Source organism: Xenopus laevis, chromosome 7S (genome assembly GCF_017654675.1).
Source record: "Xenopus laevis strain J_2021 chromosome 7S, Xenopus_laevis_v10.1, whole genome shotgun sequence".
Lineage (NCBI taxonomy): Eukaryota > Metazoa > Chordata > Amphibia > Anura > Pipidae > Xenopus > Xenopus laevis.
In genome coordinates this window covers 25,608,084-25,680,172 of record NC_054384.1, presented here as the reverse complement: position 1 = coordinate 25,680,172, position 72,089 = coordinate 25,608,084, and the positions used below count along the sequence as shown (strand labels likewise).

Genomic DNA, 72,089 nt, shown 5'->3' with positions numbered 1-72,089 from the left:
CTCTCTCTCTCTCTCTCTCTCTCTCTCTCTTTCTCTCTATAGATATATATATTCTACAGTTTTGTCAATTCTCTATGGGACCAAATTATATATTTATAAAGAGTGCCCTCCTACATCATAATGTGCTGTTTATACTTGATGGTGATCTCTTCTAGAGCTTTCTTCTTTCTTGTCTGTCACTTGACTAAAAGCCTAACATTGTACCAGCCATTTTTCTGCAGCAAAGACAGAAAGCTCAACTAACCTATATACATATAACTGTAGATAATAATGAATGATGTACCCCCTGCTAAAATGTATAAAGGTATTAAAAGTCGCCTCAGAGTTAAGCAGTGTTGGGATACCAGGAAAACTCTTGGTGGGCCCAGGTGTCAGTGAGCCTCTTGCTTCTAACCATTTAGCATATTTCATGGTCCTTACCTATTTCTTTATGGGGGAAAATGCTTAAAATATAATAAGTAGATATAAAAGATTAGGAGAATAAAGAGGTTAAGAGAGGAGGAATACTAGTTTGGAAAGGGGGCCCACTTTCTAAGGTTTTCTGGTGGGCCCCTGGCATCCCAGTCCGACACTGGAGTTAAGTGACCTATATTAAAGACCTTGGCATTTGGCCTAATGCGTTTATATGGTCACATAACTCAACTGTGACTTTTCTTTATAAATTACAGTAGGGGGTACATTATCCACTATATATACAGGCTTGGGACCTGTTCCCAGGTTGGGGTTTGCGCTCACAAAGGTAACTTGAGAATCGTGGCATTTGAGGCACATACATTTGTATGTGGCTTTTATACTTATATTTATTCCGATATTATGCTCGGCCTCTTGTCACACCGTGGCGTGCCTTGTAAATGTGTGTGTGTGTAACCATGTCAATTCTGACATAGAAGAGGTGTTAGTTGAAAAACCATAGTGGCTAAATTTGTGGTTTACTCTTTGATATATGCTGCTCTGTGCTGACCTAAGGCACCCAGAGGCAAATGGATTCCACGCAGATAGAGGTTAGCAACTCATATTTAAAGGGATATCGTCATGCTAAAGACATGTTTGTTTTTCAAAATGCATCAGTTAATAGTGCTGCTCCAGCAGACTTTTGCACTGAAATACATTTTTCAAAAGAACAAACAGATTTCATTTTGAAATCTCACATGGGACTATACATATTGTCAGTTTCTCAGGTGCCTCGTGTCATGTCACTTGTGCTCTGATAAGATTCAGCCTCTCTTTACTGCTGCACTGCAAGTTGGAGTGATATCACTGCCCTGCCTCCCCCCAACCAGCAGCCCATCAGCAGAACAATGGGGAGGTAACCAGATAACATCTCCCTGGTAGACATAAGAACAGCACTCAATAGTAAGGGTAAGGCCACACGAGGAGATCGGGAGATTTTGTCGTCTGGCGACTAAACGCCTCGTCTTTTGCGCGACTATCTCCACGAATTGCCTCGGCGTTGCTTCACTGAGGCAACTTTGGGCAACTATTGAAAATGCATCGCCGCGTGTGCATTAGCGCAGGCGACTTTGCGCTGTAGCCTATGGGGAAAAACGCCAAGGCAGTTCGGGGAGATAGTCGCGCAAAAGACGAGGTGTTTAGTCGCCAGGCGACAAAATCTCCCCGAATCTCCTCGTGTGGCCTTACCCTAAGCACTAAAAAGCACATGACCAGGCAAAATGGGAGATGGCTGCCTACACCACTAATTTTACAGCTAAAAAAAATACACTTGTTGGCTTAGGAATTAAATTTGACATGGTAGAGTTATTTATTTGTAGTGCAGTATACCGGACAGAGGGCAACCCTACTGGAAGCACTTAGGATAAAAATATTTGTTGTCTTAGATAGCTGTGTAACTCTGGCACTAAGGCTTACACACAAACGTTATATTATATCTATAACCATATATATAGGGGTGGGGGGATCTTAACAGATAGTAGGCCATAACAAGGACTTGAACCCAGAAGATCTAAAAAAAAAAAAAAAACACTAATGTAACCGATTAAAATATGCTATTTTTTTTGGATCTGACATAATTGTAGGAAACCTTGTTTTAAGAAGCTTGAGGGGCCTCCTATATACATCTATTAATTTCAGTCAGTTATTCCCACATTCCTGTATGGTTCTATTTGTAATCATCATGAACGCATGTTGATTTTCTAATGCTCAGGTTTCATGAATACTATGTCCATTAATACCATGTTGAATACCAACTACATTCATCAATGCAGCAAGGAAAGTTTTCAGTTTCTAATGAAACACTCAAGCCAGTGTGCATATGCTAATTTCCTTGCCATGATAATTTTGCAGTAATAAATACAATATTATAGAGTCCCCCAAGCTGTGGTCCACCTAAACATTACGTGCTTATAGTCACGTGCTAGATCTACTAACAGATGCGCTCCTTGAACTGGTTTTATTTATCTATCGGAAAGATTTGTTTTCTTCACTGTCCAGGCATTTCATGGTGCCTCTCAGTCAATATTTGTCAGGCTGTTCCACGTGAACAACACCTGTTAAACATTTTCCAGAGAAGTGCACAATAATGCACACATAATTTATATGGTGATGAAATTGTATCTTGTAGAAGATATTTATTGTCCCGGTTGAAGAAGCATATCCTAAATTCTACGTTTTCCTGATGTTTTCTGGAATAGCCACGATGGTGAATAAAATATAATTTATGAGATGTTAAAGTTAGCCTCTCTAATATAATATAAACTTTAACTACCACTAAAGCCCCAACATTAAGGGGGTTATTTATTAAAGTCCGATTGCCAAATAATTTTTGGTGGAAAATAAAAACTAGAATTTTTATACCAAGAGTTAATATACTATGAGGATGGAAAAAGTCCGAATCTGAAAACCCTGCATATCAGACCTACCGAAGTTGTATAAAAGTTAATAGGAGATGTCACTATCCTATTTGGTAGTTTCTGTGGTCTGCGCTGGAATTAGCCCCAAAATCCATCTATTTCAGATTTTTAAGGCAAAAATCAAAAAAAATTTCAGGCTTTTTGGGAGAAAGATTGAAAAAAATTGAGCGATTTGGAACAAAAGTCACCAATCCGATTAAATCATGATTTTTTTTAATAATAAATAAGATCCAATAGTGGATTCTAGTTTTTGATTAAAATACTCGGATCAATTCAGACTTTGATAAATAAGGCCCTAAAACTTTACCATTATTCACCTACTAAAAAAGATCCAATGTGAATGTTCTTAGGTTCTGCACATTGTAAAGCCTTTCTGTAACAATTTTATTTCATTTTCGGTGCTATCCACATGATGGTGTCCATCATGCCCAGATCAGATCTTTCAGATAAAAGTTATATTCTGTAGTAATATGAAGAGCATTTTGCCCAAAAGCCAGTTACTTCAGTGGAACAAAAAAGACCTATAATAGTCACATGAAACGAAAGGAGACTGTGTTTTACTCAAGAAATACCAACCAGATATATTTTGGTTTTCAGAAAAGAAAATAACTATATAGTTGTTGTGGCTTATGTTGAGCGCTGCTGCTTCAGTTTCATTCCTAAAACAATTTGAAGACCCACTTGTTTGAAGGGAGTGCCTTTGAAATTGGCATTGGAACAAAAGAAGGCATGGCTAATAATATCCTTTTTCCTGCCCCTCCAAACCAAAACATCTTCTGCTGCCTATGGCTAGGGATGTAGCGAACGTCGGAAAAAAAGTTCGCGAACATATTCGCGAACTTGCGCAAAAACGCGAGCGGTTCGCGAACGGTTCGCGAACCCCATAGACTTCAATGGGAAGGCGAACTTTAACATCTAGAAAAGACATTTCTGGCCAGAAAAATGATTTTAAAGTTGTTTAAAGGGTGCAACGACCTGGACAGTGGCATGCCAGAGGGGGATCAAGGGCAAAAATGTATCTGAAAAATCTGCCTGTGTGTGCTTGGAAGAGATAGTGTAGGGGGAGAGCTGTTAGTGATTTCAGGGACAGATGATAGTAAGTTTGCTGGCTAGTAATCTGCTTGATACTGCTCTGTATTGGAGGGACAGAAGTCTGCAGGGATTTGAGGGACATTTTAGCTTAGGTAGCTTTGCTGGCTAGTAATCTACTGTTCTCTTTAAACAACTGCCATACGTTGACCTTGTAGGCATTGTTTGCCCAGTTTTTTTGGACGCAGCCACTGAAGCACAGTTGCCAGAAAAAATATGCCATATAAATGCTGAAAATAGTCATTTTTCGCCATACGTTGACCTTGTAGACATTGTTTGCCCAGTTTTTTTGGACGCAGCCACTGAAGCACAGTTGCCAGAAAAATTATGCCATATAAATGCTGAAAATATAAATTTTTTTGGTTGCAGCCACTGAAGCACAGAGGCCAGAAAAATTATGCCATATAAATGCAGAAAACATGCATTTTTTTGGTCGCAGCCACTGAAGCACAGTTGACAGAAAAATTATGCCATATAAATGCTGAAAATATACATTTTTTTGGTTGCAGCCACTGAAGCACAGAGGCCAGAAAAATTATGCCATATAAATGCAGAAAATATGCATTTTTTTGGTCGCAGCCACTGAAGCACAGTTGCCAGAAAAAATATGCCATATAAATGCTGAAAATAGTCATTTTTTGCCATATACGTTGAGTCAACGTATGGCAAAAAATGACTATTTTCAGCATTTATATGGCATATTTTTTCTGGCCTCTGTGCTTCAGTGGCTGCGGCCAAAAAAACTGGGCAAACAATGCCTACAAGGTCAACGTCGTTGACCTTGTAGGCATTGTTTGCCCAGTTTTTTTGGCCGCAGCCACTGAAGCACAGAGGCCAGAAAAAATATGCCATATAAATGCTGAAAATAGTCATTTTTTTGGTCGCAGCCACTGAAGCACAGTTGCCAGAAAAATTATGCCATATAAATGCTGAAAATATAAATTTTTTTGGTTGCAGCCACTGAAGCACAGAGGCCAGAAAAATTATGCCATATAAATGCAGAAAATATGCATTTTTTTGGTTGCAGCCACTGAAGCACAGAGGCCAGAAAAATTATGCCATATAAATGCAGAAAATATGCATTTTTTTGGATGCAGCCACTGAAGCACAGTTGCCAGAAAAAATATGCCATATAAATGCTGAAAATAGTCATTTTTTGCCATACGTTGACCTTGTAGACATTGTTTGCCCAGTTTTTTTGGTTGCAGCCACTGAAGCACAGAGGCCAGAAAAAATTAAACCAGTAGGGTTTGCACCCTAGTTTGTAACGGTGGCGGAGGGAGGAGGAGGACGCTAAAGGACAGCTGTGTGTGGAGTCATGAGGCTTGAAGAGAAGGACAGCTGCATAGAAGTCAGAACAAGTCTTCCGGCGTGCAGTAACCCTCCGAGATCCACCCCTCATTCATTTTAATAAAGGTCAGGTAATCGACACTTTTGTGACCTAGGCGAGTTCTCTTCTCAGTTACAATCCCTCCTGCTGCACTGAAGGTCCTTTCTGAGAGCACACTTGAGGCTGGGCAAGACAAGAGGTTCATGGCAAATTGTGACAGCTCTGGCCACAGATCAAGCCTGCGCACCCAGTAGTCCAGGGGTTCATCGCTCCTCAGAGTGTCGATATCTGCAGTTAATGCCAGGTAGTCCGCTACCTGCCGGTCGAGGCGTTCTTTGAGGGTGGATCCAGAAGGGTTGTGGCGCTGCCTTGGACAGAAAAACATTTGCATGTCTGACGTTACAGACTGGCCAAAGGGCTTTGTCCTTGCAGGTGTGCTCGTGGCAGGATTACTGGCACCTCTGCCCCTGGAATGTTGATGAGTTCCTGAAGTGACATCACCCTTAAAAGCATTGTACAACATGTTTTGCAGGCTGGTTTGTAAATGCCGCATCTTTTCGGACTTGTGGTATGTTGGTAACATTTCTGACACTTTATGCTTGTACCGAGGGTCTAGTAGCGTTGCGACCCAGTACAGGTCCTTCTCCTTAAGCCTCTTGATACGGGGGTCCTTCAACAGGCATGACAGCATGAAAGACCCCATTCTCACAAGGTTGGATGCAGAGCTATCCATCTCCGCTTCCTCATTATCAAGGACTGCATCATCCACGGTCTCCTCCCCCCAGCCACGTACAAGACCAGGGGTCCCCAAAAGGTCACCACTAGCCCCCTGGGAAGCCTGCTCCTGTTGGTCCTCCTCCTCCTCCTCCACAAAGCCACCTTCCTCCTCTGACTCCACTTCTGGCACCTCTCCCTGCGTTGCAGCAGGTGCCTGGGTTCGTTCTGGTGATTCCGACCAGAAATCGTGCGCTTCCAGCTCCTCGTCACGCTGGTCTACAGCCTCATCTGTCACTCGTCGCACGGCACGCTCCAGGAAGAAAGCGAAGGGTATTAGGTCGCTGATGGTGCCTTCGGTGCGACTGACCATATTTGTCACCTCTTCAAAAGGTCGCATGAGCCTGCAGGCATCGCGCATAAGCACCCAGTAACGGGGGAAAAAAATCCCCAGCTGTGCAGATCCAGTCCTACCACCCAGTTCAAAAAGGTACTCGTTGACGGCCCTTTGTTGTTGCAGCAGACGTTCCAACATAAGGAGCGTTGAATTCCAGCGAGTCTGGCTGTCAGAAATCAAACGCCTGACTGGCATGTTGTAGCGCTGCTGAATGTCAGCAAGGCGTGCCAGGGCACATGTGTTAAATTGCCTAGTCTCAACGCTGCCAACAGATTGCTTCCATTGTCACACACCACTTTTCCGATCTGCAGTTGGTGTGGGGTCAGCCACCGATCGGCCTGTGACTGCAGAGATGACAGGAGTACAGATCCGGTATGGTTTTTGCTTTCCAGGCACGTCATCCCCAAGACAGCGTGACAACGGCGTACCTGGCACGTCGAATAGCCTAGGGGGAGCTGGGGGTGCACAGGTGTGGAGGAGGAGAAGGAGGACCCAGCAGCAGAGTAAGAAGAAGAAGAAGACGAGGTAGAGAGCGATGGAGGAGTAGAGGTGGTGGCAGAACCGCGTGCAATCCGTGGCGGTGACACCAACTCCACTGTTGTTGTTGAGCTACCCATTCCCTGCTTCCCAGCCATTACCAAGTTCACCCAGTGGGCAGTGTAGGTGACATACCTGCCCTGACCATGCTTGGAGGACCATGCGTCAGTAGTCATATGGACCTTTGGCCCAACACTAAGTGACAGAGATGCGGTAACTTGGCTCTGCACATGTTGGTACAGGTGTGGTATTCCCTTTTTAGAAAAAAAATTGCGGCTGGGTACCTTCCACTGCGGTGTCCCAATTGCTACAAATTTGCGGAAGGCCTCAGAGTCCACCAGCTGGTATGGTAAAAGCTGGCGGGCTAAGAGTGCAGACAAGCCAGCTGTCAGACGCCGGGCAAGGGGGTGACAGTCAGACATTGGCTTCTTACGCTCAAACATGGCCTTCACAGAAACTTGGCTGGTGGCAGATGACTGTGAATGGGAACAGGTGGTCAAGGTGGAAGGCGGAGTGGAGGGTGGTTCAGACGGGTCAAGGAGAGCAGAGGTAGAGCAGTAAGATGCTGGACCAGAAGGAGTGTGGCTTTTAGTTTGCCTGTTGCCTTTGAGGTGTTGCTCCCAAAGTGCTTTGTGCTTGCCGCTCATGTGCCTTCGCATAGAAGTTGTACCTATGTGGCTGTTGGGCTTACCAAAGGCTCAGTTTCTGACTGCACTCATTGCAAATTACAATGCTTTTGTCAGAGGCACACACATTAAAAAAATCCCACACTGCTGACTTTTTGGAAGTGTGCGATCTGGCGGTAACAGTAGAAGTTGGCGGAGTTGGCGGTATTGGCGGCAATGGCGGGTGCGTTGGCCGGCTGAACACAGGTGCCGATACATGTTGTTGCCCTGCTGATCCCTGCGGGCTGTCCTCCCTGCTTCTTCTAAGTCTTATTCTCCTACTGCCTCTCTGACTCTCCGTCTCTCCATCTGAACTACCCTCCTCTTGCTCTCTTCTACTAGGCACCCACAAAACATCAATCTCCTCATCATCATTCTCCTCAGATGCATCAATTTCTTCTGACACATCACAGAAGGAAGCAGCAGCGGGGACCTCCTCCTCATCACTCATTATGTCCATCTCTATCGTGTTCTCTGCCAGAATTAAATCTGGTGTAAGGTCCTCATCTCCTTCATCTTCTTCTGGCAATAATGGTTGCGCATTACTCAGTTCAAGAAACTCATTGGAAAATAACTCCTCTGACCCCAGTGAAGAAGGGGCACCGGTGGTGGAGGAAGTGTTACGTGGGGTGGCCATAGCAGTGGAGGATGAGGAGGATGTTGTGGTAAAGTTAGAAACGGTAGAGGATGGGGTGTGCTGTGTAAGCCAGTCAACTACCTCTTCAGCATTTTGGGAGTTCAGGGTCATTGGCTTTTTAAAACTGGGCAATTTGCTAGGGCCACAGGATTGCATAGCAGCACGGCCCCTAGCACGGCCTCTGCGTGGCGGCCTGCCTTTGCCTGGCATTATTTTTAAAAAAACAACAACAAAAACTCAGTTGGTTTTTCTGGAAACGATAATACACACAGCTAGATGGCGGGTTGAAGAAAACACTGTGCAAATAATGCCTACAAGGTCAACGTATACACTACTACAGCGGTGGATACGGATTACGTAAAATATATGAATGCTGCTTGAAAAAAAGTAACTCAAGTGGTTTTTCTAGAGACGATAATATTATCAATATTTAGACAAAATGTGAACAAGCTCACACAGCTCGATGGCGGGTTGAAGAAAACACTGTGCAAATAATGCCTACAAGGTCAACGTATACACTACTACAGCGGTGGATACGGATTACGTAAAATATATGAATGCTGCTTGAAAAAAAGTAACTCAAGTGGTTTTTCTAGAGACGATAATATTATCAATATTTAGACAAAATGTGAACAAGCTCACACAGCTCGATGGCGGGTTGAAGAAAACACTGTGCAAATAATGCCTACAAGGTCAACGTATACACTACTACAGCGGTGGATACGGATTACGTAAAATATATGAATGCTGCTTGAAAAAAAGTAACTCAAGTGGTTTTTCTAGAGACGATAATATTATCAATATTTAGACAAAATGTGAACAAGCTCACACAGCTCGATGGCGGGTTGAAGAAAACAGTGTGCAAATAATGCCTACAAGGCCAACGTATACACTACTACAGCGGTGGATACGGATTACGTAAAATATATGAATGCTGCTTGAAAAAAGTGACTCCGGTGTTTTTTCTGGAGACGGTAATATTATGGATATTTAGACAGAATGTGAACAAGGTCACACAGCTCGATGGCGGGTTGAAGAAAACAGTGTGCAAATAATGCCTACAAGGCCAACGTATACACTACTACAGCGGTGGATACGGATTACGTAAAATATATGAATGCTGCTTGAAAAAAGTGACTCCGGTGTTTTTTCTGGAGACGGTAATATTATGGATATTTAGACAGAATGTGAACAAGGTCACACAGCTCGATGGCGGGTTGAAGAAAACAGTGTGCAAATAATGCCTACAAGGCCAACGTATACACTACTACAGCGGTGGATATGGATTACGTAAAATATATTATGGCTGCTTGAAAAAGTGACTCCGGTGTTTTTTCTGGAGACGGTAATATTATGGATATTTAGACAGAATGTGAACAAGGTCACACAGCTCGATGGCGGGTTGAAGAAAACAGTGTGCAAATAATGCCTACAAGGCCAACGTATACACTACTACAGCGGTGGATACGGATTACGTAAAATATATGAATGCTGCTTGAAAAAAGTGACTCCGGTGTTTTTTCTGGAGACGGTAATATTATGGATATTTAGACAGAATGTGAACAAGGTCACACAGCTCGATGGCGGGTTGAAGAAAACAGTGTGCAAATAATGCCTACAAGGCCAACGTATACACTACTACAGCGGTGGATACGGATTACGTAAAATATATTATGGCTGCTTGAAAAAAGTGACTCCGGTGTTTTTTCTGGAGACGGTAATATTATGGATATTTAGACAGAATGTGAACAAGGTCACACAGCTCGATGGCGGGTTGAAGAAAACAGTGTGCAAATAATGCCTACAAGGCCAACGTATACACTACTACAGCGGTGGATACGGATTACGTAAAATATATTATGGCTGCTTGAAAAAAGTGACTCCGGTGTTTTTTCTGGAGACGGTAATATTATGGATATTTAGACAGAATGTGAACAAGGTCACACAGCTCGATGGCGGGTTGAAGAAAACAGTGTGCAAATAATGCCTACAAGGCCAACGTATACACTACTACAGCGGTGGATACGGATTACGTAAAATATATTATGGCTGCTTGAAAAAAGTGACTCCGGTGTTTTTTCTGGAGACGGTAATATTATGGATATTTAGACAGAATGTGAACAAGGTCACACAGCTCGATGGCGGGTTGAAGAAAACAGTGTGCAAATAATGCCTACAGGGCAAATAATGCCTAAAAGGTCAACTTATACACTACTACAGCGGTAGTAAAATAAAAAAAAGTAAAATAAAAAAAAATGAATATTAAAAAAAAAAATTAAAGTTGGTGCTGCTGAACTACTAGGAGCAGCAGATTAGCACACCAGTCCCACTCCCCAACACTGCTAGACTAATAGCACTGGGCTCTTATAGTAGTAGTAGTAGTAGTAGTAGTAGTAAAACAACAAAAAAATAAATAAAAGCAGTCCTTACAAGGACTACTGTTATTGCAGCAGTCAGCAGATGAGATCAGAAGCAGGACAGCTGCCCACTGCAGCTACATACAGAGCACTGCAGTAGAAGGTAGATTACTAGCCAGCAAAGCTACCTAAGCTTAAATGTCCCTCAAACCCCTGCAGACTTCTGTCCCTCCAATAACAGAGCAGTATCAAAACGATTACTAGCCAGCAAACTTTCAACTGTCCCTGAAATCACTAACAGGCAGCAGCTCTCTCCCTACACTATCTCTTCAGCACACACAGGCAGAGTGAAAAAACGCTGCAGGGCTTCGGTTTTTATAGGGAAGGGGAGTGGTCCAGGGGAGAGCTTCCTGATTGGCTGCCATGTACCTGCTGGTCTGGGGTGAGAGGGCAAAAAAAAGCGCCAACAATGGCGAACCCAAAATGGCGAACGTCGCGCGACGTTCGCGAACTTCCGGCGAGCGCGAACACCCGATGTTCGCGCGAACAAGTTCGCCGGCGAACAGTTCGCGACATCTCTACCTATGGCATATCAGTAAAGTGGTTTATAGAACAACTGATAATAAAGAATTTTATTATCAAAGCAAATCTCATTGTCAGTTTTGTTATTCTTTGTTATTCTTTATAGGTCGTCTACTCTTCATGTTCCATAAATATTTATAAAAAATACTTTTTGGATATGCTCTTACCCTGCAGCCAATAATTTTAATACAATGCGGTAACACACAAAAAAAAATCCTCCTTAAAATCGCTCACCCTTAAACTGGGTGGGTCCAGGTGCAAATGCCCCGGACCAGTCGCTTAAATTGTTACTCTCATATGCATTCAAGTCAGGTTACTCACCACTCCAGGACTCTGGCTCGGGTGCAACGCCCCAAACCCGTAGCTTAGGGAGGTCTAGCCGACAATCACTTCAAAACTGCTGCGTGCACTTTCACAAACCAGAGGTCAGCGGTGGATTAAAACGTAACTTTATTAGGAGGAGAATTGTTGGGGAAATAAAGTTATGTTTTAATCCACCGCTGACCTCTGGTTTGTGAAAGTGCACGCAGCAGTTTTGAAGTGATCTTCATGTTCCATGTCAAGATTGCTCAATGTTTTTTAGGGTACAACCCGATTAACTGGGAATTGCAATACAAAATATGACTTCTTGCTATAAAGACAGAGCTTCATTTCTTCTTAGCCAGTGACATGTTCAAGTATTTATATGTTGCCCTTTACCTACTGGGGCAAATTCACTAAGCGCCGAAGTGCCGAACGGTAGCGTTACTTTGCTAGCGTTTGGCATTTTCGTTACTGCGCAAATTCACTAACGAACGCTGGCGTAGTTTCGCTAGTGTTACTTCGCACCCTTACGCCTGGCGAAGTTTCTCTAGCGACGTAACTACGCAAATTCACTAATGCGCGCAGTGTACTGAACGCTACCTTTTACGCTAGAATTCCTTCGCCACCTCAGACCAGGCGAAGCGCAATAGAGTAGATAGGGATTGCTTCAAAAAAAGTCAAAAGTCCCAAAAAACGCTGGCGTGTTTTCTACATTATGGGTGATAGGCTGAAAAAGATCGAAAAAAATTTTGGGGCTCCCCTCCTTCCCCCCTACATTTCTTGACTCATGGCAACTTACCTAGACAGTGGGCACATGTGTAGGGCAAAATAAAATTTTTATTTGAGGTTTTGAAGGTTTTCTAGCCATTTTTAGTGCTGATACGTATTCCTCAATTGAAATTTGAATTTGGCGCCGTATGCAAATTAGCCTTCGCTAGCGTAACTTTCGTTTCACTTAGCGAATCAACGCTAGCGCAACTTCGCAACCTTACGCTACCCCTGAGCGCAACTTCGGATTTTAGTGAATTTGCGAAGCGCTGGAGAAACTACGCCTGGCGAAGTGTGGCGAAGTGCGGCGAAGTTACGCCTGGCGCAACTACGAATCTTAGTGAATTTGCCCACTGTCTCTTGACATGACATTCCGCTCAGTGGATTTGTACATTCTGCTTCATAGCACACAGGCAGCAAATTTGATTCTTTACACCTATACACCTTATCAATATTTGAATTTGAGATTTCACCATGATTTGAGTTTTTTCGCTGCAGAAATCACAAATTCTGAGTTACCGAAACTTGAATAATCAAGATTTATTAAAAGAAAAATACTCAAAAATGTAGTTTCTAAAAGCTGGTGAGTTCATGTAAAAGTTATTGGGCCCCCTAATATTTGCTAAAGAATGAAATCTTTCTAAAACTTGATATAACTAAGGGCAGCAGGTAAAACTCTTTCAAATGACCAAATATTGATCTGTAAATTACATTTTTCAAAGCCTGGCCATGTTTAGAGCTCAGCCATCAAACCAAGAAGGAAAAATTATAGGAAATTGTATCACATGATTTTTCCATCTGTACATTGCTTTCAAATGTTGATGAGCCCCTAAGTTAGTGTATGTAGATGGATGATAGGTTGTAGAGTTTTAAAAATAATTTAAAAAACCCACAGGCTCATTAAAGAAGAAAGATAAAGTATTTTTTTGCTGCCAGTGCTCCCTTCTTTGCCCAGTACTGTCAGGTGTTACTTTTTGTATGCTACTCTTGTGAGTATAAATTGCCTCTAAAAGTAAGACTATAGTAAATTGTTTTCAAAGTGCCACCCAAGTAGGAAAACCTGGCTGTCACAATAGGTACAAGCTTCACGCCATGTTCCTTCCACATTGGCTTTGACTATTTAATACATGAACATGTCTTTCATTCATAAAAACCCAGCCCAGCACCTCCTGTAAATCACGAATTAAACCAAGATTAAAGAGGCACATTCTATTTTATATTCTTACAAATGTGCACACTTGCGACTCTAAAATGGATTGGTTTGTCTGAAATGATTTCTCCTGGGATTTATGAGCTAAGAGCGTGCCATTGGTTTAGAGTCATGACATCTGTTTAATTAGCAGTCTTCAGAATCCAGCACTAAGAAGACACTAAGCCAGTGCCTTCTGTCAGATCTCAAGCAAGAGGTTTCACGAGGATTTTGAAAGAATACTTGCAAAGATTATGACCATAATGTACAGCATGGACATTGCTGCATGAAGGCAGGCATTTCTATCTAAGGCATTTTTCATTACAAAAGCAGATGTTGTTGAATTTATGTTAAACATTTAAGTTCCTACAAAAATGGGGGAGATGAAGAAAGAAGATATCGAGAAATATCTAGAAAACAACCCTCAGTTTGCAAAGGAATATTTTGACAGGAAACTTCGAAGTGAAACTGTTGGGGCTCTATTTAACAATAAACAGTTGGTATTAAAAGATGGAGTTTCCTTTCGTGAGATGACCAAGATAGAAGAAGCAGACATTTTGTTGGAGCTGGTAAAAGAAATACAAGATGACTGTAACATGGAGAAGATTGTTCACAAAGTACTCCAGAGGCTGGCATATCTGATACAAGCAGACTGTTGTAGCATGTTTACGTTCCGGTCACGGAACAGTATTCCAGAGCTGGCTACAAGGCTCTTCAATATTACAAAAACCTCTAAATTTGAGGACAACTTAGTAGCTCCTGAAAGTGAAATTGTGTTCCCTTTGGACATTGGGATTGTGGGATGGGTTGCTCATACTAAGAAGTCCTTTAATGTTCCTGATGTGAAAAAGGTAAGTGGCACTGTAACCGAAAATGCCCTCTGTGCTTATTGGGGTACAAGTTGTCTTCCAAATGAATCTGAACTTAAATATACTTTCATTTTTGTTTTTGTTCCTCTTATAATGTACGTTTGTATGGACGCTAAGGGTTATCTAGTAATATGAGTCCATTTACCCATATCAAACAACAGCTTTGAACTCTGGTTCCTATCATATTATATTATTATATTTTTGGTTGGAACAGTTTGCAAACTGTTTAAAATAGGGATGCACCAAATCCAGGATTCGGTTCGGGATTCGGTCAGGATTCGGTCTTTTTCAACAGGATCCTTCTGCTCGGCCGAACCGAATCCTAATTTGCATATGCCGAATCCTTCAACCCGTCGAACTGAATCCGAACCCTAATTTCGGATTTGCATATGCAAATTGGGGGCGGGGAGGGGAATTACTTGTTTCGTTACTTTTGTCACGAAACAAGGAAGTAAAAAATGTTTTCCCCTTCCCACCCCTAATTTGCATATGCAAATTAGGATTCTGATTCAGTTCGGCAGGGTTGAAGGATTCGGCATAATCTGAATCCTGCTGAAAAAGGCGCAATCCAGGTCAAATCCTGAACCAAATCCTGGATTCGGTGGATCCCTAATTTATACCTGTTGAGTTATTACAGTGAGCAAAACTGACTCCCTTCAATAAAACGCGCAGCCGGGCCCCCCGCCCCCTCCGTACACCCGGAACTGGCCAGGGAACATGCGGCGGGCGGACTGCCGGGGGGCCCTGAGGGGGTGCGGGCCCTGGCCCGCTCACACCCCCTGCTCCCCCGGTAGTTCCGCCCCTGTCTGGTGCTCACCCTCAAGTTTTATTTCATGAACAATAAAGTAAGTGTGAATCAACAATATCCAGTAGTTTAATTGTAAAACCTTTACTCCTAGTCAACACTCCTATAGTAACAAATCAAATTATACTTTATATCAGTTTGTCAGTAGGAGAATCCCCATGTCCGTTTAAAATGTTTGCATATTTCCAAGTGGATGAGAACTATTAGTACAACCCCAAGCCCATCCCCTGTCCAAAAATGTCTCAAACTGTTAATCTAGTAATCCAATTTGGCAGGGCACGTTTTTCATTTCTTAATTACTGTGATAGACTAAAGAATTTATCGAGTTACTGAAAATGTTTTCCCTGGAATTTGAATCTATACATGTACAGAACAGAATACAGAATATGGTATAAAACTCATAGTGAAAATAGAAAACAGCTGTTGCTGCTGTCACTGTGGGTTAAGGCTCAGCATTGCCAACAAATGTCGAGCTAGAGGATAATCCTGCTAAATTCATAAGGCTGATTATAAAAGGAAAGATCAAGGAGAAATCCAAGGGATGTGCTGCCCATTATGTGCGAAACTGTTGTACATATGATCTCCTGCAGCTACTGTAACACCTAAGAACGAGTACATACAGACTCTGTATATACAAGAATAACGCCGTGTTGTATTTTTCTATAAAACAAAATAAATGCTTTCCTGATGGAAAAGATGACCACATATACAGTATGTATACCTTTTTATAGAGGTATTGGAACCATTGCCCGGAAACCTGATATCCAGAAAGCTCAGAATTGCGGACTGGCCATCTCCCATAGATACCATTATAATGAAATAATCCAAATTTCCTTTTGCTCTGTAATAATAAAACAGTACCTTGTACTTGATCCCAACTAAGATATAATTAGTCCTTATTGGTAGGAGAACCAGCCTATTGGGTTTATTTAATGTTTACATGATTTTCTAGTAGACTTAAGGACGGGTATGAAGATCCGAATTATGGAAAGATCCATTATCCAGAAAACCCCAGGTCCTGAGCATTCTTGATAATAGGCCCCATACTTGTATATGGATGTATATATGTAGTGCTACTGAATACACAGCATTGTAGATTTTCACAGTACATGTATGGAACCTGTTATCCAGAATGCTCGGGACCTGGGGTTTTCAAGATAACAGATCTTTCTGTAATTTGGATCTTCATACCTTAAAGCTACGAGAAACATTGAATAAACACAATAGGCTGGTTTTACTTCCAATAAGGATTAATTATATCTTAGTGTGGCTCATAGGCGGAGGGTGATTTTTATTTTTGGGAAGGCTAAAGTTTGCCATACATGGGATGCCTTCAAATAGTTGTTCAACTTTAAATTAACATTTAGTATCATGCAGACATTAATATTCCAAGATCATTTGCAATTAGTCTTCATTTTTTAATTTTGTGTGTTTTTTTAGTTATTTAGAGTTTTGCTCAACATCTCCCCAATTTGGTATTTCAGCAACAATCGTGTTGTTAAAGTCTTATTTGCAGCCACCAGTATAAGAGGGACTAAAAAGAAAGATATGTAATAAAAGTAACAATCGCACTAGGGCCATCCCCTGGGCCCCCCCAGCCACAAAACACCCTCTGCGCCCCCATCCCAGCCGCAAACCGGGGTAAGCCCCAGCTCTTTTGGGCCCAGACCCGCTCCCTGCACTGCCGCTTACCTCCATGCACGCGTACCTTTTTCTACATATCGTTACCCAGGTCATGGAGGTAAGCGGCAGTACAGGGAGCGGGTCTGGGCTGATGGGGCCCAAAAGAGCTGGGGCTTACAGGGTTTTTTCCAGGTGTCCCACCAGCCCATTCCGACCCTAAATCTGAACCTCACAGAACAATAATTTTTAGATGCTGGGGTTATTGACCCCCATTCAAAAACTGGAAAGAGCAGGAAGAGGAAGGCATATCATTGAAAAAAACTAAATTTTTAATGAAGACCAAATGCAAAGTTGCTATGAAAGGGACATTCTATAACATACTAAAAGTTAACTTTAAGGTGAACCAACCCCTTTAAATTTAATATCGGATGTAGCTGAAAAAATTAACACCCCCACCTCCTGTTTCTCTTTCTGATTTCACAATGCAGAAGTGCAGGTACAACAGCTGTTCCACATCAAAATATTAAGGGTGTAAAAACACTCAAAACTGTGCATTGTTCAACATGAAAAGACATGATATTTATGTTTACAATGGCCCAAAAAAAGACAGGGTAAAATTAAAACACATAATATAGCAGAATAAATTGAATGCTAATTTTACATAGAGTCACCTCACACACCAGTTTCATGTACCTGGCACATAAATGGTCACTAATCTACAACCTAGGTATTTTTTCCAACAACAATGTTCACATATATTCCTCTTTCCTTTTTTGTTGTATTTTGACCCTACTCCCTTCACTTCCCTTTCCTTATAAGCCTCTTTGATTTAGAATTCTGTTATTCCTCCAATTCTGTCACTCTCCACTCTCATCTCATTCACTTCTTTCATGTTGTTCCCTTATAGCCTGCTTTTTCCTCTCACTCCACTTGTTTCTGCACTGTTTTTCCCCTTCAGCCCCATGTTAACACTTTGAGCTATATATGTTTCCCAGCCATAGTGTCATAAATGCTTCCCCTGAACACGTTCAGATTCAGGGAGATTAGTCGCCCAGCGACAAATCTCCTCTTCTTCGGGGCAACTAATCTCCCCAAACTGCCTCCCCTGCCTTCCCGACGGCTAGAATGTACATCGCCGGTGAGATGGCACTCCGAGCATTTCATCTTCTGAAGTCGCCCAAAGTTTCCTCGTGAGGCAACTTCGGGCGACTTCGGAAAACGATGGCAGGGGAAGGCAGTTTGAGAAGATTATTTGCCCCGCAGAAGAGGAGATTTGTCGTTGGGCAACTAATCTCCCCAAATCTGAGCGTGTGTCTCTGCCCTAAAGACAGTCCACAGCAGACATAGGATCAGGACAGCAGTCATATATTTAGTCAACATTGCAAATATTGATAAAGACAAAAACAGCTAATGAAACACAGGGAGCCTGTCATTGAGACATAGCACTGTATTACACAATGGGATAGAGTAACACCACTATCTTAGTACAGACTCACAATGCTCTTATACAAGAACCTTCCAACTTATATCAAATAGCAATACACACTTTCACTCTGACTAAAGGTGCTAACTACATTCTTAGCTTGAATTAATTCCATAAGGATAGCACTCTACATGTCCAGTTCTACATTTGTTATGATAAATGCAATGTTACAGTGGTTTTCAATTACAGGTTTCTAAGGTTGAAGAACTATAGAAAGAAAATTAACATATAGGCCTCTGTATATCACTTCCACTTCCCTAGTAATCAGCACCTTTATCTTTGGGTATTACATCAGAGGAGAAACATTTTATCAGAGATGTGGGAACATAGACTATCAAACTAGAACTCTTGGCAATAAGTATAATGAGGGTTGCAAGGGACTCTGGGTAGATGTGTTTATATTAGACCCTGTTTCAACAGAAGTCATCATGGCTTAAAATTACTTGTATTTGCTCAATTAAACACCATGAAAGCCAGTTCAGGGTTAAGAAAGATTCATCAGTAGCAACACAAAACATTTCCTTACTTGCTAAACATCCTCATGTTGAGTAGTCTTTATCACTGCATCTGCCTTCTCTTCTACCGTTCCTTCAGTTCCTAATGTGTACACAGGCCCGCCCTCTTCTTTGTGCTGATTGGTCTATTTTGCAGTCTGTTCTGAGAGGTGTGCTCTGATTGGAGAAGTTTCAAGGGGAAAGCTCCAATCGGAGTGTAACTGATTTTCTACAGCAGGCACGCAGGGCAGGAGTTTTCCCGTGTTTAAACAGTGGCATTCAGTAAGGGAGATTATTTTTTCCCTTTTCTTTGAGGTGTCAGCCAGGTTTGGGGAGGCTTAGCCTCCCCAAGCCTTAATGAAAATCCGCCCATGGTGTGGCTCATGTACAAGGTACAAGATTCTAATTCATCAAATTCATCATTCATTGATTCTAATTCAATCAAACTCGATTCAAGTTTTTTCTCAGAAAAAAACTCTATTGCCAGGAAGGCTACAAATATCTCCAAATTGGTCACTGGACTTCTGACATTGACTTATACAAGAATTTGACAGCTTTTAGGTGGCGAATAGTCAAATTCTACTTATTAAAGGGCCAGATTATAATAAATCTCGAAAATCAAATTCAAATTTTAAAAGAAAAAACATGAATCCTGTGTAGATAATTCCCTAGTCGAATTTGAAAGTTTTTCCCTAGTCGAATTTTAAAGTTTTGACCATAAATTTTTTTTTAAAAATTTGAATTTTCAATTTGACCCTTAATAAATCTGCCCCTAAGTTTTAGGGGCCTGTTCATGGCAGCTGTTCATATTATTTAGAGTTCACTCCATTTTGAAGGCAGTTTAGGTTTGGTGTATGACAAAGATCTTCCTTAGAAATGAAAAACTCAACTTTTAGAAAGAATTGCATTAAAGAGATCCACCTCCATACCAATTTTACTTTGCAGTCCTTATAGAGCCAGTGGCGTAACTACCGGGGGAGCAATGGGTGCGATTGGGCCAGGGCCCGCACCCCCTCAGGGCCCCCGGCAGCTCGCACACCACTTACTTCGGCGACAGAAAATGCTGTACAGAGGGGGGCGGGGGCCCGGCTGCACATCCCGCGCCAGGGCCCGTCCCCCTCTAGTTACGTTACTGTATAGAACTGTGAATAGATCCAAAGGCTAGTGAGATATAATATAGATATAAAACCCTGGCTCAAAGGAAGTATAATGGCTTCAGAATCTCTTTAAACTGCAAGTCAAAGAAAATCCATTGAATCCATGTTCTGCTCACTTATTGGTCCTTTTCTGAGCAGTCAAATATATGAATAACTTCTCAGCATATACCCATTGCATGGAAATATGATTATTATCAAGAGTAGTTTGACTGCAAAACAACAACTTTTTCAGAGCTCTGGCAGGTTTCAGGAATGATCCCTAAAAGCATGTGTTAAAACTGAAGCCCACAACATTTTTGAGGATGCTGCTTCTATTCCTTAAAAGCTAATCGTATTTATAAAGGAATGATGGGGTCTCATACATCATCAAGTACACCATCATACAGGCATACTACGAGGTCTCCTTGTTCTTTGCTCAAATACACAGTCTAGCTATATTTAAACCTTCATTGTCCATTTACCTGTTCTGCTGCAGAACCTACTGAAAGCCCTTACCTCTATTCCCGTCCGCCTGATTTTTGACCCTTCCCTTTCTACTGATTCTGCTACTGACAATTGCTTCCAGGACCAACCTTTGCACTAGATATGGACTATGACTCTGATTCTTTCCTGGCCATTTTGATCACTGGTTCCTCGCCCCTTGTCAACTCTGGTTCTGTGGTGAGTTGCAGCTTTGAGAATGTTGCCTCAGAAAGTCCAGGCTCTAAATGAGTATTGTTATACAATGGCCCTGGTGGATATCTCCTTTTTTTCTAAAGGAACCAGAATGACAATGGAATTTAGCATCGATACTGTGTCCTCCTATACTATTGTTTTCATAGTTTAGCTGAATGCAATTTAAAAAGATTTTTCTGGTAGTGGTACCATTTATTAGAATATACTGTATTTATCCTGCTGATTGGTGTAACCCACAGATCACCCTAACTCCACTCACACCAATATTTGAGGGCTTACTCATATGACATGTGGACATCCACTTACCTAATTGACTGGAACTGATTTTAGTGTATGATTGGGGAACACCTAACACAGGAATGGCAGGGCAGCGTTGATATTATTTAATAAAGGACAATATGTTCCTACATTGAAGTTTGGTGGTATCTGAGGGGTATACTCTACAAACATTTCTGATAGGGGACTATTCACTGTACTGTTCTTTTTTGTTTGGACTTTATGTTCCCACTGTTCTATTTCTGAGGCTCCTCCACTTTCTACTTAAAAAAATACTTCCCAAAAAATCCTTGCCCTCCTTTACTAACTTAAGCTATACTAGGCACCAAAGATACAGATCTGGTGTTTCTACAGAAAGATTAATAACTGGGTGATTATAGTCCAAACAACTATTGTCCAACAGCAACACATACAATACCAACCATATTACCAGTCAGAAGGTTGGATTGTTTTACATCACAATATTGGCTTATTTCTGACAGCTTTTGTTAATATAACATGAGTCCTGCCTAAATGACTATCGTCCTATCGCACCATAACATCCACCAAAATGAAGTGCTTTGAGAGGCTGGTCATGAGACACATCAAAGGCCTGCTTTCGTCATCTCTGAATCCTACCGTTCCAATCGCTCAATGGACAATGCCATCGCCACTACCCTGCACTTGTCACTGAGCCACCTAGACAATAAAGACACATATGTACGTATGCTGTTCATAGACTTCAGCTCAGCATTCAATACAATCATTCCTCAGCACTTGAGTGTTAAGCTGAGCATGCTGGGCCTGAACATCTCTATCTGCAACTGGATCTTGGACTTCCTGACCAAGAGACCTCAGGTAGTCCGAATGGGAAAAAACACCTCCAGTACCATCACACTGAGCATGGGAGGTCCCCAAGGTTGTGTGCTTAGTCCACTGCTGTTCACACTGCTGACTCATGACTGTGTGACAAGTCATGGATCCAATCACATCATCAAGTTCGCTGATGATACAACCGTAGTAGGTCTCATCAGCAAGAACAATGAGTCAGCATATAGACAAGAGGTGCAATGGGTAACGGACTGGTGCAAAGTCAACAACTGTCTATGAATCCAAACAAAACAAAGGAAATAGTTGTTGACTTCAGGAGAACACGTGGGGATCATTCTCCACTGTACATTGACGGATCTCCGGTGGAAATTGTCAAGAGCACCAAATTCCTTGGGGTACATCTGGCGGGGAACCTCTCCTGGTCCCTTAACACCAGCTCTATAGTGAAGAAAGCACAGCAGCGTCTCTACTTTCGGCGAAAAATGAAAAAAGTCCACCTTCCACCACCCATTCTCAGTATTTCTACAGAGGGTCTATTGAAAGCATTTTATGCAGCTGCATCACTACCTGGTATGGAAACTGCTCTGTATCAGATCACAAGATCCTGCAGTGGGTGGTGAGGACAGCGGAAAAGATCATTGGGGTCTCGCTTCCTGCCATTATGGATATTGACCACACGCGCTGTCTCCAGAAGGCTACCAGCATTGTCAGGGATAGCACCCACCCTGCACATGATCTCTTTACCCTCCTGCCATCCTGTAAAAGATACTGCAGTATTCGAGCGCTGTCTTCCAGAATGCGAAACAGTCTATTTCCACAAGCCATCAGGTATCTCAACTCCCAAGGACTGAACTGAATATATTCATAAGGAACTGAAATGTCCACTTTGCCCAGCATGACCGTGTACTAGAGTTGTTGTAAAGCACCGGGGGGGGGGGGGGGGGTTCTGGAGGAACACCATTTCGTTTCTACTATGTACTGTATTTACTGTATATGGCTGAAATGACAATAAAATCCACTTGACTTGACTTGAACATATACCATGGTGGCTGATAATATTAGCCAGGATTCTGTTTAAAGTTATCACTGCAGAATGCAAAGTTACTCAACCAACATTAGGGTGCCTCATTCCAGTTGGACCCAACTCTACTTTTGAGTGTTTCCTGAGGGCTTTCCTTTATTTGCTTTCCATACCACAGGAGTGTGTGCCCTGGCCTACAGATTACATGTTTCTTAACTCCATCACCAGGGACATAGTAAGGAGTGAATGTAAAAGTACAACCAATCAAATAGAAAATCTTATAAAACTAATCCAAATATAGGGTCATTTCATTGGGAACATCGAAAAATGCTTTAATTAAATGTTACATGTCACTCACCTTATCAGCTACAACAAAATTAGCCATTGAAAACTGCTCAGGGTCTGCAGGGCTGGAGTTACTATAAGAAGCCTTCAGTGTTTCACCACGGGGCCCCAGCATGCTTTACTTCCAGCTCTATTTACTGTATGTTTTATTTTAAAAAGCAATGTGTTCTGTGCCCTACAGTTAACTGCCTGCAAGACAGGTAGGGTAGGCAACAGCCTAGGGTGCAACTAAAGGGGTGGTGCAATCAGAAATGGGGGTTGGGGGCGGCCAGCACAAGTGGCAGCAGCAGCAGCAGCAGCAAAGCACCAGGAGGGGAGGGAGTGGGTTTTGTTTCTGACAGCAGAAGCAGTGGTGGAGGACACATGCCTCTGACAACCCCTTTAAGTACTACCAAATATTCTATATTCTATAGTAATGCAGCTCTCTCCAACAGGGATGGAGTGCATCAGAAGGCAAACTTCAGAAAGGGACCTATGAGAAGATGGGGTTAATAAGGATTGAAATTAGATTGGTGTGGTCACAGGGGGCTGATAGAGAAAGCTAGAGTAAATGGTACATGGGGTAAAAAGGGAATGGCTTGTGTAAAATATTAGGGAAGGAGCAGAGTTACAGAATATGCAAAGTAAAGTGCAGGCACAAGTCACATGACCAGGGGCAGCTGGGAAATTGACAAAATGTCTAGCCCCATATCAGATTTCAAAATTGAATATAAAAAAATCTGTTTGCTCTTTTGAGTGCAGAATTCTGCTGGACTATTAACTGATGTGTTTTGAAAAAAACATGTTTTCCGATGACAGAATCCCTTTAACTAGGCATCATATATGGTTACTGGTCGAATAACCCCAAATTCAGCCTATGACAATGACTATGTACAACTTTACCAAGTGCAATTAGTAGTTTTGTACATAAAATACCAATACCAATAAATCACTTAACTGGTTTATTAATGAGAACCATATTGGGCAGAATTATCAAAGGTAAAATTATACAGGGGAATGTAATTAAAGTCGCAAAGAGCAAAACAATTCACACCAATAAGACTAAAAATGCACATCTCGCAATGCAATATTGTTCCTTAAACTGTTATTGCATTGCGAATTTTAATTGCTCATTGCGAATTTTAATTGCGCACTCTTAAGAAGAGTTTCAAGGTGTCGTAACTTTTGGAGCAAACATAACGACTTTTTCATTAAGAAGTTTTATTACATTCCTCCATATTTAATAAAAGGCACTAAGTTTGCCCAGGAGCAGTAACTTATAGCAACCAATAAGATGTTTGCTTTGAAACAGGTGACCATTCAATTCTACCAGCTGATTGGTTGCTATGGGTTACTGCTCCTGGGCAAACTTAGTGCCTTTTATTACATAACCCCCATTGACTGCGCATTGGCGCAAACTAATATATTAGCAACAGTCTTCCACTGTCGGAAGTGGTCGCCTAACAGTTTCCGGGCTTGCAAAAGCTTTATTAAATTCGCACAAAGCAAAATTTGTTCGCGCAAAGGCATAATTTTTCGCATTGCAAATAGTTTTTCTGTTGACGACTTTTATTACATTCCTCCATTAGTGGTTTTAGAGCTTTTAAAATCTATTTCTCGAAAATCACAAATGCCATGAAAGTTATTCAAAAATATGAATAGAAAAAGTATGTGTAGAGACCCTGAGATTTGGGTGTATTTATCTCAGGCATTCCTCTTTAGTATTTGGACACCTAAGGGTCCTTTAGTTAACTAAAGGCAGCTATGTCCCTTGCTGGGTCCAAATAAGTTCATGGAGATTGTCCACTAGATGGCACTGTTTGTCAAAATAAAAGGGTTTAGCACCATGCGGTCTGGGTCTGTCCTGGGACTTTGCCTCAGTGTGAGGTACTACAGGTCCAGGTCTGCCGGAAAAGTTAGTGAAGCGTGAGATAGGGATAGTATTACAGTAATAGTCGCTCTAGGAGTGAAAGTCAGCACAGGGTAGCTAGTGAGCAGATGTGGCTCCAACGAGGAGAAATAGTGGGGTTAGGACCCCGTGGTATTTGAACCACTAGTGCAGGGACTACAGTGGGTGAGTTGAGGACCAGATAGGATACCAAGACCCAAGACCCCAGGCTGAATACAGTGGGTGAGGTGAGGATCAAGTCTGGTGCCAAGATACAAGACCTCAGGCTGAGAAACCCTTGCCTAAGTGCTTCACCAGAGGGATAGTGCCCAGTGAGAGTGGTAACTATTCCCCAAGTCTATTGCTGCTGTACCTTTGATATCTATTGAATATTAGCCCGTCTGTTGCACCTTGCCCCCTGGAGGGAATACTACTGTTTGAAGCTACTCTATGATTACTGTGAACATCGAAGTGCTTGTGAACTACAACCTTGCCACTGTTCTCTGTTAATAAACAAGTTATAGTTTACTGCAAAGAAATTGTCTGGCTGAATATCCTGCTGCATTGATCTACACCAGGTACCGGGAGTTGCAGGGAGTTGCACGGGTACACTGGGGGTCCAGGGCACACTACAAGCAGTTTTAGCCTGGTCACACACAGCCTTAATACACAGCAAAAGTACACTCAAGGGTGTGCTACATATGAAAAAAAAACCTCTAAAAAAATGTCGGACAATTACTAGCAAAAATGGTCCAATAGGATCAGCGCAGTTCCCATTGACCTCTATGGGACCTCGACATTTTACTTGGTGAAGTTTTACAGTATATGCGAGTTTTGTACTTCTCATCAGAAAATGTTAGCATTTTAGAGAAATTAAAAAAGCACAACTTCACAGGTTTATAAAGCTCAACATTTGACAAACCATCTATAATACGTGAAAGGAGCACATTTTGGTTGCAAAGAAAAACAATTTTATATTTCATTATATCTAGTGATGGGCGAATTTTGCGCCGTTGAAAAAATCTCAAAACGGAGCCGGTGTCTCGTCTTTGACGCCGGCGCCCGTCTTTGACGCCGGCGCCCATTTTTTTTGACGCCGGCACCCGTTTTTGACGCCGGCGTCGGAAAAAACGCTGGCGAAAAATTTTTTTGGACACCGGCGAATTTTTTCGGCCGAATTTTCGCAGGCGTTTCACGAATTTATTTGCTGGCGGGGAATCATGCAAATTCGCCGCAAATTCACGCCTGGCGAATAAATTCGCCCATCACTATTTATATCTTATAAATAGATGTTTTCTAATACATGTTTTCATTGCAGAACACCCACTTCTCAGACTTTGCAGACAAGCAAACTGGATACACTACCAAAAATTTACTGGCAGTGCCAATCTTACAAGGAAAGGAAGTCCTGGCTGTTATAATGGCCGTCAACAAACAAAACGCTGATGAATTTTCAAAAGAGGATGAAGAGGTAATTTTTTATATTTTGAGAAGATTATTAAGTATAATTGTTATATTGCATTGGTTGTTTTTTGTGCTCCTCTCCAAAAGGCACCGTACAAACATATCCCTTAGGGATAATCCCAAATAATTATAAAGATACGGCTTGGTTGTTCCAATTTATTCTTGGGGGAAAAAAGGGTAGTAATTCAGGCAGAATTACTACCCTTTTTTCCCCAAGAATAAATCTACTACAGTATATAAACCAAAGGTGTTAAGTAACGAGAAGCAGACCCCCTTATTTGCAGTGGGCCTGGTAAGGACCCCACTTTTACATCTGGCATGGTAAGGGAAGTCCTGGGGCCTACTTGTGGGTAAGAAGAGGGCCCATGGGTTTAAGACGAGAGTGGGTCGGTGGGGGATGGGGGTGTAAGTAGTTAGTTATGCCATTAATACAAACTTAATTTTTGGATGATGGTGTCTCTATCATATTTATTTCATTAAAAATAGTCAAAGAGGATTTCCAAAGCACTTTACTATTTACGGTATATATTATTATATATACATTTAATCTATTTATATTTGCAGGTTTTCCACAAATATCTCAACTTTCTATCTGTTGCTCTTAAATACAATCACATCACCTACCTCCACAATATTGAATCGAGGAAAAGTCAGGTAACGGAGCTTCAACACAGACGTCATAATGTATATGGCTGCTTATGTATAATTTTTTTTAAATTTTCCTTTAAACATTTACATATTTTATGTCTTTGATTTGCGTTTCCCTTTACGTAGGTGCTTCTTTGGACAGCCAACAAGGTCTTTGAAGAATTAACAGATATTGAAAGACAGTTCCACAAGGCCCTTTACACTGTTAGAATATATCTTAATTGTGAGAGATATTCGGTTGCATTGCTGGACATGACAAAAGAAAAGGTGAGATGTGGCATGAGAAATCCTGTGCCCTGTTTGCCCGTTGCCCATAAAAAACAGAAGAATGCAAAGTAGCAAATAACTGGGTGTAGGAATTTAAGCATCTGTTAGTGCATTTGATGGATCTAAAACATTTAGTGGCTCCTTGTGGAAGTCTGGGGAAAAATGTCAAAACTGTACCAATTTTTGAGATAAGCTTATTACCTTCTCTAAGTAAACGAGACCACTAATTAACCCTCCCCCAAATCTTCATTATTCTCCATCTATCTGAAGCCACGGCATACATTTTGTATATACTATAAATATAGAGGTCTCAGTCTGGTGTGAAGACTGAAAATTTCATCTCACTATGCATTTTTATATATTTGTGATGATAATAAAAACCTAATCTAAATCTGAATATACATAATTTCACCCAGAATTCTGCACAAATGAAAGATCTAGCCACATTTACTATCACTCATTGCAAATGTCCTACTTAAATATTAGGTAATAATTATTTCATTTATCTTGTAGACACACTTGCAAGGATTACTTAATGCACTTTATTTTTCCGTGTAATTTCTCATTAATGTGCTCAATTGCAGGAGTTCTATGAAGAATGGCCAATCAAACTTGGAGAAGTACCACCTTACAAAGGACCAAAGACTCCAGATGGAAGGGTATGCATTAAGACTTTAAGGGGCCTATTTATTAAGCCTAAAATTTTTTGGGTCAACTTTAAAGGGGAAAAATTCAAATTTTTAGACAAAAAAACCCCCTCAAACTTTTTGAGATTTATTATGGGTCAAAGCTGCTAAAAATCTTAAAATACTCCAGCTAAAACCTGTCAAAGTCATGGAAAAGTCAATGGCAGATGGCCCCTTTAACAACTGGAATATGTTTTTTGCCTTCATGATGGTCGAGAGTTTCAAACTGTTTTGCCCTGATTTTCATTTGATTATCTTTTGTTCGACAATACGATAAATTCAAGTTTTTTCAGGCAACAATTAGAAAAAGTTGCACAATTCAATTTGTCGCACAATTTTGTTGAGACTTTTCCTACACATTTGATTTTTGATCCCAGTTTTTTGTAAATGAAGCCAGATCGTGGTTGGGAATTAGGTTGAATTTTAATTTTTAATATACTGGGGAAAATTTTCATAATAAGCCCCCTAAACTATGTTGGGAGCTTGGAATATAAGAGTCACAAAGCTTACTAGCAGGGACTGTTACTTGCAGTAGACATATTTGTTACCTACATGATATGAATTTTTCTGTTTTCTCAGGAAATTATTTTTTACAAGATAATCGATTATCTTTTGCACGGAAAAGAAGAAATTAAAGTTATTCCGTAAGACATCTTTATCTTTATGTTAAAAAGTAGTGCGAAGCTTTACTAAATACTCAAGTGCTAAAAGCCGTAACTTGTATGTTTCTCATGTGGAATATAGAAACTGTGAAATTGTAAAAATAAACACAGTAACTCCTTTTATCAAAATAAAACATAAGTGTTGTACTCAATTTGTTACATTTGGCTTGCAGCTCGCCACCAGAGGATCACTGGTCTCTTGTGAGTGGGTTGCCAACATACGTTGCTGAAAATGGATTTGTAAGTGTGTTTCCTCTATCAATAAACACATAATTCATGCATGAATTAACACTTAGAGATAGCGAGAACTGTTCCAAGCATGTACCATGTTTTAGATGGAGAAGGCAACTATCAGTATATAAAGTGCTCAAGGGGCATCGAATAGTAACAAAGTAACTAGGGGTAGCAGGAGTCTAGGGCACAATTTGAGGGGGACATGATTGGGGGCTAAAGATAATTTGCACAGTTCGACTACTTATTAGTATAGATTTAGTGCCAGATGAGTGCAGCAGAAAACTTTGGAAACTTGCAATTGACCATTCTTCATACTTTTCATCTACCTTCTCATTTTCCCTTTTAAAATGTCTTTATTTATTACCTGCTACTTCTTCTCTTCATATTCTGCTATGCCTCAAAGCTGACCTTAGGGCGTAGGTTGCAAGGTGCTCTGCAGTAAGCACCCATTATCAATTAGTAAACAAACATTAATAACTGATGTAGTATAACGACCCCAACAGTTCATATTCGTGCCAGTTCACTCAACATGTTGAATATGTCAGTATTAGGAAAATAGAAAGTGTGGTACCCTCTTCCATGGTGGCCACGTAGATTGAATAACCCCCACTGGACTGGCTTTCTTTTGTTTTGTTTTTCTTTTCTATTCTGTTGCTTTTTTTTATATCTCAGTCTCCTCTCCCCTTTTGTATTGTCCATCTCCCCTCTATGTGTCTCTAATGTCTTCATCTTTTCTCTAGTTCATGCCAACTAAGCCACTTCCCATTTCAATTTTGACTTAGACTTTACCCCCCTCCTGTTTTTGTATTGATCCATACTTACACCCCCTAGGTCTCAGTATGGATACTTACTCAGGGTTGGTGCTCTTGACCCTACCACTTGCACATTGGTCCTGCTAATAAGTATAATCCAATATAACATGTAAAAGTTTTGTATAATCAAATCATACAATGATCCAATTAAAGGGGACCTGACACCCTTAAAGGGATACTGTCATGGGGAAAAACATTTTTTTCAAAATGAATCAGTTAATAGTGCTGCTCCAGAAGAATTCTGCACTGAAATCCATTTCTCAAAAAAGCAAACAGATTTTTTTATATTCAATTTTGAAATCTGACATGGGGCTAGACATTTTGTCAATTTCCCAGCTGCCCCTGGTCATGTGACTTGTGCCTGCACTTTAGGAGAGAAATGCTTTTTGGCAGGCTGCTGTTTTTCCTTCTCAATGTAACTGAATGTGTCTCAGTGAGACATGGGTTTTTACTACTGAGTGTTGTTCTTAGATCTACCAGACAGCTGTTATCTTGTGTTAGGGAGCTGTTATCTGGTTACCTTCCCATTGTTCTTTTGTTTGGCTGCTGGGGGGAAAGGGAGGGGGGTGATATCACTCCAACTTGCAGTACAGCAGTAAAGAGTGATTGAAGTTTATCAGAGCACAAGTCACATGACTTGGGGCAGCTGGGAAATTGACAATATGTCTAGCCCCATGTCAGATTTCAAAATTGAATATAAAAAAATCTGTTTGCTCCTTTGAGAAATGGATTTCAGTGCAGAATTCTGCTGGAGCAACACTATTAACTGATTCATTTTGAAAAAATGTTTTTTTCCCATGACAGTATCCCTTTAAGAAATAATTCCAAAGCCTATTGTATGATGTTGATCAAGAAAAATAAACTTTACTTACACTATAAAAAATATTTATACACATTTTGTTTTATTTTAGTCTTGGAATTCATAATCACAGCAAACAGGCAGCAGCCATTTTGTGAATACTGTTATTAAGACAGCTTTGCATCATGCCAAAATCTGCCAGAATGGGGGGGGGGTCTGATACCCTGGTCCATGCTCTAGCACTAGCTAAACAAGTAGATGGTGATAAGGGAGGGGGGATGTGGGGAGAGCAGTGACATCTAGGAAGTGCTGAATGGAAAGGAATTTCCTACCCCGCCTCTTTGCCTAAGGCATAGATGAGGGGCAGGCAATATATGATTGACAACTGAGAATTTTAAAAGTGTTTATTACATTTATGGATACTATAATAAAAAAAGGAATTTTGGTTTCATGTTTAATTTGAAAAATACTTTTATTATACAGCTTTTTTTGGGTGACAGGCCCCTTTAAGGCAGTGTCCTACAATATACACAATTTGTTCCCAAGTTTTTTAGGGATCACCATTGTACTGAATGAATCTAATCATTATTTTCATGCATTATCCATCAGATTTGCAATATGATGAATGCACCAGCAGATGAGTTTTTCAAATTTCAGGTAATGCATTCCTTCCTCAGAAATGTATCATTTTAACTATATTAATTCTCCATCTTAAGCTATATGGATGTGGTGGGCATTTTAATCAGAAATGTAGCATATATCTGTATTGTATGTGTATCAAAGAATACTCATCCTGAATTAATGTTGTTCACTGTTGGCTTTGCAGAAGGAAGCAGTGGATGAAACGGGTTGGACTGTCAAAAATGTGCTCTGTCTACCAATTGTAAACAAGAAAGAAGAAATTGTAGGAGTAGCCACATTTTACAACAGGAAAGATGCAAAGCCCTTTGATGAATATGATGAACAAATCACAGAAGTAAGACCCCCTACACAAGCGAGTTTTTACTTTATTAAAAAATAATTATAGCTTACCACTTACAAAGAAAAGGCAAACACAAGGGACCTTATTCATCAAAATCCAAATTTATTTGACTATTTTAATGAAAAAAGTCTGACCAAACTATAATCCACGATTGGACCTTATTTATTATTAAAAAATCATGATTTTATCGGATCGGGGACATACAGTGCACAAAAAAAAATCAAGCAAAAATCCAAATAGTACAATTTTTTCAGATTTTTTTCCCAACTCACTCAGTGTTTTATGACTTTTTCTCCAAAAGTCAGAATTTTTGGATTTTTGTCCAAAAACCCAGAAATAGTCAGATTTATGGGCTAATTCCAGCGCAGACCACAGAAACTTCAAAATAGGATAGGGACCTCTCACATTGACTCATATACAACCTTGGCAGGTCTGAGATGCCGGATTTTTGGATTCTGACTTTTTCCATCCTCGGGGTTTAATAAATCTCTAAAAATTTGAGGTTTTCTTTTCCACAAAAAATTCAGATTTTATAGTTAAAAAACTCAAATTTTTCGAGTTTTTGGCATTCAGCCTGTAATAAACAACCCCCAAGGTGTGGCATGGAGTCAGAGGGCAGTCTAATGAGAATTGGGATTTCTACATTGAAATTCAGTTGATGGTTAGGTATTATCTTTGAAGGAAGAAAGAAAAAAAGAAAGAAAGTCGTGGTTTTAGGGGGTTATTTGTCAAAGTCCGAATTTATCTCAATATTTTCTGCTACAAACTCTCTCGGGTTTTTACGCTTATTTATTACATTTTCCCAAACGTTTTCATTGCGGAAAAATCAAAAGTTAATCATTGCTCGGCTTTTTCATCTGATTTTCACGATTTTTTTTGATTTTTCACTCAAAAACTACGATTTTTGTTTGAAAACTCAGAAAATTTCCGGGTATTGCACGAAACCCAGCACACAACAAAATATCATTGGGACTTCCCCTATTGACTTTTATGCAACCTTGACAGGTCTGAGATGCCAGATTTTCTGATTCAGACTTTTCCATCCTCGAGGTTTCATAAATTCTGAAAAATTTGTGATTTTTTAAGTCCGATTTTATAAAAAAAAAAAAAATCACACATTTTTTGTGATTTTTGCATTTGGAGTTTAGTAAATAATCCCCTTAGGGTAAGCTTGCCAAAAGACACACATTTAAGTCTTCAAATCCATAGTCTGGTACTATATGAAGGGAATTCCATTGAGGTGGTGAAGTTCTATAGAGCTCAAGGGTTTGTGGCAGATCATTGAATAAGCACAAGGATTGGCTTGGTGTATACATGTAAATGAGGTTACAGAACTGAGGCATTTCAAGTATAACATTGACTTTTTCATGGCTCTTTACAGGCTCTGACACAGATCCTGGGTTGGTCTGTTTTGAACACGGACACTTATGACAAAATGAACAAACTTGAAAATAGAAAGGATATTGCCCAAGAAATGCTCATGTATCAGCTGAAATGCACTCCAAAGGAACTTCAAAGCATATTGGTGAGCTTGATCATTGAAACCTCTGTTTCTGAGAAGATGGTGGTGCAGTTTTCAATATAAACACATTTTGGTACTTTTTAGCAAAATACTGAACACTAATATTCATTTAAATATTAGACACTTAACAGGGTTTATGATAGGTTTATGCTGATTTTGATTAAAGTGCATTGGGGTCCTTTTACTAACAGGTGCAAAACTGGACCAGTGCCGTAAACAATAATCTAAACTGGCTCTCGTTATAACAGATGAACAGTACATGGAGATGTCTTGTTAAATCAGATTAAATTCAGATTGTGAAATATCAACATTTAATGTTAGTAAGCCGAGAGGGCTAAAGCTGAAAGTTCTATTAAACATTCTATTTCACATTTTAGAAAACCAAGGAGAAATTAAATAAAGAAGTTGAAGAATGTGAAGAGAATGACCTTCTGAAAATACTGGTAAGCATTTAATGGAGATGGTAGTAAATATTAAAAGGGAAATCCTTTTTGATATGTTATACCTGTATGCAGGCCCGGACTGGCAATCTGTGGGTTCTGGCAAATGCCAGAGGGGCTGCTGTAAGGTCCCATAGAAAGTCAGTATTTAGTGGGCTGGTGGGGGCTGTTTGGGCCTCTATGTGGGCTGATTGGGCCTCTGTGTACCTGAAATGCCAGGGCCTATTTTAATTCTCAGTCCGGACCTGCCTGTATGCAGGGAGACCTGGGTTCAATTCTTGAGTCTCAAGTATCTTACCTTCATTTAAGGGCAGATTTATCAAGGGTCTAATTTAGAGTTCATGGGAGTATTTTTAAACTCCCATAAACTCCCATGAACTCAAAATTTGACCAACGGCAATTTTTTAAAAATTAGAATTTTTAAAATTTGAGTGAATGGAATCGACCCATTCTAATCTAATTAGATTTGAGTATTTTCTCCAAAAAAAAAAAATTTAGGAAGGCTTCAAACAACTCCAAATTGATCCCAGGACTTCCCCCATAGGCTAAAACAACAGTTCGGCAGGTTTAAGGTGGCGAATAGTCAAATTTGAATTCTTAAAAGGCCAGTACATGATACATTTCAAAAATTGAATTAGATTTTTTTTAAAAAACTTGAATCAAATTTTCAAACTATTCCCTAGTCAAATTTCACAAAAAAAGGTCAAAAACTCTAATTTCAATATCTGAAATTCGCATTTTCAGCAGGGCTAAGCCTTCGAAACAGGATATCATCAAACAAAATGGGGTTATTGGAGTTTAACATTACGTGGGGTGGTCTTGATGTTTATCTCATAGAAATCCTCTCCTCTTTTGGATAGTCAGCTACTGTACAACTTCATTGCATTCTATTTAAAGTGGGGAGGCAGTATAGGGATTTACACAGTGAGGATGTAGACGAGTGGGAATAATTGGTGCAGTAGGCAAGTCGAGGAGGGAATGTTATGGGAAGAGTGTGGCTGAACATTGAGTAAAGAACTGAAGACTAGAAAGACATTCAGCATAATGATGCCATTGGCACATAAGTAGAATGGTGGTGCAAAGGTTAGCATTCCTTGTTTAGAACTTTGGGGTCTTAGGTTTGATTCCAGCAAGGTGTTTGTGTGTTCCTTCCACACGCCAAAAACATACAAAATTGTCTCCTAATAAAACTGACCAAATTGTGTGAATTTGATCAAGATCTTACACTGTAAACTCCACTGTGTCAGTAAAAGAATCAGTATAAATAATAAAACTGTTTGACAATGCAGATTTATAGAATATTAAATAAAAGGCCTATTTACTGTAATAAAGGGTAGGAGGGAAGAAAAGTAATCCAAAAGTATGGGTGTAACTACAGAGGAAGCAGATGCTGTTGTTGCAGGGGGGCCCAGGAATGTAGGGGCCCCAGTGAGGACCTAATGAATGAGCAATGTTAATATATCTTGGTAGGCTAGGTCAACTTATTAATATTTTGGGGCGCTAAATTGAATATTCTGTGGGGCTCCGTAGTATTTAATTACAACACTGTCCAAAAGCCTATACAATTAAAGTGGGCATGGGAGTTATATCTAGTTTTTTTATTTTTGGGGAATAGTTTTTCACTTTGATAAGCATAGCCTACTATCTAGCACTTCATATAGTTTTTTTTCACAGAGCTGAACTGCAAACAGTCAATATTTTAATGACACACATATGATAAATGTAACTGCAATAGCCATTGGGTGCCTTACTGCTGAGCTTGACTAACATGAAACATCTGCTCATAAATGTTTATCTTCTTTTGAACAGAAAGAGGAGCTGCCAGATCCCATCACTGCCGAACTCTATGAATTCCACTTCAGTGACCTCCCGGTGTCAGAACACGACCTCATCAAAAGTGGGATTCGATTGTTTTTTGAGATCAATGCTGTTGACAAATTTAAAGTGCCAGTCGAGGTAAATATGGCTCCACTTTTTTAGTCCTCAGCTTGAATAAAATAACAAAAAATGCAGTTTATAAATATAGCCTGCAGATTTTAGGTTTTATCTTGAAGGATCTATTTACTTTGAATACAAAACAACACTATCTCCCAACCCACCACATGAAATCTCCATGACCATTAGGCATCCTATAACCCTCAACCCATCCCCAGAGTCTAATGTTGGGTAAGGATAAGAAAATCAGAAGGAACACTGTTAGTTCATAAGCACTATCCCCCCATTTCTTCTAAAAGTACTCATACAAGTCTCCTATTATTTTATATTATTGTTTATAGTACTGCTCATATTGAAATGAAAATCCCTCAAACAATAGTGGTGGATTTGTAATACAAATGTCCTATTGTTGGTATATACCATACTGTATATCTTTCAGAAAAAATATTTTGGTTGCCATTGCCATGTACACAGAAAATAAAATGTTTTTACTTTTTGGTAAGGTTTTAACAAAATGGATGTATACAGTCAGGAAAGGATATCGTGACATAACCTACCACAACTGGCGACATGGATTTAATGTGGGACAAACAATGTTTACTTTGCTAATGGTAAGTAATGTTTCAGAATAAACAAGCACAAGGGTTCTAGAGGGCTGCTCCAAGTATATATTAAGTATATATTAAGCTTTTGGCCAAGACAGTAAAGAACGAAAGTCTCAATGAAAAGGTGGGATTTATAGAGTGCAAAGCACCAAATCTGCCCAGTTACCTTCCCTCTTTTGAAAAATGCAGCAAGGTTAAAGGACCACCCAGAATCACCAATACGGAGCATGTACAGTTGGAACCAATCCAGGACTTGGCTTCAACTACTTAAAGGAGAAGGAAAGCTACTGAAGTTTATTGCCAATAGATTAGCCACAATGGTGCAATATAACACTATATTTATTCTGCAGAATGCTTTAGCATACCTGAGTAAACAGCTCTAAAAGCTCTCTCTGTTTGTTTAGGATAGCAGCTGCCATATTAGCTTGGTGTGACATCACTTCTTTCCTGAGTCTCTCCCTGCTCACTCATAACTCTGGGCTCAGATTACAGCAGGGAGGGGAGGAGGGGAAAAAGGAGGGGAAGAGAGGAGCAAACTGAGCATGCTCAAGCCCAAGCCCTGGAGGCTTATGCTGAAAACAGGAAGTCTGATACAGAAGCCAATGTGTACACAATAGAAGGAAAGAAATGCTGTGTTTCTTTTGACAGAGGACTCAGAGCAGCATTACTTGAGGGTTTACTGGTGTATTTATAGAGACCTTTCTGATAAAGCTTACTTAATTTTAGCCTTTCCTTCTCCATTAAGCCTGCAAAGATTTGGTGGCACAAGAGGACACCTTTCACTGTGCTGCTTGACTTTTTTCTCAGCAGTTCGGGCAGTTGGGGCAAATTTGGGAGCAAACTAGTGCAGCTCAGGTGGAGTGAGGGACGGCTTGCAGGAAATATTACCTCCACTTTAACTAAAGCAGTTGGATGATCAGTCCCTACTTGTCAACATACAAAAGCACCATATGCCTCTGCAAAATAGAAACCTAGAAAAGTTTAGAAAAAAAATAGTGCCATGCAAATAAACATAATGGAAAAACAACAACATATGTTTGTTATAAGAAAAGCAAATTCATATTTGACTTATCTGGATCGGGGTCCCCCACAAGTAGACTTTATTTGAATGCCTGTACCTTATATATGTCATGCAATTCATTACTTTTCCAAAGACAGGTAAGCTAAAGAAATACTATTCTGACCTGGAAGCCTTTGCCATGGTGGCCGCTGCATTCTGCCATGATATTGATCACAGAGGGACCAATAATTTGTACCAAATGAAGTAAGTTTATATGGTTTCATTGATATATTTCTCATACCTCTGCAGTAGGGTATAGCAATATTTATGCTTATTTGCAGATCTCAGGCACCTTTAGCAAGACTTCATGGATCTTCTATCTTGGAAAGACATCATTTAGAATTTAGTAAAACTCTGTTACAGGATGAGGTGAGTGTATCATAGAAGATAATGTACTCCCTGCTGCAATTTATAGATTCAAACTCTTTTGAACAACTTCCAGTATTTTCAGACAGAACCACTGCTCCCTAAGCACGCCTTGCTGTCTATGTGGGTGCCCCAGCCAGTTACATGGTTCTTATGTCTGAGATAGGGGCAGTTTTTCAAAAAGGGACATGTGAAGAGAAAGTGCACTTTTAAAATGCCTGTTTCTTTAAATGATAAATACCATGTTCTGACATCACAACATGGCATTTATAAAATTATAATTTACAAGTTAGTCATTTGAAAAATACTGTACCTAACTTGTATATTTTACTAGATAGTTTGACAGCATAATATGCTATTTAATTTACAGATAGACTAGGCTTAGAAATAATTGAGAATAGTGGTTTGGTGAAATATGATTTACTACAAGCTTTAAAACAAAAATGCATGAGTCCATAGGACTTCCATATATCTAAGTTGGCAGGGGCCATTCAACTGATTACCCATCTCATATTGGTTAGGGTGATATAAAAATGTCCTGAATCTAATAAAATTTACATTTTGGAGTATATAAATGAGTGGGGTTTAGGGATGGGGGAATCTGACCTGTTTCACTTCAAATATCTTGAAGTTAATTGGGTGTTTGTGGCACAACATTTCTTTAAACTATGAAATTAAATTATACGTTAGTGTCTATGGGTGTTTTTTACAGCAACAATATTTCACTCATCTCTAGTGGGTTTTCCTGCATCTCTATTATTTTTGCTTGTGCATGCGGCGACACCCCCCCTTCCCCTACCCTAGGGGACAGATTTACATATGGTCGAATATCGAGGGTTAATTAACCCTCGATATTCGACTGCCGTATGTAAATCCTTTGACTTTGAATATCAAAGTCGAAAGATTTACCGCAAATAGTTTGATCGAACGATTAAATCCTTCGAATCGTTCGATTTGAAGGATTTTAATCCATCGATCGAACGATTTTTCTTCGATTAAAAAATTGTTAGAAAGCCTATGGGGACCTTCCCCATAGGCTAACATTGCACCTCGATAGGTTTTAGGTGGCGAAGTAGGGGGTCGAAGTTTTTTTTAAAGAGACAGTACTTCGACTATCGAATGGCCGAATATTCGAACGGTTTTTAGTTCGAATCGTTCAATTCGAAGTCGTAGTCGAAGGTCGAAGTAGCCAAAAAAAACATTCGAAAAGTTTTTTTTATTCTATTCCTTCACTCGAGCAAAGTAAATGTGCCCCTAGGAGTATTGAGTTTAAGTGAGTAAGGATTGTGCAGGGGCTGGAATTTGGAGTGCAACTTAATAGGGTTCCTGGTGTAGTAAATGTATTCCTTGGCATAGCATGACCTTTCAAAACATTTTCTTTTACAGAGTATAAATATTTTCCAAACCTTGAACAAGCGGCAGTTTGAAAATGTGATCCATTTGTTTGAAGTAGCGATAATTGCAACTGACTTAGCTTTGTATTTCAAGTAAGTAGAAACTAGTCTTATTGTATTGTTAGTGTACATGCAGTTTGAATGATTGTGTTTTCTGCTTTTCCCATTCCAAAAAAAAAGAAAATTCTGCTGTCCCAGGTGATTCATATTTAGGAATTATTGTGCCTAATGATCCTATTCAGTCCTCACCATTTGGTCAGAAAAGTCATGGGGGTCATTCAATTTGTCTTCAATTTGCAGTCTTCCTTCCTGCTTTAAAGAATTGCTCTTGTTCTTTAAAGTAAACCAATCATGAAACCATGATTTTGGGAACTTTACCTTTATGTTCTCCTACTAGAATGTCTGACCTCAGCCACAACTTTTTGCAAGTATTGCAAGTATTGCAGGAAGAGTATTCCTTTGATGTATGCAAAGGAATAGAGGGACACTATACCTTGGAAACAACTGTACAGTATATTTATGTTAAAGTCTTTAGAGCCTGTGCTTCTTGGGGAAATTTTCTTGTACTAAGTAGGGGACTGAACCATATTTGTAACAGTTAAACAATATAAAAAAAATGCTTATATTTTACTTACAATTTGCCTTGCCAAAGAGAAAAAATAATGAGAGACTGCAGTTGCTATATAGGATTTACTGATGGCACTTTCTGTCATAGATAGTTTTACCCCATTTCCACACTGTTGGTTTTCTACAGGAAAAGGACTATGTTTCAGAAGATTGTTGATACCACAGAACAAATGCAGTCAGAAGATGAAAGAATAAAGTACATTATCTGTGATCCAACCAAAAAGGAGATTATCATGTGAGCTTTAAGAAATAGCACATACATAATCTAAGGGTAAGGGCACACCCTAAAATTCGAAGAGATTTCGTCGTCCGGCGATAAATCGCCTCTTTTTCAGGCCGGCGGGATGGCATTCGGAGCGCTTCATTTTCCGAAGTCGCCCTGAAGTTGCCTCACAAGGAAACTTTGGGAGACTTCGGCAAACGAAGCAATCCGAGTGCCATCTTGTTAGCGATTAAGATTCTAGTCGGCAGGAAGGCTTTTCGGGGAGATTAGTTGCCCGAAGAAGAAGCGATTTGTCACGGGTGACTAAATCTCCCGGAATCTTAGAGTTTGCCTTACCCTAAGACTCACTTAGAAATGTTTCATAAACTGTGTTTTTCTTATGATAGGGCAATGATGATGACTGGGTGTGACTTGTCAGCCATAACTAAGCCATGGGATGTACAAAGCAAGGTAAGAATCAAGTTAGTCTTTTATATTGGGATTTTACATATAATTATAGAAGCCAAGTTACATGGTCCTTTATAACTGCAATTGCGGTCTTCTGTAAGGAAAAACTGTATTAAATCGGCCAATAAATAACCCTTCAATGATCCCCAAATATCTGTATATAATTTACAAAGGTGCAAAACATCCAACTGGTCCCATGCCAGTTTTCAAAGAATGTTTAAACTAATTCTTTCTTATTTGACATCCCATATCCTAACCCTGTGCAGGGGGTATGGGGTGGCTTCATTGGTTTGGAGGGTTCAGAAAACACCAAATACCATGAAGTTTAGAGCTACAAGCTGAATAATACTATTGTTACTGGCAACTGAGGGTGATAGGATCTCCATATTGCATTACTACCATTATTTTATGTTGTTGAAGATGTGGAATTGTGATTCAAAGTATTAATATGTTTTTCTCACTCTAGGTTGCCCTCATGGTTGCAAATGAATTCTGGGAGCAAGGAGATCTAGAGAGAACAGTTCTTCAGCAACAACCAATTGTAAGGCAGCAACACATGAACATTTATTGGAAGCAAATTTTATCATTTATCATTTAAAACACAAAGCCCTTTTTCCCAGCAAGAAATGGAAATTTGCATTTTCACTGACCAAGTTATCACCATGTGGTACAATGCCATAGCATGAGAAAATATAAAAATTGCTAAATCATATAATTGCTTTTTTTTTTTTTTTACTTTTTACATAGCTAATTTGAGATTTTAAAAGTCGTCCCCCAAATATTGAAACACAGAGTGAATACATTTTAAAAATGTAGGCAAAAATATCATTAAAAATAAATGATTCTGTCCAAATACACCCACTTAAGAATCGTGAATTTTCAATGTGAGTCAGCGGTTTATTGGTAGTTTTGGGAATACACAATGCTAATATGCTACACTGTTAGTTGTCTACCAAGATTTAATTGGGTTAATTAACTAAATGAACTCAGGACTAAAAAATCAGCAAGTACTTATGTTCTGCAATGTAACTAACTAGTGAGCCAAAATACTTCCGAAAAAATGACACAAGCATTTATTTGCCTTTTACATAATCTGATTATGTGTCACGCAATTAGACTATTTATAATTATTCAGCATAATGCATTCTGCAAACTCTTACTGCCTCAATTTGGGCATAGACGGACCGCCTTCCAATTACCCAGTCCCCAGGCCAAATGATCAGATACTGCATGATTCATACAAATATATAATAGCATCGATCCATTCATTTGGGCTCAGTTATAAAGGGTGAAAGAGCTCACATGGCAATTTATCAGGAATTTATTGGAGCATGAAACTCAGATTTAAATTCTCATTACAAATTGCTGCTAATTGTGTATAGCGAACGTCTCCACTTTCAGAATGTGAAAACCTTTTCTCTAATAATTTCACTACGATTCATCTTCACTATTCATAGTGCAGTTAAATTTTGAGCTCGCATGAAAATAGAACAGCTGCCACTAATTAAGAACAGCAAAACTAATGACCCCAAGGGCAGACTCAAAATAAAGACAAGGGTACATTTCATTAGTTTAAACATTTCTTTGACAGAACAGAAAGTCCTCGCAGTTTCGGACTGGCCCAGCAGGATACCAGGAAAACTCCCGGTGGGCCCAGGTGTTAGTCGGTTCTCATGCTGCAAAAGATTTGGGCTATTTCATGGACATTTCCTATTTCTATGAGAACAATGAGGCTAAATAGATGGAATATAGTATTATAGTATGTAAAGAAAACAGACTAAGAGAATACAGGTTGAGTGAGGAGAGGAACCTGGTCTAAGGTTATCTGGTGGGCCCCTGGTCTAAGGTTTTTGGGTGGGCCCCTTGTGTCCTGGTCCTTGAATTCTGTTTTGTGAATGAAAAGCCTTAAAACAAGATACAAAAAAAGGAATATTGCTGCTTCTCACAATCAGCATGACTGTAAGCTGGTTTGAATCTAATTGCTATTGAATATCATTAACTGCCTGATGTATTTATTATATTTTAGCCTATGATGGACAGAAACAAAGCAGATGAGTTACCCAAGCTTCAAGTTGGCTTCATTGATTTTGTATGCACCTTTGTATACAAGGTGAGACATTTTCATTATTTTATAGTTTCCAAACAGTAGCCCATCACAAAGGATGCATAATATGCCCAAACCGTGCATATACTGTAAAATAAAGCCTGACCACTAAAAATTTTTGTGACATGAAAAATAGCTTTGAACAATTGCACCTATATTTTAGCTACAAAGCAATATGATTAGTTATTTGTCTCCACCGTTTCATCACATTCTTAGGGCTCTTACACATGAGCGTTCTGACCTGTGCTCCCCTGCGTTCTGTTTTTTGGCGTTCAGCCGCCGGGGAGCGCAGGAATAGACGCAAGTCATTATTTGAAATGGGGCTGTACTCACTCAGGCGCATGTAGGCGCCGAACGCAGGTTCAGACGCAACATGCTGCTATTTCCTGCGTTCGGTGCCTACACGCGCCTGAGTGAGTACAGCCCCATTTCAAATAATGACTTGCGTCTATTCCTGCGCTCCCCTGCGGCTGAACGCCAAAAAACGGAACGCAGGGGAGCGCAGGTCAGAACGCTCATGTGTAAGAGCCCTTATACTATTCAGCAATTGGTGCAAGCAAGTGATGCTGACATTTGTTTTACATTTTTTTTAGCAGCCACTGACAATGAAAAAAAAAAGCACAAGAAATAGGAACCCATGAGCTCAGGCCACAGCAGTTGGCTGTGACTGATCCCTGTTCAATCTCTTTATGACCTTCAGAAAGGAACTTAAGTATCAATCACTGGATTAAATGGTTGCTGCTCTTAAGATGATCAGAGAAACTAAGGGTTAAATAGGATCTAACCACCTCAAAATAAACGTGCATGGTGTCAGCTGTGGTTTTGCGATAGATCTGTGCAATCTATTACAAGATGTTCTGTGAGCTCTAATCTTATACATAGATCAGAAATCAGCAGACTTCTGCTTTCTGATTAAACCAGAAATTGGCTCAGCCACCAATAAATGCACCCACTGACAGCCTGCAAGTGCAAAACATGACTATAAGGTTTCCAATATGTTATTTTATTTTCCAACAGTATTCATGAGTGTCTAAATATAACTATTTTTAAAAGAAGTGTTTCTAATGTTCATGCTTTTTAAAAGGGGCATAAAACCATAAAATAATAAATGACCTGGAAACAATATTTAGGTTAATAAACGTGGTGTAAAATAAGACATGTTTCAAAAGTTCTGGTATAATGTTAGTAATTACAACATTGTTATACACCACATCTGGCCTGGTGTAACCCATTACAATCAGGAAAGTCCCAGTTAAAGAAGAACCAAACCCTTTATTCATTAAAAACCCTACCCTACATAGTCCCCTCCTGCTCCCCCCCAGCCTAGGTGTAAACTCTGGTAATTGCCCCTAAGTAAACTAAAAATTTGCGAAGCGTATTGAAGTCAATGGGCCTCAAAATAATATAGAACTCAATCGGCAATTTTTATACGAGCTACTATTTGGTCCAAATGCATTAAAGACAATGGGAGTCCGAATAATTTTTGATGTGCGTCAATTTTTTTTGACGCAGCAGATTTTTTTGTCTTCAAATTGTTGCCACAGGTCACAAATTAATTCGCTTGCGGTGAAACACGGAAATTCGCTGCAAATTCGTGTCTGGCGAGTTTATTCGCCCATTACTACCCCTAAGTATTACCTGCAGCAGAGCTCACGGGCACCATCTTCTGGTGCTTGGGTAATCTTTGGGTCTTCTTCCTTCCCTTCGGCTATTTCCGTGACTTTCAGGCATGCGCAGTTGTTTGGGACCGGAATATTGCTACTACTGCGCATGCACCGATACGGCACTTACTTACTGAACAATACCGAAGCGCTGAAGATGGCCCCTGTGAGCTCCGCTGAATCTGCAAAGAGAGGTAACTAAAGACTTAGTGGCAATTACCGGAGTTTACACCTAGGCTGTAGGAGACTATGTAGGGTGGGTGGCTAAATAAATGCCATTTTTCTTAAGCAGTTAATGGAGAAAAGAATGTGATACAGTATTTGAAATGGGAAGCACAATCAGATGACATTTTTTTTGTTTTTGTAAGGAATTTTCAAGGTTCCACACAGAGATTTTACCGATGTATGATGGGCTTCAGAATAACAGAGTTCAGTGGAAAACACAAGCTGATGCTTATGATGAAAAGATGAAAATTCTAGAAGAACAGACGAAGAAAGAAGAAACAAATGGTGGAAATCTAGGCGAGTAACGTGCACTAGAAATTTACTTTTTTTCCCATCAATTTTAATTGATTTAATGGTTTCAATTGTGATTGTGCATGGTCTCTTCTCTGCAGAGTACAATTACAGTCATAAGCTTACATATGTATCCAGATGTTTTCCTTTCTCTTCAGTAACTCAAAATGTTGACATTATGTATGATCACTAGTCAGCCAGTTGTAAATAGGTGTGCCTGGCTGGCCTTCATGAGGTGGGCAAGGAAATATAATGTATATATACACCAAACAATACCAGATACTTCCCTTGCTTTGCAGATTATTTTACTTTCTTAAATTCAAATAAACATTAGTTTTTCATTATATAATTGGATTTTTTTCAGTAGCAAAAGTATCAAACCAGAAAAAATATTAACTAAAGCTACCAGTCACCTTGGCCCCTTGGGATGTAGGCCCTGCTAACAAGTAAAATGGGGCCACAATGAATGAAAAAAATTACCTGTGAATGCACTGCACCAGCCACACACCCAATTATGCCACAACCCATCCAAACCCAGCCCACTATCACAATGGCTCCATCCCTTTCTCTACAGCCTCCCCTGCCAAGGGGCCCCTGACTGAAGTAGCTCTGTACTCCCCTGATAGTCACCCTAGATGTCAGTATAATGCGTAGGCTGTTAATGATTAAATAATAGATTTCAATATTATTAGTATTATTATTGACATGTATTTATATAGCGCCAACATATTGTAAAGTAAATGTGATTATACAACTAAATCACATGAATTATATACATAGAACATATGGAGCTACTTACATCACAATCAATACCGGTACAAAAGGTGCAGAAAGAGCTTACACTCTAAAAGGGAATAATACACAAGGTGTGGGCAAGATCGAATTAAGTGGGTGAGAAATGTGGTACTGTATGTGGTGTTGTGTTTGGTAGTTAAGCAGAGTGAGGGTAGGCTTCTCGAAAGAAGTGCATTTTAAGAGATTTCTTGAAAGCAGAAAGGTTGGGACGAGAGAAGAGTTGAGTAGCAGGTCAGTAGAGGTGCGTAGTAAGCAGTTGGGTGAGTATATAGAGATGAGTTCAGAGATGTAGGGTTGGGCAGAGTTATGAAGTGCTTTGAATGTCAGGGTCATTAATTTGAATTTAATTCTGAGAGGTAGTGGAAGCCAGTGCAGGGATTGACAGAATGGCGGTTGCTGAGGTGTATGAGCCTCGCAGCAGTGTTCATTATGGACTGGGGAGGTGACAGTCTCTGGAGGGGAAGGCCAATTAAAAGAGAGTTACAGTAGTCTAGCCGTGATATGACGAGAGAATGAATAAGAATTTTGGCAGCATCTTGGGTGATAAATGATCGTATTTTGGATATGTTCCTTAGTGGAAGTGACATGATTAAATAAGTGACTGGATATGAGGAGTGATTTTAACTAATTTGCCGAGATAGGAAGTAAAGAGGGAGAATAATAAGGGTCCCAGGACAGAGCCTTGGGGAACCCCAACAGAAAGAAGTAGGGGGGAAGATGCTACTCCATTGTAGGAGACACTGAAGGAACGATTGGTGATGTAAGAAGAGAACCAGGACAGAGCTGTGTTACGAAGGCCAAGCAAATGGGCAAATGGGGGAGAGGGTGATCTACAGTGTCAAATGCAGCTGAGAGATCAAGCAGTATTAGTAGTGAGAAATGATTGCTGGCTTTAGCGGTTAAAAGGTCATTAGTTAGTCTAGTCAGGGCAGTTTCCGTGGAGTGTTGTGGTATAAAACCAGATTGTAGGGGGTCCAGCAGGTTATTGTCAGAGAGGAATGAGGTTAGTCGGTTGTAGACTAGGTGCTCAAGTAGTTTAGAGATGAAAGGTAGCAGAAAGATAGGTCGGAGGTTGTCAAGATTGGAGGGATCAAGAGAGGGTTTTTTCAGAATGGGGATGATAAGAGTATGTTTTAGTTGAGAAGGAAACAGTCCAGTTGAGAGCTAGAGATTAAATAGGTGAGTTAAGGATTTGATTAGACAAGGATTGGTATTGCAGAGAAGTATACTCAGAGAGACTTTGAGAACAAGCTAACGTGATGATTTGTCCTGGTTTCTGGAAAGCACACATAAGTTTTGTATTTATCAGGATACTCAGATAAGAGTAAAGCAAAAATTTGCAATATCAACACCCAGTGTCATCAATCTTGTGCAGAAAAATGAAAAACCTCAAACTACTCACCCTCAATTATTACTATTATTACCCTTTTCACCCTTATTGTGACTATAAAAACACTTTAAAAAGTAAATATTTACTAACAGTTAACTCTATTGAGAATGGCCTTCCTGTAATTCTGAAGTTTCTGGATAGCAAGTTTCTGTATAAGGGATCCCATACCTGTACTGTAAATGATAATGAAATCAAAAGTCACCAATTCTATTTATTGGGAACACATCTATGCCTTTTATGCCAGACTGGGAATTTCAAAGTAAACAATAATAGTGTTTCTGAAGCAAACACACCAGTTTACCAGTGCAGGGCAAAACTTCATTATATTTTTATTACTTTAAAACACTTTCATTTTTTGGTGTTGCTGTTCCTTTAATGTTTATTTGACATTTTCAGGCAACTGTCCTCACGCTGAGTTTAATTAATCCTCATTTCCTTTGCCTTTAATATAAGCTCATTACAATGTGCTCCACACTTGTACTGTGTCTCTCTGCCGGTTCTGTGTCTCTTTCATGTGCTGCCATTAAATACAAGTGCCCAGTGAGAGAAATAAACAGTGCCCCTTGCTGATGAAGATAAAACAGATGCTTGGTGTAGGCAGACTGACCCATGTGTGGAATTGATAACCTATTGACAAGGTTGGAATCATTGGGCTGTAGGATGTGTAGGGACTGGAAAGGAATAGGGAACATTTTTATAGCCCTTCAACCATTATGTTTATGGAAAATATATCTTTTTTTTGCCAGTGTTTGTTATTTTGGTTAGAAAACAAATAATGTATATGAAATTTACATGAATTAAGGCACATTTATAAATATATTCGCGCCTTCCCTCTGTGGCACAGTCATTCTGACCTGGTCATCCCAACCTTATTTCATTCATTTTGGCAGATGCAAACACATTTGCTGAACCAATTTCATCGAATGTTAGAAGGGATACTGTCATGGGAAAAACATTTTTTTTCAAAATGAATCAGTTAATAGTGCTGCTCCAGCAGAATTCTGCACTGAAATCCATTTCTCAAAAGAGCAAACGGATTTTTTTATATTCAATTTTGAAATCTGACATGGGGCTAGACATATTGTCAATTTCCCAGCTGTCCCATGTCATGTGACTTGTGCTCTAATAAACTTCATTCACTCTTTACTGCTGTTCTGCAAGTTGGAGTGATATCACCCCCCTCCCTTTTCCCCCCCAGCAGCCAAACAAAAGAACAATGGGAAGGTAACCAGATAACAGCTCCCTAACACAAGATAACAGCTGCCTGGTAGATCTAAGAACAACACTCAATAGTAAAAACCCATGTCTCACTGAGACACATTCAGTTACATTGAGAAGGAAAAACAGCAGCCTGCCAGAAAGCATTTCTCTCCTAAAGTGCAGGCACAAGTCACATGACCAGGGGCAGCTGGGAAATTGACAAAATGTCTAGCCCCATGTCAGATTTCAAAATTGAATATAAAAACATCTGTTTGCTCTTTTGAGAAATGGATTTCAGTGCAGAATTCTGCTGGAGTAGCACTATTAACTGATTCATTTTTTTCCCATGACAGTATCCCTGTAAAAGGACAAGGAAAGTCTAAAATAGAATAAGGTTAGAAATGCTGTATTTTGTATACTAAACATAAGCATGAACTTACTGCACCACAAAGCCTAATCAAACAAATGATTTATGCTTTCAAAGTTGGCCACTGGGGGCTGTCATCTTGTAACTTTGTTATACATCTTGGCCTGACCCTGACCCTGCACATGCTCAGTGTGGTCTGGGCTGCTTAGGGATCGTCATAAACAAAGCTGCTTGAATTCTGCATGGCTGTTAAGTAAGGCGGGAGCTCCCTCTGCTGTTCATAAGTATGATTGTTTCCCTGCTCAGCAGTTAGGGACCATCTGACAATTCCTATCCACAGCTGTAAATGAAGGGAGAATTTCAGTGCATACAGTCAGGTTTCTTTTAAAAATGGTACACATTTTTTAATTAAAGTATATTGGAGAGATGATTATTTTACATTAAAGAATGTAAAAATGGGATTTTATTGTTTTGCCTTTCCTTGTCCTTTAAGCAAGTTTACTGAGTTATATACTGTATGGCTTCAGGTTACAATGCTCAATACATGCAGCTTCTTTTCATTAAGATGCGAAATTGTTGCAAAATGTCTTTCTTATCTCTTTTTTTCCACGATAGGTGTATGCCAAGGCGGGGAGCTAGTCAAATCAAAAACCTGCACACTTTTGTAGAACAGAAAATTACAGAAGACCCAGAAGGAATATGAGCCGAAGACTGAAATGGTCAGCAAAGTATCTTCAAGCAAGAAATACCATGGTAGAAAAAGTTAAGGCTAACCGGTAGCATGCCAGCTGGTGCTCTACTGCAACTTCCAAGGTTCTCCAACTGAATGCTGGGAACTGTGGTGGGAACAAATTATATAATAGTTTCATTTACAGTATGCTGAAAACTTGTAAAGGGGTAGTCAAAATGGGGAAAAAAACAATACTGGATGGCTCTACTGGATCTGCAGTTTGGGGCACAACAAACTGGCACAGAAATAGGCAAGATCTTAAATCTTTCAGTTAAATATATAGTAGTTTCTTTATTGAAATTAAGATTTTTCTTTGTGGAGAGAAAGAGAGAGAGAAAGTCAATGAAGTACAGGTATGGAATTGGTTATCTGGAAACCTATCCAAAATTATGGGAAGGCCATCTCCCATAGACTATTTTAATCAATTAATTAACACATTTTTAAAAACTATTTCCTTTTTCTTTGTAATAATAAAACAGTACTTGTACTTGATCCCAACTAAGATATAATTAATCCTTACTGGAGGCAGAACAATCTTGTTGGGTTTATTTACTGTTTAAATAATTTTATAGTCCACTTGAGGCATGGAGAGCCAAATGACTGATTTATGAACTGGATGCACTTACAAATACTACCATGATAACATGATAAACACTCATACTTGGCGAGGAGAATGGCTTATGTTCTGGATATTATTTCTAGATATATTTTACTTTTCAGTGTACTTCTTAAATATATGTTATAGTGGGTGTAAGATATTTTTGAGGGACTTTCCACTGTAAAATAAACTGCATTATATATATATATATTTTGTATGCAAACATTCTCTGGATCTTCCTGCAGTCAACAATAAAGGAAGATAATCTGACACAATGTTGCTGATGTATTTTGAAGTAATTTAAGATTAATCACATTACAACCAAAACTGCTGTGCAAAAAACAACTGGTTTAAAGGAGACCCATCACCCACACAATTATTCAAACTCCTATTTTATCACTTTAGTCAAGCAAAATGACTTTAATTACACTATATAAATTATTTGAATCTTGTTTCCTTCAGTCTGGGAATAATTATAGCAAGCAGACAGAAGCCATTTTGTGGACACTGTTATTAAGACAAGTCTTCCATCATCTCAGAATCTTGTTTGTGCACCAGAATGGGGGACCTGATGTCCATCCCCATGCCCTGGTTACACAATTGAGAGAAGAGAATGGGGGAAAATGAGGAGAGCAGTGACATGTAGGAAGTAAAATAAATCCTACTTTGGTGGTTCACTGTATATTTTGTAAAACATATTGCAATTGTGTATAAAAAAAAATATTTTTAGCTACATGTACATATGTATTACATGCGCTGTGCCAGTCAATGTAACAAGAAATTGTTTCATTACTGGGGTCATTTTTATAGTAGATAGTAAATACTATCATGAAAATGTTACAATGCTTGCTACTAACTATTGGATGAAGAATCTTGCAGACATGCCGGTGGTTCAGTTTAGTCTACAAAAAATCCAATATTAGGCCAGATTCAATTCAGTGAGAAAGAAGGTTTAATCAAAATATATTTGGGGAAGATTCAATCCAAGATGCAATTCAGTTTAGAAAAACCTCTCTCATTGTTTAGAATGTGAAAACTGTTGGAATCTCAAATTGAAAATCAAGTTTTTACGTCATAAACCATGAGATAAAGTTTCCTCACTGGCCTGAATCTGACCCAATATGTCACAAATTAGTGATGTACAGGCTTGCAAAGCACAACCTGAAGCTTGATAAGGGTTACAATAAGTCTGCACTCCCAAGCAGCTTCATAATAAATGACATGAAAGAAAATGTCAATGTTTCAAGAATCAAAACACATCAAGGCAAATTCACTAAAGGAATTTTTGGCAGAGAACGATCCGCCACACTTCGCGTCACTTCACCAGGCGTAAATTCGCTAGCACTAAGTTAGTTCACTAAAATGCTCAGTTGTGTCTCTGTAGCTGAATGCTGCCGAAGTTTCACTAGTGTTAATTCGTCAGCGTGAGCATTTCATATCGATCTTTTGCTAGCGTTCAAATCTGCCTATCGAAACTTCATTAGTTCTCTTAGGCTTAGGTCAATTTGAATAGGGCGGGTAGATATAGGTCATATATATGTTTTTATTAGAGATGTTAGGGAAATTGCTTGATGTGGCCACTTATTATTACAAATTTCCAAGGAAGCAAAATAAAGACTAAACAGATCCTCTAATGCCCTAAAAATGTTAGGACTTTTGAAGATCTCGCTTTACAATATGAAAAAAACGCCAGTGTTTTTTACAACTTATATGACTTTCCGGCATACAGGATATGATGTCACTGACATAAGATTGAGGAGGATGTAACTTCACCTTATAAGTTCGACTGGTCTAAGGTGGCGAAGGAAACTTTTGTGAATTTGCAGAATAACGATTGTTAGTCTGGGTAAAAATTAGGGATGCACCGAATCCAGGATTCAGTTCGGGATTCGGCCAGGATTCAGCCATTTTGAGCAGGATTTGGATTCGGCCGAATCCTTCTGCCCGGCCAAACCGAATCCAAACCCTAATTTGCATATGAAAATTAGGGGCGGAGAGGGAAATCACATTACTTTTTGTCAGAAAACAAGGAAGTAATATATGTTTTCCCCTTCCCACCCCTAATTTGCATATGCAAATTAAGATTCGGTTTCAGTTCGGTATTTGCCCGAATCTTTCACAAAGGATCCGGAGGTTTAGCCGAATCCAAAATAGTGGATTCGGTGCATCCCTAGTAAAAATTCACCTGGTGATAAGGCGAGAAACTACGCTAGCGACGGTCTCTTTCGCTAGCGAATTGTCATCTATGCCTGTTAGTAAATTGGCGATGTCCCTGCGGATGAGATTTCTGGTGAATTTTCACTAGTGACAGCAACTTCGCTTTATTGTAAATCTGCCCCAATCATGTATAGTTTGTTAACAATAACTGCAAAATTAAAAAATACTACACTGCTAAGTTATTGTTAGAATAATTAAAATAATGAAGGCAATGTAATTATCCTTGATTTTGTACAGAACACCGACGAAAAAAGCTGCTTCAGACAAGTTGTGTAACCATAAGCTGATTGTTGCATATTGGATTTGGCTTTGAATTGAGCTTTTGAGATGCCGTAGAATTAACCTTAGTTTCTCCTTAGAAGATGTCTGTTGCTCCTTGTGAATCAAACTATTGAGCATATTATGACACTGCTTACAAAAATATTTTTATGGCAATTTATTAGCCAGTAATTTAAGCCAGTCCCTAGCTACACAGTTTGAAGATAGGCCCTTGCTGTTTTTGATTGGAGGATAAAGCTACTTTCCCCCACCTTTCTCATAAACAGCAGGGAGGCTACACAAACCACAAAGACTGCCATAGTCAGACAACTTTGGACAGAGGAATATAGTGCTTTACAGCAAAAATACTATTCACAGGAGAGGTCTTCAAATGAATTGATGTTAGGTAACCTGCATATATTAAAGATCATTATAATTGGAAGTAATGGCCTTGTACACTATGGCTATGACACCCCATAAGATAACCTACATATGTACAAAGTTCTTGTAACAATGGAATGAAGAGAGCAACAAACAAAACAAAAAAAGCATACCGATTTAAATATCACAGAGAAGAGAAATCACCCCTTGCCCCTAAGGTAAAATAAATACCAGAACTGCTCTGAAGGTCATTTTAGTTTTTTGGGGTATTCAATAGCAATATATATTTACTAGTAGCCCAGCATTAGTATAAAAATGAAATGTACCTTATAGCAAAATTGCAACACAGAACTATAAAATGGTAATAGCTAGATCACATAATGGGGCAAATTTACTTACCTCCGAAATTGCGCCAGCGACGTCTTCGCTGACATTGCAACACTTCGCCAGGCGTAGATTTGCCAGGACAACGCTAATTCACTAAAATCCGAAGTTGCGTCCAGGGCGCCGAATGCTGGCGAAGTTGTGCTAGCGTTAATGCGGCAAGCAAAGTAAACTTGCGCTAGCGTTGCCTAATTTGCATACAGCGGGAAGTTAAAGTTGAATGGACGTATATGTTGCAGCAAATACATTACACTACACAAGCCCAGGGAACCTTAATAAAATAAACTAGAGTTGTTATATTGCCCTACACATGAGCCCAGTATATAGTTTATGTGCCATATGTTAGGAAATGTACGGGGGAAGCCAAATACCCCCCCAAAAAATTACGATCTTTTGCAGCCTATCACCCTGTAAAAAGTAAAAGACGCCAGCGTTTTTTGGGACTTAGAAAATTTTTCAACTATTCTTTGACCAAGTCCTATCTACACTATTGCCCTTCGCCTAGTCTGAGCTGGCGAAGGCAAGTCTGGCGCAAGAGGTAACGTTCAGTCAAATCGCAATCTTAGTCAAATAACGTAGTTACGTTCGTTCGCCAGAGCGCAACTTCGTCTGTCGTTAGGGTGCGAAGTACCACTAGAGTCTATCTCCTTAGCGAAGTTATGCCAGCGCCCGTTAGTAAATCGGTGAAGTTCCGAAATGAGGTCACACTGGCGAATTTTTGTCAGCAATAGTCACTTCACTCTTTAGTAAATTTGCCCCAATATATGTTCTTGGAAAAGCTTCTTCATTGAATGTGTGGAGGCTAAAGTAGATGACGTTTGGCTAGATGTGCATAACAGCAAAAGCAGCTGATCTGCTCATGCTAAAATGGAAGGTTGTATTAAAAGCCAATGGAAGATGTTAGTAGGAGGCTCGGGCACTGGGAGAAAGGCCTTGAACACCTATTCAGATGGAAGAAATTAAAGAAAATATAGTTACACAACTTACAGAAAGTTCAGCAGCAGCCACAGGCCTGCATTTAGGAAGCGACGAGACAAAGAGCCATCAGAGGGGCTCTTATCTACCTGGTTAGACATTTCAGTGCCTTTAAGATACAGAATGTATACTTCTTAGAAGTAGTTCCTTATTGGAAATAAGAATGCCAGTACAATAAAATAATAATAATAATTTTCCGGTGCCCATGGCCGTTCCATAACCATGTTGTTTATAGACATTTAATAAGAATTGGCTCAGTTTACAATTTAATATAACACATTCTATTTCTGTTTCTGGGCACATTAGTGAAATGATCTGCCACTTGGTCGATACTGCTGCCTGTGTGCTGAAGGTGTTAGCAATAGACACGTACTGGCACGTAGAGAAGGGTTGTTTTCGCATACTTTTTTAGTGTACAGTACTGGCACGTCAGTATTCTATTGACACCTTCAGCCCTAAAGAAGTATTTGAAGTGGTGCGTCACTATGTGCCAGTACTTGTCTATTGCTAACACCTTCAGTACACAGACAGCAGTATAGACCAAGTTGCGGATCATTTCACTAATGTGCCCAAATATTACTGCTACCCCTAGGCGATTCCTGATTGCACTGTGCTGTCGGGCCACTTTATTATTAATTTCATGATGGAGGCTGAGGGCCGGTGTAAACTGTATGGGGTTTACCTTGACGCGGTATGGTGGCTTATCAATTTTATGATCATAACTTTGTAACTAAACAACCCTGTTTCAAAACTATATGCACTAGCATTTTTACTTGAATTACTGAGACAGGGAATTAGACTTTTTTGAAATTGGCCTCAAGTATGCACCCACAACCATTCTTTTTTGCCGGTGTAAATTTGAAAACATGCCGCATTTGGCCCCCGGGCCTGACTTTGGACATGCCTTCGCTGATGTCATGCTAGAGAATTTTAGCATTAGTCACTACGCCCTTTAGGGAATCTGCCCCAAAGTATTAATAAAAATGTCTTCTTTATTCAAATTAGAGAAACATATCCTGAAAATCTCATCAAATTCTTTGTCCCTGAAACAAAAAGAACACACCCTTCAAATTACAAACAAAATACAATTTCTTGTTTAAGTATTAATGAGTAACCAAATTTGGCACATTATACCGGGATATGACTCAGTAGAAAGTGCAAATTTACACCTACTTTATAAGTGTGCTTCTAGGTTGCCCTGTATGTCAATGTTGACACAAAGCATTGCACCAGAGCAAAACATTTTTATGACACATAAAAGTAAGATAATATAGGTGTGAAATAAGAGCACTTGAATGTAGCAAAACCTGTACTGCCATCAAAAATCATGGGGCCCCGCACAACAAAATTTTCTGGGCCCCCCTCGCCACCCCTCCCTCACCCATCAGTATGAAGGCCACACAAGACACAAATGTTAAAACATTATGTGCCCCCTACAAGTTTAAAAAAAGCACTTTGGTGCCCAGGGCCCCCCTACAAAGAAAAAAAACATTGGTGGCCAAGGACCCCCTACAAGTTTTTTTTTAAAAAAAAAAATATGTGGCCAGGGCCCCTTACAAGTTATTTTAAAAGCATTAGTGGTCAGGGCCCCTATGAGTTATTAAAAAAAAATTGGCCAGAGCCCCTGCAAGTTATTTTTAAAAAAAAGCAATTAGTCAAGGCCCCTATGAGTTATTTAAAAAAAAACAATTGACCAAGGCCCCTACAAGTTATTGAAAATAAAAACATTGGCCAGGGTCCCTACAAGTTATTTAAAAAAAAACAATTGGCCAGGGACCCTACAAGTTATTTAAAAAAAAATAATTGGCCAGAGTCCTTACAAGTTAAAAGAAAAAAGAAAACGGCACTTACCTTAGCCAGATTCAGCAGGGAAATGTAAGTCCTGGTAAAACCGCATGGCGATTGGATAAAGTAGAGGGGAGGTTCAAACTTCACCCATCCAATCCCAAGGCGGCTTTACCGGGACTTACACTTCATGGCGAATCAGAGCGCAGTGATTGAAACTCCACCCAGTCCTCCCTTCTGAAGTCTTCAGCTCACTGATGGCAGGGGCCCGGCTATGCAAGTAAGTGCAGCACAGCCAGGCCCCACTTAGCTCCCCAAACCATCTGGCCCCGGGACAACAGTAACCCCTGTCCCCTCCTGATGGTGGCCCTGGGCAAAACTAACCATTTTTTTTCATCTATTCATGAGTGGCACCTTTCCAGAACTCATCATTGGTTATGCCATCTCCTCCTTCACCCTCATCTGTGTCTGAAGAATCTATAAATATTAATGGTAATGTTAAAAGAAGAAATAAGAATAGTAAAAAGGGCAAATGATTGTTGACGGTATACAAAATCCTGTCATCCAGACACAAAAAGCTGTATAATAAAATTAAACATGAAATCCAATTTGTATTTTTTATTAAAGCTTTCATAGCTGGTGTAAGCTCATTTTGAGCTTACACCAGCTATGAAAGCTTTAATAAAAAATACAAATTGGATTTCATGTTAAATCTCAGCTGTCAATCAAATATTGTCTGCCCCTCCTCTATGCCTTAGGCATTGAGGCGGGCCAAGCAATTACTTTCACTTTCCATTCAGCACTTCCTACATGTCACTGCTCTCCACACATTCCCCCGTTCTCTTCACCACTTAATTGTGTAGCCAGGGCATGGGGATGGACATCAGGTGCACAAACAAGATTCTGAGATGATACAAGGCTTGTCTTAATAACAGTTTTCACAAAATGGCTCCTGTCTGCTTGCTATAATTATGAGTTCCCAGACTGAAGGAAACAAGTTACAAATAATTGATATAGTGTAATTAAAGTTAATTTTACTTGACTAATGTGATAAAATAGGATTTTGAATAATTTTTTCAGGTGACAGGTCCCCTTTGAGAAGTCAATCCACAAATCAACAATTAGGTTAGAAATAAAACCGTTGCAAAACAGGAGCAATTTTACTCTGCCAGGAACCAAAAATGGCCCTTATGTAACACTGTGTAATTTTGTTTTACAACAGAAATGCATACTTAAACGGACATGCATAGGTTAAGTTAAATCCAATAAGTGGGTCATAATTTCTGAATTTCTTCAGATGTCACCTCTTCGAGTTACAATGTGCCATTGTGATTGGATTAGTGGAAGAGTTTATATGCCGAGAACTTCCCACACCAGTCAGTTGAACTGAAGAAGCTGCTCGGATGAGTAGTGAAATGTCTTCATTGATTACTCAGCAAGTCCAGTTGTTTATTTTTTTTTATTTTTTTTTAGATTTACCTATACTAGATATACCATGACCTGGATGAATGAAAATCTTCATAGTCATATTTTAAAGGGATGCTCTGTTTCTAGATAACCTACACAAGAAACATTGATCAGATAGACTTACCGGTATTTGCCCCACAAAATCTTATCACGCAACTGCACTTGTCAATATGAGATTTGGTGAGATACTACAAAATCCAGTCCTGCATGCTGTTATATAAAATAAGGACAGATAAAGTTGGACTTTTTCTTGTTTTCACATTGACAGTCAATGTGTTCTACTGAATTAAAGCACAACATGCAAGGGCGGATTTATTAAGGGTCAAAGTGAAAATTCGAAAAAAAATTTTGGGTCACAACTCTCAAATTTGAATTGTGAATTATCCAAACTCGATTCGAGTTTTAATTAGAATTTCAAGATTGATCATACTCTGGCCCTTTAAGAACTTGAATTTGACTATTCGACATCTAAAACCTGCCAAATTACTGTATAAGTCAACGAGAGAGGTCCAGGAATCAAATTTGGTGATGTTTAAATCCTTTATTAAATTCAAATCAAGTTTTTAATTTAATTCAAGTTTTCTGTCATTTAAATATTTTATTAATACATTTCGACTAGTCGAATTTCGAATTTTTGGGAGTTTAGGGGAGTTTAAAAGAGAACTCAGATGAATTCGAAATTCGACCCTTGATAAATCTACCTCGCAGTGTTCTTTTGCGACAGTGGTACTGTGTTGGACAGCATGCATTTATGTTATTTGTAGGCATGTGCAACTACATCCAACTTGTCTCATGCGATCCATCGATGTGAGGGTTTCCAGTGAAATCTCTGGTATCGTTTAGCCGTATGGCTTATGGTACAGGAAGCATATTTTCTGCTGGTGTCATTCAACACAAAAACTTTTTAGGGATTTTTAGGGTGAAGAGTTCAAGTACCAACACAGTCACACATTTCCCAAACTATACCTTTGTAGGTTTCTATAAAAAGATATTGCATAAAACAGCTCATATGTAAAACCCTGCTTCATGTAAATAAACCATTTTCATAATAATATACCTTTTCAGTAGTATGTGCCATTGGGTAATCATAAATAGAAACTTTTTAAAAATAAGGGCCGCCCCCTGAGATCCTAGGATTCACGGTGCACACAAACAAACCATACATGTTTGATCACATGAGCCAATTAACACACGGAGTTCTTTTGCTTCCACATTTCTTCCTGTTACAGTTAGAGCTGCAGTATTTCTGGTCAGGTGATCTCTGAGGCAGCACACAGACCATCACAAAATGGTGGTTCAAAGCAAAGGTAAAAGGATAATATTTACTTAAATATTTATACCAGTTTGGTAAGATTCTTTAATATTCCACTTAATCTGTTGCCCAAGTATTCATTTTGGGGGTATAGTTTTCCTCCAAATATGGGAGGCAGAAATGGCAGTTTAGGGCACTTCACCACCATCACACTGAATCGTTTAGTATGAATTGCTGCATGCAAGGAGGCTGTACCAACGAGATGGAATCTGGAACGGTTTTGCTCTGATTTAAATCATGGAATTGGAACAGAGATGCCAACTATCCCAATGTTATTATGGCACTCTGGGGATTTTTAAGACTGTATTCCATGTTATCATTCAGAGGGAATAGGAACTAAGTTTTAAAAAAATCTAGAACAAGATCATTACATTACTGACATTTGGGTAGTTAACATCAATATATAAATGACATAAAGGGGCAGTTAGAGTGCGAAGCAACACTATCGTCTATCTCCTTCGCTAGCGAAGTGATGCCTGCCCCTGTTAGTGAATCGGCAAAGTAACAAAATCATTTCACGCTAGCGAATCATCGCCAGCGTTAGTCATTTCGCCCTTTAGTAAATGTGCCCCTTAGACTCAATTGTATCCAAATAATCCCCATTTTTAAAAATACTTTACTTTTTCTCTGTAATAATAAAAATGATCCAAACTAAGTTATAATGAATCCTTATTGGAAGCAATACCTGCCTTTTGGGTTTATTTAGGGGCACATTCACCAAGCTCGGGTGAATGAATAGAGGGAAAAAAATTAGAATTTCGAGTACTTTTTTGTGCTCCTTGACTATCGAATTGGCGTAAATTCGCCTGAGTAGAATGATTCGAATAGATCGAGCGCAAAAACGCTGCGAATATTCGCCCATTCGATAGTCGAAGTACTGTCTCTTTTAAAAATCATTCGACTGCCTACTTCGCCAGATTAAACCTACCGAATTGCTTTAGAAGACTATGGGAAAGTCCCATAGGCTTGTTTTCTAAGTTTTTGATCGAATAAAAAGGCATTCGATCAATCATTCGATTGAATGAAAATCCTTTGATCGAAAATCCTTTGATCGAAAGTTCGCCCATTCGACTATTCGCCCAAAATTCCCTATTCGATTCTATTCCCCAGTCGAATTTCGCGGGATTTAACCCCACGAAATTCGACCCTTGATACATCTGCCCCTTAATGTTTCAAATAGTTTTCTAGTAAACTTTATGTATAAATATCCAAATTACAGAAAGATCTTCAATGCAGAAAACCCCAGGTCCTCAGCATTCTAAAAAGAGGTCCAGTATTAAATAAACCCAAAATGATTGCTTTGCCACGAATATGGATTCATGCAGCTTAGTTACCATCAAGAACAAAGCACTGATTTATTATAACAGAGAGAAGGAAATCATCTTTCAAAACCAAAATTATTTGCTTAACTGGAGTCAATTGGAGCCTTCCCTTTACTCTGGATACAGTATCCCATACCTGTAATTAAATCAATAACAAACACTTTTTTTGTTTAGCCTTTTCATATTTAAAGGAGAACTAAACCATAAAAATGAATATAGCTAAAAATGCCATATTTTATATACTGAGCTCATTGCACCAGCCTAAAGTTTTAGCTTGTCAATAGCAGCAATGATACAGGACTTCAAACTTGTCACAGGGGGTCACCATCTTGGAAAGTGTCTGTGACACTCACATGTTCAGTGGGCTCTGAGCAGCTGTTGAGAAGCTAAGCTTAGGGGTCTTCACTAATTATCCAGCAGAAAATGTGTTTGACCTGTAATATAAGGTGATGCTACAGGGCTGATTATTGAATTCTGATGCTAGTTGCACTGGTTTCTGTGTAATTATCTGTATTACTTACTAATCAGCCTTATAATGTGACATTTCTATTCTGTGTGTACTGTATATTGTGAGTGGGTCCCTAAGCTTAATAAGTGACAGCAACACAGAACATGTGCAGTGAATCAGCAGGAAAGAAGATGGGGAGCTACTGGAGCATCTTTGGAGACGCAGATCTTTACTGCTAAAGGGTTGTGGATTGCTTGGGCTGAAACAGAAACAATATTTCTAGTGTTGTACACTACTTTAGTTAAGCTTTAGTTCTCCTTTAAGGGAAACAAATAATTTATAGTGCCTGCATTAAAATGCAATCATGCCAGTACAGGTACGGGACCTGTTTTCCAGAATGCTCGGGACCTGGGGTTTTCCTGGATAATGGATCTTTCTGTAATTTGGATTTTCATACCTTAAATGTGCTATAAAATCATGTAAACATTAAATAAAGTAAATAGACTGTTTTTTCTTCCAATAACGATTAATTATATCTTAGTTTGGTTCATGTACAAGGTACTGCTGTTTTATTATTACAGAGAATAGGGAAATCATTTTTAAAAATGTGAATAATTTGATTATAATGGAGTCTATGGGAAACGACCTTTCGTAATTCAGATCTTTCTGGACAATGGGTTTCCAGATAACGGATCCAATACCTTTATTGTAGATATGTTTTTGGTTAGCTCTTTATTTATGCTGAATGTGACAAATATAAAAGTGTAAATGCAGGCACTGAAAGGTTAACCTGAATAAGTAATTCCTAAAATACAAGGCAATAATGTTTATGCACATAGTAATAAAATGTTTCCGTCGCTTATGAAGGTATTCACATTATTATCTATTTGATAAGAATAGAAAAATATTATGAAGATTTTAATATTGCAACTAAAATATCAACATAGAAAAAAGGTGTACAAGGCATTTCTTAGCAATTATAAAGGTCTCTTTATACAATTTTCATATTGTTAGGTTTGGGTAAAGTGTGTGCAGAGGTCAGCCTTTTGAGATAGAGGAATTAACAAAAATTGTGTTTATCCAAAACTGCCTAATAATCTCAGTCCAAAGTCTGAAATTACGCTAAACAAACAAAATCCAAAAGTCAACATTGGATTAACAGAGCTTCAGTTTGCCTCAGGTAATCAGGACAAATGATGTATAAAGTGCTGCTATGTAATCACTGACAATAACAGAAGTTGAAACAGTTCAACAGAGGTTGAAATAAATTGTGCCCTGAAATTGTAGATCATCCTCATCTTTCCCTCCCTCTCCTATACCCCCTAACCCTGGGAACCATACTGAAAAATTTGTGTTATATTGAGCTAATCATTGCATACTAGGGATTCATGGAATCCGCTTTTAGAATATGCAAATTAAGATTGGGAACAGGAAAAAAAGTGAAAACATTTTTTTACTTCCTTGTCTTGTGACGAAAAGTCATGTGATTTCCCTTCCTGACTCTAATTTGCATAAGCAAATCAGGATTTGGATTTGGTTCGGCTCCCGATTCCTCAACCGAATCTTGGATTCCCTATTGTCTACTGATGTCGCATTATGTAACTCCATGTTAAAAAGCAACAACAAAATGTGAATAATGCCCTGCCAGCCACATACCTTATAGGCTCACTAAAAATAGAAGCTTCCTGCTGATTCTAGCTCTAAGCTGACAGTCACTACAAATACTCACAAGATCTGGTTACTATCTGGACTTTTTTGTATTTCTATGCAATACATTGTTTTTGGAGTCAGTAACAGAGGGGCAAATGCAGTAGCATGTGAGAGGTTGTACGTTCTTGTACATAGCACTGCGAAACACAGAAGCCTTCACAAATCCAAATATGTCTAGTACTTGCTGACATCTACCACTGTTAATTGGCTTAGCTCTTTAGCTATGTTCTACTTCCAGATACAGATCATAGGTCCTAACTACCTATCTGAATATGTGGGCATCCACATACCCTCAATGACAAGCTGTACTTGTTTAAGATGGACAGCGATCATTGTTGCTTATAATATATTATAAACTAATACTATGGGGCAAATTCACTAAAGTGCGAAGCGCCTAACGCTAGCGCAAATTCGCCAGCGCGACGTAATTTCGTTACTTCGCCGATTTACTAACGGGTGCTGGCGGAAATTCACTAGCGAAGTGTACCTACTCTAGCGCTACTTCGCACCCTTACGCCAGGCGAAGTTGCACTATGACGTAGGGACGTAACTACGCTAATTCACTAACTTGCGCATTTTACTGACCATTACCTCTTGCGCCAGACTTGACTTTGCCACCTCAGACCAAGTGCAATAGAGTAGATAGGGATTGCTTCAAAAAAACGTCCCAAAAAACGCTGGCGTCTTTTCCTTTTTTAAGGGTGATAGGCTGAAAAAGATCGTACATTTTTTGGGGTACCCTCCTTCCCCCCTACATTTCCTAATATATGACATCTAAACTATACAGTGGCCACAGGGCAATATAACAACTCTATTTTATTTTATGAAGATTTCCCAGACTTGTGTAGTGTAATGTATTTGCTGCTACATATACGTCCATTGTACTTTAACTTGGTGCCGTATGCAAATTAGGCATCGCTAGTGTAACTGCGCTTTCCTTGACGAATTAACGCTAGTGCAACTTCGCTACCGTTCGCCTCCCTCAGCGCAACTTTGGATTCTAGTGAATTAGCGGCGCCCTGACGAAACTTCGCCTGGTGAAGTGCGGCGAAGTGTGGCGAAGCCTGCGCTAGCGCAACTCCGCAGGTTAGTGAATTTGCCCCTATATATTTTTATAAACCAGGCAAAAGGTCAGAATTAGTGATGGGCAAATTTGGGGTGTTTCACTTCGCCGATAAATTTGCCATTTCAATTTTTCGAATTTTCACGGCCGTTTTGCGGGAATTCGGCACGAATTCGCACCTGCCGAATTAATTAGCCCATCACTAGTCAGAATACATTCAGTGCACACTTTGCAAAAAGTCTTTTGGTGGCCAACTTTCCAGAACTTCATGAACACATCTCTATATAAGATATGGTATCACTCAACATACAATCACATTTTAAAGATATATTTTAACTTACAATATGGGCATTATATTTTCACCTTTACAGTTTGCTGTTAGTATTCTTTTGAGAATGGAATGCTTACTTCTTTTTCCTAAAGGATTCTTCGTTCTCTTTTTTTGCTTTCCTTTTTTTAATACTGGCTGAATTTCTCACCTCCTGTGAATGCAGAATTTTTTTTTGACATTAGTAGCAATATTGTAGCACAGTTTATTTTCTGATAAGTGAATGTTCAGATACTGCTGGTTGATAACACTGCATATATGTGTCAATCCTGTTCTTACAATTATGGAGGGCTGTGGGATCTTATGTATCAAGGACACACAGGTTTAAGATTCTCCAAATATAACCTGGCATTAATAAATAATTACCATATTTGGACATGGAATCGACTTTGTTGAAAGATAAGAAGTTCAATCACTGTTTTTCGTTCTTTTTGTTTGCTTTCTTGTTTATCAGTACAGTGACCTGAGATTTGTTGAACTCAATGGACTCAAGTCTCTAGTTAAACTTATATAACTACATTAACATGAGTATTATATAAACGCTTGCGTGCGGAGTATGTTATACACATGTGCCGATGCTTATTTGATTCTCCATACCTGAAGGGGCCCATTTATCTAAGTCAGAATTTATCTCAATGTTTTCTAGAAAAAACTCTGACCAAATCCGCATTGGGTTTTTTAGCCTTATTTATTAATACACTTTTCATGTAAATTTTGTTTGTGGGAAAAAATCTGAAAAACTTTGGATTACTGCATGAAACCCAACGCAGATGAAAAAATCTTTGGGACTTCTCCCCTTGACTTATATGCAACCTCGGCAGTTCTGAGAGGCAAGACTTTTTATATCCTCAGGATTTTTTTTTTTAAATTCAAATTTTATACTAAAAAAACAAAAATTGTTGGGATTTTCTGCATTCGGAGTTTAGTAAATAACCCCCTAAGTCTACTAAAAAAACATTTAAACATTAAATAAACCTTGTTTTGCCCCCGATATGAATTTATGCAGCTTTGTTACCATCAAGTACAATCTACTGTTTTATTACTACAGAGAAAAAGGAAATCCTTTTTCTCTGGGAGAAAGCCTTTACAAAATTCAGAGCTGTCTGAATAATGGGTTTTTGTATTAAACAATCACATGCCTGTATATAGGCGGTGATACATAATTTTCTGTGTTGAGCGTGAAATTACTGCCCCATTGGTAAATGCACAAGACTTCCCATTGGCATTAGCATTCTAGATCATCATCATCAAAGGCATATCTTTATGTATATGATCGAATATGACATAGGTGCAAAAAAGTCTGATGGGTAAGTTTTGTGTGGAAAAGTAGTTTGTAAGTGGTTATGTGTGGTGCCCTATTGTGCCTCCAGCATTTGGTTTAAAGCAAGAACAGAGTAGTACTCCATCATCACTAAAAGTATATATACAATCAAACAACTTGCCTGTGATGGAAATTCAGTCTGTATGAGCATTCAGGACAAAGCCCTAAAATACCGTATATACTCGTGTATAAGCCGACCCGTGTATAAGCCGAGGTACCTAATTTACCTAAGAAAACTGGAAAAATGTATTGACTCGTGTATAAGCCTAGGGGCTGATTGAAAATCAATCTGTACCTGCACCCACTGAATAACAATGAAAGGTAGGCCTGCCCACAGTTTAAAAAAAAAAAATTGTAAGCACACCAGTCACAGTAAAATAACTTATAACTCAACCAGGGGCAGAGAGATGGAGAGATGCAGCAACTACATACGAGGCTCCTTCTGCGGCCCCAACAGTGTGCAGGACACATGTAAATGTTTACAGTCCGCAGCAAGAGCTTTGAAATTCCTCTGCTTATTTTGGTCACAAACTCTTCTAGGAGAATATGGCCTGGATTGGGGAAGGGGGTCCAATAATCCCATTATTATAAATAAGCCCCTGTTTAGCAGTTGGTGCTGCCATGCTGGTTCCTGTAGGGAGAAGATAATCCATATAGAATACAGGGCTAGCAGTGGGTGCTGGGAAATAACACAACACTTTATACAAAAGGGCCCTGGTCCTGCTACCTCCATGCCTGAATATGGTCAGGACTCTGTGACTGACTGTCACGATCGCCGCCCGGAGCAGGTCCAGGAGCTCCGGGCGGCGCCGGCAGGGAAGGACGCGCCGCCCGGAGCTCCTGGACCTGCTCCGGGCGGCGATCGTGACAGTCAGTCACAGAGTCCTGATGCGCTATGGGAGAGGGAGGTGTGTTGGGGCCGCAGAAGGAGCCTCGTATCCGGTGAGGGATTGGCTACAGTATCCGGTGAGGGATTGGCTACAGTATGTGCGTATGACCCGCGTATAAGCCGAGGTCGAGTTTTTCAGCACATTTTGGGTGCTGAAAAACTCGGCTTATACGCGAGTATATACGGTAAATGGAAAATAAGTTCTATTTACATTACACAGATATTATGTGTTTTTGACTTGCTTAAGGGCTCTTACACATGTGTGGTTTTGCCTGCTCTCCCTTTCATTCAGTTCAAATGCATTCAACTGCAGACCCAAACAAAATAAATTCTTTTAAAGGGGGCTGTCCTCGTGACACATGTAACATGCTGCATTCAGTGCATACATCCATTGTCCTGAGTACATGCCCATTAGGAAGAGTTGGCTGTGTCTAGGCCTGCGCTTCCTTGCTATAGAACGATGGGGGATGCAGACAAAACCAGCCATGTGTAAGAGCTTTTAAGTGGGCTGTAGTACTGACAACTTATGTAAATGCCAGCGCTAGTGGAATGCTCCATAAAAAGAAATCCAAAGGCACACAGGACTAATTGCAAGCAAGACTGCCTTGTGCGTTTAATGCGGAGTGCAACGTTTCAGGGTCATGCCCCTTTATCAAGCATACGGAACAACTTTGCAATAAGTGTATATAAAGGATACAAAATTCAATTAAGTCAATTAAAGTCCATCCACCAGGAGTGGAGCAACAATTTCAGTGAATGAGGCATTATTGGTGGATGGACTTGAATTTTGGTTACCCTTTATATACACTTATTGCACAGTTGTTCCTTATGCTTGATAAAGAGGCGTGACCCCGAAACGTTGCACTCCGCATTAAACACGCAAGGCAATCTTGCTTGCAATTAGTCCTGTGTGCCTTTGGATCTCTTTTTATGGAGCATCATACGTGAGGCGGCCAAACCTCTACCTCAGCGCACCAGGTATCTTTGCCTTTATTTAATTTAGGGTGTGCGAGAGCCGACTTTGTTGCAACGCTAGTGGAATGCAACATGCTGTGCTCTATGCTTACATGCGTTGTCATAAGCATGTGCCCATAAGGAGGAGTCGGCTGCATCCGGGCCTTCACTTCCCTGTGGTTGAACACCCCTGAATGCAGGGAAGTGCAGGCAAAACCAGCCCTGTGTAAGAGCCCTTACATAGAAAGTCTTCTGTCCATGTGCACACAAGAATTTCACACAGATGCTATGACTATTTTCCTTAAGCTGCTTAGAGAGAGCTAGAAAACAAGGAGCAGCTGCTAATTACCCACAGACACACTCTCTCAGCTGAACGGCTTGTGCACAAACGTCTGAAGATCGCAAGTGACGTAAGGTAGACTGCAGGGTGACAGGGATAGGGAACATCAGTTCAAAGGAACATTTGGCAGATGGTGACAAGGTAAGAAAGGGCATTGATGGTTAAAATGTAGAAGAATGGAAAGCTCATGTACAAAAGGATTCTGGATGTAAAGAAACCATGGAGTGAAACAAATGATTTCCCCAGCATGCATAGTTTAGGAAATATGTTTAAAGCACAAAGGTCTTACATGGTTACATGGTGAATTTCCTCAACAATTTGAATATAAAATAACTATTGACAATGCTACTCTGGTAATAGGTATTGATGGTACCACTAGGAGGCAGGACACGACTATAGAAAGAAGAACTGGCTCCTCCTCCTCTGGCTAATCCCCCAGCAGGAGAAGTCCACTTCAGTTTTGTACCAAGTAAACAGGAATTTTCTAGAACTTGAATGATAACTTAACCAGGAAAGTATAGGAACTACCAGAACATGCCAGACAGGGAGTGAAGGCCTCCATCCGGGGAGGGAAGTCCTATGTCCCCCAAGCAAGAGAAAGAGATTTAATGGTGAATACACAAAATCAACTTTTCTCCATTGTTTTCTTGGGGGACACAGAAACAGTGGGGATGTACCAAAGCTGTCCCCAAGAGTAAGGTGGGAAGGTGAGGCCTACGTGGAAGTAACCATGGTGGTTTGAGGTACCTTTCTGCAAAAGCGAGTGACAGAAGCCGCAAAGGTGTCAAAGTGGTAGAATTTGATGAAGGAGTGGACAAAGGTCCACATAGCTGCCTTACACAGCTGCTCCGTTGATGCTTGGAACACCAAGGACATGTTCATCCCCTTGGTGGAGTGGGCCGTAAGTCTGGCTGGTGGCATCTGGCACTGTGCGGTATAGGCTTGCTGAATAGTCTGTTTGATCCAGTGGGAAATGGTGGCTTTAGGAGCTGAGGTGTCCTCCCGAGGGAAGGATAAGTCTGACTTGTGATAGGTCCAATTTTCAAATGTTATCGACCCTGTGCAGATAAAACTTGAGGGACCAAACGGGGTCCAAGGAATGCAGTGCCACCTCCCCTGGGTTGGCCAGTGAGGGGAGGAAGGATGGAATGGTTATCTCTTGATTTAGGTCGAATGTAGAGACAACTTTAGGTATGAAGGATGGAACTGTGTGGAGGACCGCCCTGTCATGATGGAAGACCAGGAGAGGCGACCTGTATGACTAAGCTCTGAGAAGCCTTTCTGATGTGATTGCCAGCAGGAAGACTGTCTTCTAGGTGAGCCACTGGAGCGGTACTGAAGCCAGGGGTTAGAATGGGGGACTTCGGAGTGCTCACAACACTAAGGTAAGGTGAGTACCAGTGCTCATACGATGGGTGCCACATGTGCTATCCCTTGCAGGAATGTTTTGACATTGGGAAGGAGTGCCAAGCGTTTCTGGAGGAGAATCGACAGAGCTGAAACTTGTGACTTGAGTGATCCCAAGGAGAGATCCATGGGAAGGCCCTCTTGAAGGAATTACCTCAAATTTTTTCGAAGTTTCGCGCATGTGCAATCGAGCTCGATATCAGCTGGCGCCGTGGCTGGCCAGGTTGCCTAGGGCGCCTGGCCGGGTTGGCCCGGCTCTGGCACCATCTGATTGTGCAGAGTTGCCATGAGTTCTGCCTCTGGAACACCCCACTTCTGCGTTAGCTCATGGAAGATCTCTTCCTTCAGGGACCACTCGATTGGATCCAGGGACTGCCTGCTTAGGAATTCTACTTCCCAATTTAGCAGTCTAAGAATGTAGATGGCTGACAGTTGTGCCTGATGGGTTTCCACCCATTGAGATAGGAGTTTGACTTCATTTAGAGCCGTCCTGCTTCTTGTGTCGCCTTGGTGGTTGATGTAAGCCACCACTGTAGAATTTTCCTACTGTGTCTTTATGGCTTGTCTCTTCAGCTCTAGCTACCAGTGGGTAATATAGGTAATATAACATAACATCTGGCCACTAGGATAGGTGACTAGGTGGAGATGATTATTCAGCTAGTTATCATACTAAATATGAATTTGAATGGTATACTTCCCTTATAATAATAAGCTATTGGGATGTGCACAGCTAATTGTTACAGAAAGCCAAAGCCAAAGCTGGAGCAACATATGGGCTCCAGCTTCATATGTCTAACTTTCATAACTCCATAGGAAGATAAATTCAGTTATAGTACTAATCCAGAGTTAATATGTGAGATTGCTTTAATGCTTTAAATACAAATTGTTTACCTTTAATCCCCCCATTAATACTCACACAATAGCTAATGTACTTCCCACATATTAAGCATTATCATTGTTGTTTCTGCTAGCGTTGCTTGGCATCACTGTATTTTGAATGTGCCATGTCTGTTATATGTTGCCATACATGTCTTGTAGGTTCCAGTCCCCTGCCCAATAACATTTTCCTACGTCGCACTCATGTCCTATTTTTTTGTGGAAGTTGTTTATTTCCTGTCTGCCCCCTTCCTTTTTGTCCTATTGCTCACTCCACCTGTAGCCATGGATTCTATTCATTGTAACAAGCTGACACTTTCTTTATGTCCATACATCTTCCTCACTGCACCCTTCATGATTTTACTTTATTTTATTTTGCGTTTGCTACTTATGGTTTTTTCCCTTGTTTGAATTCCTAAATAGAGGGGTTGTTAAAATTGTAAAGATACACTGGGGCAGACTGAAGAAGGAAGGCACAACAACTTCATAACTGTATAAATGGAAGAGTTAACATACTTAGGGGCAAGTTTACTAAAGGGCGAAGTGACTAACGCTGGCGAAAATTTGCCAGTGTGATGTAATTTCGGTACTTCGCAGATTTACTATCGGTTGCTGGCGTAACTTCACTAGCAAAGGAGATAGACTCTAGCGGTACTTTGCACTCTTACGCTAGTTTCACTCTGGCGAAAGAGCGTTACTTTGCAAATTCACTAAGATGTGGATTTTACTGAACGTTACCTCTTGCGCCAGACTTGCCTTCACCACCTCAGACCAGGCGAGGTGCAATAGAGTAGATTGACTTCCTAAAAAATTGTTGAAAAAGTCCCAAAAAACACTGGCGACTTTTCATTTTTCGGGGTGATAGGCTGCAAAAGATCGTACATTTTTTCTGGGGTACCCAGCTTCCCCCCTACATTTCCTAACATATGGCACATAATTTATACACTGGGCTCATGTGTAGGGTAATATAACAACTTTATTTTATTTTATTAAGGTTCCCTGGACTTGTGTAGTGTAATGTATTTGCTGCAATATATACGTCCATTCAACTTTACCTTCCCGCCTTATGCAAATTAGCCAACGCTAGCGCAACTTCACTTTGCTTGCCGCAGTAACGCTAGCCAGGGGCGATCCGCCAACGAGGCGAGCTGAGGCGCTCGCCTCAGGCGGCATCGCCAGCTAGGTTTCCAGGGGCGGCAAAAAGCCGCTCCTGGTGCCTTTAAGAGCCGAATTTCCGGTTTTTGAACCGGAAATTCGGCTTTACTAGGGCGAGAGAGCGCAATTGCGCTCTCCGCACTAGCGTGAATCGGGCTGGGGGGGCGGCATTACTGGAGCCGCCTCAGGCGGCAATGGATACAGAAACGGCGCTGACGCTAGCACAACTTCGCCAGCGTTCGACGCCCTGGACGCAACTTCGGTTTTTAGTGAATTAGCTTGTACTGGCGAATCTACGCCTGGCGAAGTGTTGCAATGTGAGTGAAGCCGTCACTGGCAAATTTTGGGAGGTTGGTGAATTTGCCCCCTAGAATATATAGAAAGTAGAAATGACCAAGGGTATCCTACTAAAACATACATATGCGCACACAGTGGAACACAGTGGATGGTTATGTTTGTAACCTACTTAATTTCACCTGAGCGTTTCTCTTTCCCTAGACGTACTCCATGTCAGTACGTTACGGGATAGCCCCTCCTCCCTGCTCCAATTAGAAGGAACCTCCCCAAGCCTTTAAAAGGCCACCACACCCACCTACCGGCGTCTTTTTTTTTCCTTCTCTTATGCTCTTGGCTTTGTTCTCTGAACAAAGGCCTCAATCATTAGAAGCAAATTTTTGTTTTTCTCTTTTTATCATCATCATCATCATCATCATCATTTATTTATATAGCGCTGTCAAGATACGCAGTGCTTTACTGCAGTTATAGCAAACAGGGAATAAATGGTGGCTAACAGACAAGGATTACAGAGTACAATAGGGTTTACAAACTAAAAGGTTAGGGTACAATTGAGACATTAGGATTATATAAACACATTGTCATTTTTGATACAGCAATGATTAATTAAGGTACAACGAATAGGCCTCTTTAAACAGATGGGTCTTTAAGGAGCGCTTGAAAGTTTGGAAGGAAGGAGAAAGTCTGACAGCTTGTGGCAGAGAGTTCCAGAGAAAAGCAGAAGCCCGAGAGAAGTCTTGTAGACGAGAATGGGCAGAAGTGACCAGAGGAGAAGTGAGGCGAAGATCAGAAGCAGAGCGTAGGTTTCGTGAAGGAGAGTATTTGGAGATTAGAGATGAAATATAGGGAGGGGTTTCATTATTAAGGGCCTTGAATGTGAGTGTAAGTAATTTGAATTTGATTCTAGAAGAGATTGGGAGCCAGTGAAGGGACATACATATGGGAGCAGCTGATGTTGAGCGGCGAGCTAGATGAATGAGTCTAGCGGCCGCGTTTAGAACAGATTGGAGTTGTGAAAGGTGACTTGTTGGAATACCTGTGAGGAGTAAGTTGCAGTAATCAAGGCGGGAGATGATGAGAGACTGAATCAGTGTTTTAGTTGATTCTGAACTGAGATATGGTCGTATTCGAGCAATGTTGCGCAGTTGAATACGGCAAGATTTTGCAAGTGTTTGAATGTGTGGTGAAAAAGACAGATGAGAGTCTAAGATGACTCCTAGGCAGCGTGCCTGTGTGGTGGAATGAAAGGTGGTGTTGTTTACGGTGAGTGATATCTGAGGGACAGGGGAAGATCTTGGAGGAAATATGATGAGTTCTGTTTTAGAAAGGTTCAGTTTCAGGTGGCGCTGTGACATCCAGGAGGAGACAGCAGAGAGACAGTCTGTGACTTGGGAAAGGACAGAATTAGAAAGATCAGGAGTAGACAAGTAGAGTTGGGTGTCATCAGCATAAAGGTGATACTGAAGTCCAAATGACTGAATGAGTTTTCCTAGTGAAGTTGTATAGAGCGAGAACAGCAGGGGGCCAAGAACAGAGCCTTGAGGAACTCCAACAGAGAGTGGGAGAGCCTAGGAAAGCATTAGGCCTGCCCGGAAGGCGTCCTAGGGACAGGGGTTTTGGTCCATGGGAACTTTTTTCCCCCCAGCACACTACCTCAGACCTGGAGTCTTCTGAACTTCAGCTCCTGAATCAGGTAAGGCACTGAGGTGCAATGTTTGCTACTCCTTGTCTGCCTGTATTTCAGTTGCCTTCCTGTATTGCTATCAAGAGCATTGGGTGGCAGGTGCTTGTCCCCCCATTCGTGTGCCC

The 72,089-nt window shown here is 40.0% G+C and overlaps 1 protein-coding gene across 1 annotated transcript; it reads left to right on the top strand.

Moving 5' to 3' along the window:
• The first annotated feature begins 13,632 nt into the window (after positions 1 to 13,632).
• pde6c.S (phosphodiesterase 6C S homeolog) lies at positions 13,633 to 49,184 on the top strand. The gene is made up of 22 exons (XM_018228411.2): positions 13,633 to 14,286; positions 26,179 to 26,331; positions 26,889 to 26,978; positions 27,099 to 27,239; positions 27,824 to 27,898; positions 28,505 to 28,569; positions 28,761 to 28,827; positions 31,042 to 31,089; positions 31,259 to 31,408; positions 32,796 to 32,939; positions 33,314 to 33,379; positions 35,186 to 35,332; positions 35,815 to 35,922; positions 37,071 to 37,180; positions 37,258 to 37,345; positions 38,729 to 38,829; positions 39,491 to 39,598; positions 39,973 to 40,036; positions 40,500 to 40,574; positions 42,060 to 42,143; positions 44,167 to 44,320; positions 48,682 to 49,184. The coding sequence occupies exons 1-22, from the start codon at positions 13,810 to 13,812 to the stop codon at positions 48,732 to 48,734; spliced, it is 2,568 nt and encodes an 855-aa protein (XP_018083900.2). The 5' UTR covers positions 13,633 to 13,809; the 3' UTR covers positions 48,735 to 49,184.
• Positions 49,185 to 72,089: the final 22,905 nt, after the last annotated feature.

Excerpts from the sequence above, each read along its gene's own strand:
- pde6c.S (XM_018228411.2), top strand. The coding sequence starts at position 13,810 with ATGGGGGAGATGAAGAAAGAAGATATCGAGAAATATCTAGAAAACAAC. Across the intron at positions 35,333-35,814 it reads AATTTAAAGTGCCAGTCGAG|GTTTTAACAAAATGGATGTA; the intron begins GTAAATATGGCT and ends CTTTTTGGTAAG. Across the intron at positions 38,830-39,490 it reads GACTTAGCTTTGTATTTCAA|GAAAAGGACTATGTTTCAGA; the intron begins GTAAGTAGAAAC and ends GGTTTTCTACAG.